This window comes from Lynx rufus, unplaced genomic scaffold (assembly GCF_022079265.1).
Source record: "Lynx rufus isolate CCGP_SWC_20201006 ecotype Redwood Valley unplaced genomic scaffold, mLynRuf1.p SCAF_12, whole genome shotgun sequence".
In the NCBI taxonomy this organism is placed as follows: domain Eukaryota; kingdom Metazoa; phylum Chordata; class Mammalia; order Carnivora; family Felidae; genus Lynx; species Lynx rufus.
The window spans coordinates 58,541,800-58,613,888 of NW_025814826.1; positions in this window are offsets into that span (position 1 = coordinate 58,541,800).

The following is a 72,089-nucleotide window of genomic DNA, read 5'->3' on the forward strand; positions in this document are numbered from 1 at the left end:
TAGAAACAAAAGTGTTCTCTGTGGGATAAAACGTTAGGAGATGGGAAAGGGGATTATCTGAGTCCAAAGCTCACACTTCTTAAGGTCTCCGGGAAAGTTGTGTATACCGAGAGGAAATTTAGGCTTACGCTTCTTACGATGCGAGGACAAGTTAAAATAGCTAAGATTTACTTGACACTCTGCTGTGGCTCAAACACGGTTCCCACACGTGCCTCGTGCCCTCACCCGTTACAATTGTGATAAGCAAATAAAAAGAGGCAGAAAGTGGAATAAGGGTTTTGTAGCCAAGATACGCAATATAATTTCGGGAACCTTCTGGATGGAATCAGGATAGTCATCTGTGGTTCGCCATAACTTCCTGAGCCCCCATTCCCAGTGGCATCTCCTGGAGATGAGAAGATGCCCAGGAATTAAGCAACACACCCTTCCACTTACCAAACCCTTGTTCTGGGTTGAGCTGTAAAGCCAGGCCAAGAGTTTTCTTAGGCCTTTATCTTTGGTACCGAGGAACCGATGGTGTCTCCACCTAGCGGGGACAGAAAGCGAAAGGGCTCACAACCAGAATCAGCAGACGCTGAGAGGAGGTTGGTGGAAGGCTGCTGGGTGCAGTGGATCGACTCAGGAGGTCTGGTTTCTAAGCACGCCGCCATGTGCATTGCTTGAGCATTTGCTGTATGCCCAAAACAATGCTGAGAGCTTTGTGTGACCTCACCATAAACCCTCAAGGTGAAGAGTAAACGTGCCGTCTTTACAGGTAAGGAAACCCCAAGGCTAAGAGGTTAAATGACTTCCCTCACGTCGCCCTGAGAATCAGCGAAGGCTAGAGGTCCCTTCCAAGCCTGCTTCTAAACTCACTGCGCTCTCCCATATTTCACATTGGTTTTTATCAACAGTTTAATATATAATCAGCTTAGCAAGTATTGATTAAACAGTCCCAAGGTGTCAGGCACTAGGTAAGTTTCTGGGACTCTATAGACAAAGAAAGCACACTCCTGTCCTTGAGGAGCAAGTAGTACAGACCAACAGACACGAGGGGAGTTTCAATGGAAAGCAGTCAGCAGAATACAGGGCAAAGAGGAGTGTCCTTTGGGAACGTGAACTTAAGCTGGGGTTTGAGAAAGATTTGATGCCGAAGCTGAGAAGATCGGTGAGATTTGGTGAGAAAAGGAAGGTGAGTGAGGCAGGGAGTGGGTGTCAGGAGATGAGACGAAACTGGAAAAAGAATCTGAGGCCAAGTACGTGAGTGTTCAAGGTCAGGGAGAGCCTAGAATATTTTGGTGATCTCCTCTTTATCTTTGGCAATGGGCAGCCCTTGAGGGGTTTTGAAGGCGTCCAGAATCTGCCACTGGGGCATAAAAATTGTTTGAAGCACAAGGCATTTGAGTTCCCGAAATCCCTGATCTTCCTAAAAACTGAGCCTCCCAAAAGAATTCCTCTTCCCACAGAGCAGCCAGGAAAGGTGGACTTTTGGCACCAGAGAGAAGTCTGCACACTTAAATAGTGTCCCCAAACCATCTCCCATCCATTCTCCTCAGGGCCCATTTCTCTTTCCAAAACGTCCTTTGTTTCCTGTAAGCACCCTTCTCCCGCTTCCTTCCCCTATTAAGATGCTATATAAACCTCAAATTCTAACCACCACTTTGAGTCACGTTCTTCTTTGAACTCCTGCACGTACGAAATCAAGTCATTCTCTTGCTACTTTGTCTTTTGTCAATTTAATTTGCAGGCCCCCAGAAACTAAACCGAAGAGGATAGATGAAAAGTTTTCCCTCACTGAGTTTCAAACCAGATTTTCATGCCAGAGAGATCATTCTGGCTGCATCTGGAATATGGCTCTCAGGGATGTCATGGGTGAGTGATGTACGAGCAACAAGAACAGACGTGAGAATACTAGCCGGCAGTGTGACAGCAACAGTTGCTCCCCTTATGCATCTGCTCACCTGGAGAGGCCTTCCCCAAGTGTTTGTGACTCTGTCTGGGCCAATCAGAGCATTTCACCCTCTTGACCACAGTGGTTGTTTCAGGGATGGATACTGGAGTCATTTAAAGTCCTTGAGGCACAGTGAAACTTCTACCAAGTCTGCAGAGCAAAGTGGCTGCTTTCTCTTTTGGGCTTGACTCTAGGAGGATATAGACCTGGTGTTGCAGGCAGCTTTTTTGTCACCATGTGGAGTCTGAAAACAAGGGTAACACAGAAGAGAGCAGGGCCATGACGGACAGGTGCCAAGGTTCCATGCCTGGATCAAGTCAAACCTGAGAACTCTTTGGGACATTTATTTAGCTAATACATTTCACATTTTGATTAAGCGCAAGTTGAAGTTGGAATTTCTGCCATTTGCTGAAAAAAACCAGAACAAGAAAAATATTCGTATCTTCAGAAGCCATGTGTAGTACTCTAGGCAAGAAGAAATCATGAGCTTTTAATCTGGACAGTATTTTGTCATAGCACTTCTCTCTGGTCTCAGTTTCCTTACCTGTAAAATGGATCTGGTTCAGTCACTTTTATGGTGTCTCCCTAATACTGTGTGCAGCACTGAGTTTAATGCAGATGTGTTCGTTGCAGTCACGCAAGCTGAAAATGTCTCTCGCCGCCCAGCTGCACTTCCCTCCAGTTTCCTTGATTTGTCCTTGAGCAGAGAACTTAATTTTAGCTGAGATCCAGTACAGAGATTCATAGCTAAAGGGACACTTTCAAATGGCTTCCCCATTATCCTCAATTCTGAAGAAGTTCATGAGAACCGTGCATTGGCTATACATCCTCTTCCCTTCGCAGCAAGGAAGATTGCTTCCATGAAAAATTCATCAGTGCTTTGGGTCTCCAGTGCTCAGTGCTCCTGCCCCAAAGGGTTCATAACTCCCCCTGAAAAGACAGTGAATTTAATCTGCACAGAAGCATGCATCTGAATACTCAATCTTGCCGAGACAGGAGGTAATGCACACATTTGCTTCTTTGTGACATTCTGCATGGCATTACCTGTCTCTTTCCTTTTGTTTGCAGCGATAAGAACACAGAAAGGTTATTAACAGATGGTGCAGTATGCGGGCTCATTTGAATTACACGGCAACATCCGCAGAGTGGAATTTAAAGTCTTGTGCTTATGTTTTCATGCACGGTAATAATTCGGTGGGTTATAGCCCTAGTGCATTTGGAAGCAAGAAAAAAATTCTCTCCTTTATGATACAGGCTTGATGGAAACCCTCCCTATACCTGCTTAATGAAGTCATGCCTCATACTTTCCAGGCAACGCATTGCATTTGATTCAATTCCTCAAGCATTATCGAGCTGTGTGTTAGATGCCGGGAATATAAACATAAAAAAAAGATGTGATTCATGTCTTCATGAAGCTCACGGTTTGGTAGTGGGGAGAGGTTAGTAGACACAAAGTGAGAGTCCTGCGTAGCAAGTGCAATGAAATGGCCCTGCGAATAAACGGGTTGCATACAGGGTGGAATGAGGGACTGCAAAATAGGAGAAGTGGGAAGAAACAATATCTGGGGTGGATTTCGAAAAAGGAGGTGGAACAAGTGCATAAGGCAAGGCTGTTGTTCTCCAGGGAGAAAGAACAGCAGTGTGAAGGCACAGAAGCACAAGGCAGGCTGTCCCTTTGCCGATGAGGATCGGTTCACGACGGCTACAGGGTTGTGGGTAGAAAAGGAGGCTGGAAGATTCAACAGGAGAGGCCCCCGATGGGATAGCCCAGATGAAGACTTGAACTTTGGCGGTTGTAGAGGAGGCTGAAACTAGGAGTCCCAGGACATTTGGGGAGGTAGGACAGAAAAGACAGGGTGGCTATTTAGTGGGGGTGGAGGTGATGGAGTGGGTGGGGTCAAGAATGCCCCTGGTCTGTCTTTGGTAACTGAGTGCCCTCGCACACTCACACATGCACCTGCTTTTCTTGAGCATGCTTTCATCGGCTTCTTCCCCCCACCCCCCCGCCACCCACCACCCACCTCCCCACCCAGTGAACTTAGCATGGGGCTGCTTTCCCTGCAGAACTGGTCCATGGTTTCAGGACCTGAGTTTAGCTTGTAGGTAAAGCATTCTGACACCCTTTTAACCTCACACCTAAACCAAGTTTTCTGATCTTATTAAAAATAGGTACAATTTGTATCTCCAGCCGTCCGATGCCTGCATCAGGATCTCGTTTTATCTGGATCTTGGGTAAGAAAAAGAAAAGTGCTATTCATAAGCCCCTTCAAACACCAAAGTGTGAGTTCAGTTTTCCTTTCACATCCACACTTAGATTTCTCCTCATTAATTACCTTGAAGACTTGAAGACTCAATCTGTTATTCAGGTAAAAGGAGGGGCTCTTCGACGACGCTATGTTTCCACCTTTGCACCAGGTCCCTTACTTCCCATTTCTCTAGACGTTCTTTGTCCAGACTCTGATGTGGCCGGGGTCATAACTACATACAACCCTTGCGTTTGTAGACTCTGCCTTGTAAGGAGCTGTTGGCTGGGGTTTTCTATCCCTCAGCCAGCCATATCATAAATGTCTATTGAGAGGGGTTCTAATGAACCTTTTCTCAATTTTACACAATGAATAAAGTTTGGCCATGTAGCGGAGATCATGGTAAAACATTCCAGTTCATTCCATTATTGTTTTAAAGGATTAAAATTATTTTCTACCTGGTTGAAATGGCTTCTTGGGGATTTCTAGGGGGATCCAGTTGACTATTTCTTGGAAACGATGATAAACCTGCCAACTTTCACGATCGCTCAATACTTGTTAGAACAACTTAAAAAAAAAATGACTTTCCAATTGGGCCAAATTAATGCAGCTCTAGACTGTTCTCACAAATGACCCAGAGATCCCTGCCAACAGAATTTCATTGATTTAGACTTCTTTTTCTGTTTCTTACTCTATGTACCTCAACTGCAAAATGCAGAAACTTTATAATTTCAAGTTGATTTTTACTCAGCCCCCAAGAATGGGGAGTAAGTGAATACTTATGAAGTTTCTAACATGCACCTTATTCTTAGCTTGAAATACACTATCTCATTCAATTCCCTTATTCCTCTCTGAAAGGAAACCAAAGCTCTAAGAGTTTTGATATCTGATATAACACAGCTAAAAAGTTATAAAACAGCAGCTGGAAACCAGGACCTCAAAACCCATGTGGGTTTTCTTTTCACATAATAAAATACCTACCCCAATGAAATTTTTTCTTGTTTGAAATCTGAAATATGCACCAACACAGTGATGAGTTTGAATTCTTATGAGGACTCCATTGTCACCTTTGTGGTTTCTGAAACTAGGTGTGGACAAATTTACTAATGAACAGCTTTTTTTAATGGAAAAAAATCCACATATTGAAGAAATGTAACAAGAGGCGAATCGCATTCACTGATAATTTGGGGGTAAAAAAATGTTCATCCCACAGTTAAGAAAATAGCAGTCTTTCTTTCCATTCAGGAAAAATGCTTCCTTGTATCCAAAACCGGGAATAATGTTCTTATTATGATGAATCAGTTTATGGAGCTTGAGGTCCACCAGAGAAATGTGCATAATATTTTATGTGTGTCTGCTCAAGGGAAGGAGAATTTAATCATTGCACTTGGGCTGAAAATGATTGTGGTATTCTGTGGCATTGTTCTATTTCAATAATAATAACGATTCCCTTGAACATATATGCTGCTCTTTATTTAACAAAAGCTTTCGGTAGTGTAGGTCTATTTGATTTATTTCATCCACACAACAGTGCCAGCAGGAATTAACATCCCGATTTTAGCAGTGGTGAAATTGAGGGTCCTAGAGGTCAAATGCCACGTTTGAGCCACACAATAGGTAAGTGGTGACACTGGGGATGATGGCAAGGACTTTGACTCCTGGGTTCTCCCTACTATCACATACTGCTTCCAGAAAATTGGCTTTCCAACTTGCTGGATTCTTTTTTTTTTATTTTTTTAATGTTTATTTATTTTTGAAGGCGAGAGAGACAGAGTATGAGTGGGGAAGGGGCAGAGAGAGAGGGAGACACAGAATCCGAAGTAGGCTCCCGGTTCTGAGCCGTCAGCACAGAGCCCAACGTGAGGCTCGAACTCACAGACCGCGAGATCATGACCTGAGCCAAAGTTGGATGCTCAATTGACTGAGCCACCCAGGCACCCCAACTTGCTGGATTCTTTAAAGAACGTGGACTCTGTTAGATTATTTTAGAGTCCCAGCATGCTTGGGATTTCTGAAAGTGCTTGATAAATGGCACCCCTTTTCCCAACCCTGGTTCTAGACACACTGATAGGGAAAAATGTCTTGATGGATAGAGCACCAAATTGTGCCCTTCATACTGCGAGGGCAGAGTTGGACCATGGCTTGGAGGGAGAGCCTAATAAGCCCAATCCTGAACTCTAGGAGTGAGCTAATTACCCATGGGTTACAGGTGCCTCTGAATGGGGGCAGACAGTCCCAGGAGAGTCTGCCCTTGGAGGAGGAGCAATGGAGTGTGGTGTCAGGCAGCTTACTTGCAAGGAGAGGAAAGGAGGGTCTGAGCTGATTGTGTTGGGTTATGTTTCCCAAATTTACCAATTCCTTTGTCTACTCTAGGGGAGAGTAAGTAAAAGGATGAAGTACATTAAAATCAGTGGAGATTCATGTCTTTACAAGAAACATCAGGTTTGGAAAGAAAAATAAAGACTGACACGCCTATACGCCATCCATCCATCCATCCATCCATCCATCCATCTGTCCATCCGTCCGTCTGTCCATCTATCTGTCCAACAGTCCATCCATCCGTCTGTCCTTCCATCCATCCATCCATCTGTCTGTCCACCCATTCATCCATCCATCCATCCATCTGTCCATCTGTCCATCCATCCATCTATCCGTCCACCCGTCCATCCATCTGTCCATCCATCCATCCATCCATCCATCCATCCATCCGTCTGTCCATCTATCTGTCCGACCGTCCATCCATCCGTCTGTCCATCCATCCATCCATCCATCCATCCATCCATCCATCCATCTGTCCATCCATCTGTCCATCCATCCATCCATCTGTCCGTCTGTCCATCCATCCATCTATCCGTCTGCCCGTCCATCCATCTGTCCATCCAACCATCCATCCATCCATCCATCCATCCATCCATCCATCCAGTATTTATTCAGCACTTCCTCTGTGCCAGGTACTGCTGACACACAGGCAAACAATTCCATGACACTCTTTGACTTCATGAACATTAATTTCCAGTCCAGATTAGGATGGCTATAATCAAGAGAACAAAAGATACTATGGGTTGGTGAAAATACGAGAAAACTATTACCTTTGTGCGCTGTTGATGGGAATATGAAATGATGCCACCTCCAAGGAAGGCAGTATAGAGGCCCCTCAAAAAATTAGAGAGAGAACTGCCATAGGACCCAACAACCCCACTGCTGGGTATATATCCGAAGCAAATGAAATCAGCATCTTGAAGAGATATCTACACTCCCATGATCATAGCAACGTTATTCATAATAGCCAAGATATGGAAACAACCTAAATGTCCACTGATGAATGAATGGACAGATAAAATATTGTACATCCATACAAAGGAATATTTTTTGGCCCTAAGAAAGAAGGAGACCTTCCCATGTGAAACAACCTGGATGTACCTGGAAGACATTATGCCAAGTAAAATGACCCAGTCACAGGAAAAATATTGCATGATCCCTCTTATATGAGGTATCTAACGTAGTCAAAAATCATAGAAGCAAAGAGTATATTGGTGGTTACCAGAGGCTGGGAAGAGAGGATATGGAGATTTGTCCAATGGGTATAAAGTTTCAGTTATGCAAGATGAATCTTTTGGAGGTGGTAGGTATGTTTATGGTTCCATGGACATATGCATATGTTCACACCATCAAATTGTGTACATTAAGTTTGCATGTTTTTTATATCAGTTACACCTCAATAAAGCTGTCAAAAATAATATAAACAAGTAAACAGTCCATCAGATGAATTCTCCAAATAATAAAGGCTACAAAGTAAATAATCCATGGAACCATGATAGTGACTGACTGGAGAGGTATCTGTTTCATCACCCTTCTCTTGTCCTCAATGTCAGGTGCACAGAGAGCAGGACTGGCCCTGCATGGCTGTGCGCCCTTGTTTAAATCACTTGGTTTCTCCCAGCTCTGATTTTGCCTGGCCTTAGCCACCTTTCTCCACAACATCCTACATTGGGTTCATCTTGGTCCCCGGGAGCCCAGACTGTTAAACCTACAGATCTTCAGCCTCCTTGCCCCTACATCCTCCCCACCAGAGTGTCTGAAACCATGGCCCCCGGATCTGCATTCTTGACAAGTGTCCAGCTAACACAGGTGATTCTTGGATTACACGTGGTACAAAGTGGCTCCAGGGACATAAGTAGCTCCAGCCCCAGCTGGGCGTCACGCCTCACTCATTAAAAGTCTTACCTCTTCGTGGTTTGATATTTGTTGAAATTCTGGTTCTGCAGCTGTGTAGCCTCGGGGATGTTGTGCAGATTTTCTTTGCCTCTGTCTCCACATCTGCGAGATGAGAAAAAATAGCTCCTATTTCTCAGGATTGGTTTATCTATTAAAAGAGATGATATCCCTGAAAGAGCATACCCAAGGGACTGGATTCTAGCAGGTGCTCATAAATCTGTGATGAATCAAATAAATGGAAACGAATGAGTGAATACATCTGACTATGGCACATTTTCAAAACTTAGTTCAAGTTCTTCATTTCTTGTTCTTTTTAGGAGAGCCTTCTTTTCTTTTCGTATCTGAGCTTTTTTTTTAAATCGTTTTTTTTTATTTCTGAGAGAGATAGAGAGAGAAACAGAGTGTGAGCAGGGGGAAGAACAGTGGGGGAGATGCAGAATCCGAAGCAGGCTCCAGGCTCTGAGCTGTCAGCACAGAGCCTGATGCGGGGCTCGAACTGGTGAGCCATGAGATCATGACCTAAGCCAAATCAGATGCGTAACTGACTGATCCACCCAGGTGCCCCTGAACTTCTTCCTTAGTAACAGCTTAATGCTCCAAAGCTCCAGGACAAAGCCCCCACCCCCTCTTTTATCCTGTCCCACCTCCCAGGCCAGGGTCCTCATTCTGACCTGACACCCATCACCAGCTCTGTTATCTGCTTACGGACTCCCCTCCCCCAAGCACTATTGAGGATTCAGGGTACAATCTCCCACTTGGTCAGCACTGGCATTGTTTTTAAGGAAGAGCATCTTAGGAAAACCTGTGCCCGCGTTCGTGATTTACACACTACAATTTGGAAATTCTACGTTCACCACTGTGCTCGATACACCACGAGGGCTGGTGCTCCGTATTCAGTATGGATTTGCCTCAGAAATAGCACAGTGGCACTCATGGCCGACGCCAGCTCCCAGGACATCTGTCTTCGCTCTGTGCATGGTGTTTGATCTGGGAGATAATGCAGAGCTGAAAGCGTTTGCTTAGTCTGCCATGAAAATGGGTTTGAAAGTGAAAAGAAGAAAATGCTGGCTGGTGTCACAAAAGATAAAAAGGGTAAGAAATGCTGCAGAAGAGCAGAGAGGGGCATGGGAGGAGGAGAGAGGGCGAGGAGAGTTAAGACATCTGTGTTATTAGAAACGAGGTTTTAAGAAGGGAGGTTTTTAGAAGCAAAAACAACGTGGTCTCTCTAACAAGAATGTCTCCTCATCCAGATCATGACCTTTTAACTTCTTAATGTGCCTTTTCTGTTTCCTTTTTATGTTTTATTACTCACCATCTATGTATCATGGGATGGGGGGATTTAAAGTGGTTCGCAGAATAGACTCCAAGGGGGAGAATATGGGCCAAGTCCAAGGCGAACTTGAGCAGGCTACTTGTCCTGTGCCAACGTCCGTGCCACCATTTTTAAAGTGGGACAAAGAGTAAATATACAGGGCTTTTGACTTTTAAAGGAGGAGATGTATATAAAGACATAAGGTACTTAAGAGACTGACTTATTTGGGGTGACCACACTCACTATGTGTTTGCCTCCGTCATTACCACCTGCTCTTCAGTCATGGTGGACTGTACCCATTGCTCCAGACCTTCTCGAGAGAGTGGGCAATGACCACCTCCTGGCCCAAATAATGCAGGATCTGAGCCTCTGTTCTTTAGGTGCCTTTTGACATGTCCCATATCAGGAAACTCCTTCTATAAACTGACATTGGAAGCAATGTGAGAAAGGGGTGAAAAGACCTCTGTTTTTCCTGCCTATGTTCAATAGCTGATATTTCGAATAGCTTTGATGGTCCCTCCCACCCCCCTTATTGTTAAAAAGCATCCGCTACTTCCCATATGTCAGAGACAGGAACGATCTCCACAGATAGGCAAGATTTAAGTAAACTCCATGGGCAGAAGCCCTTCTCAGTCAAGTGTTCAGGGGCCAACACCAGATTAGCAGAGTTTGAATCTACTTGAACAATTGACCAGTTTGGAGACCTTCACTCTGGTGTTCTCATCTGAATAAAATAATGGCAATCAATACTTACTCCGTAAGGGTTTTTGTCAAGACAAGGAGATCGTGTGCGAAAGCATTCAGTGAAATGTCTGGCAGATGCTCAGCACTCAGTAAATCTTAACAGGTATTAGTATTGTCTCCAAAGCATGAAGTCATACCCTTGGTTATGGTGTAACCATGGAAGGTCGTAGACAAGCCAAGTCTTCTCACCAAAGGATCATGTGGACTTCTCCTCCTACTCATCAACTCTAAGATACACATCTCCTTTCTTTAAATGTACTTATTTATTTTGAAAGAGAGAGACACACAGAGAGAGAGAGAGAGGGAGAGGGGGATGGGGAGCTTGAGCAGAGGAGGAGCAGAGAGAGAATCCTAAGCAGGTTTGATGTTATCAGTGCAGAGCCTGATACAAGACTCGGTCCCATGACCCATGAGATCATGACCTGGGCTGAAATCAAGAGCTGGATGCTCAACTGACTGAGCCACCCATGCACCCCAACATCTCTTTCATATTATAATGGCTTTCATAATCGCTAACAGCCAGGCAACAGCCATGCCTTAGATTTTACAGCCTCTGAATGTGCGTTAAAACTTGCAGAAGGGACATCAACAGCTTGGAAGCAAATTCCAGAAGAAACAATGGAATATCTTTGGAGAGATGCTGTAATTCCAACACCATAGTTGGAGGATGATATTGTGCCAAAGCAGGGGGAGGGGGATGATTTCAATGATGTCTCGGGTCCAAATATGATTTGGACAAATCAGATAGTGTGAAGCCATTTTAGGAGAAACTTAATCAATGTATTTCACTTTTATCCTTTTTACGTATGCACGTAAATGATATTGGATATAAATCTATTTCTTGTAAGGAGAAAACAATCTTCCGATAAAAACAAAATAAAAAGTTCAAGTGGTAAAAAAAACATTGTAGTATCATTTAATTGGTGGCTTTTTTCTTTGTTGGACATTTATAATTAATGTTGCAACTTACAATTGATGGCATTTTTAGATTCTTTAGACTTTATTGCCGTAGATTGTCATAAAAAGATATACAGAGTTAGTTGGAGACTATATTACAATGTTATACTGAAAATATTTAGAGACAACTTATCTTTCAGAAAGCCTGACTTCTGCGGTATGATGGATGTAATGTGATGAGTCAGATCTCCAAAGATTACTCCAACATAATACACTTATCTCTGTGTTATTCCAGGATCCTTAGGCTCAGAGTTGCGGGAGAGATAGACTTTGAAACTAATAAAACATATGTGTTTTCGAATGAGAAATCAAGTTAAGTGAATCAAAGCTCACACAGAAATGTAAATCACAGTCTGTCTTTGATCTGACACTTGACTCAAGAGTAGACCATGGTTTCCTATCATCAACATGGACTGCCTCTCTTTTTTAAAAGGATTCCATGACTGACCTCGCTCCACCTATCCAACCCTGTCCCTAAACCTTCTTAACTCTATATCTTCTCTCGGGTAATTTATCACTCAAACCTGGCATATATTTAAGGGTGAAATGGGGAGCCATTAAAGCTGAGGAGCTATTAAAAATTAAAAAGCAAGAATGGGAGCTATTAAAGCTGTTAAAATGAACTTATTGTTAGGGCAATCAATACAAATAGAGACCATCCCAGGAAAATGGGACATATGTTCACTGTGTATTTGCTCCAGTTGGAATCATTTCTTCAGTGAGCTCCACAAATCTCATACCCAGTCCCCTTTGGTACGTTTGCTTGGACCATGTTTCCTTTTGTCCTCACTAGGTATTGATTTCTCACTTCATATTTTTGACTATTCAAATATGACATTTGACCCCAAAATAGGAGATTCTGTGAACAATCTTTTTCAGTGGGATTCTTGCACACAGCATCATCCAATTAAGGACGGGGTCGGTGAGGATCCATAGGGGGTGAAGAGGAAAGTGACTTTTTCCCTGGTTTCATTCCAGGGTATTATTTTACCTTATTTCTTTCTCACAGAAACTTTGTAAAAATAATTTTCTAATTCCCATTTCAGGGATTCAGTCACTAACATTAACACAGGTCATAGTGGCTGGACTGGGGTTCAAACCATGGAATATCTCATCCAAAGTCAAATACCTTTCCAGTATTGCCCTTCTGCAACGATGTGTTTTTGTCATCTCATTTTACTATGTTTTGTCTCTACTAGATTGTAAACATTTGGGGTACGACTACTTTTAAAAAAAATCTTTTACAATATTTATCCTAAAGGTGAAGGCACAGGAGATGGGTACGTAATTTACGTCACTGTGAATTTAAGTATAAATTAAAGTATGATATGGTAATTTCCACAGTCTATCTACATTAGAAGCAGGATTAAAAATAAACAAATTTGGTGATTATTTCCATCATGTCAACCCTTGGGTGTAGGATCGTTTCTCTGTAAAATGCTTTTATTTTCATTACGCTATTTGATTTTCACAATTAGGAGGGTACTATTATCCTCATTTGACGAATAAAGAGACTGAAGCTCAGAAAAGTTAACTGGTATAATGAGACACTATGGAATAATGGAAATGGGACAAATTTTCAAGCAGAAATAGTATTCCTTAAGCATTGCTTTGGACACTGGTCTTCTCCAAAGCTCTGAAATGCAGAATCGTGCAAAATGGGATTTTTAAGGAAAAATTTTCAACGACTATAAAAATAAAATTTAAAGTGTAGCTGTGATTTACATAGAACCCTAGAGCTTTTTATCAAGCTTTTCTCTGAAGGAACTCCGTTGTGAGTTTTAACACACCAGTTTCTACTATGAAATAAGTATGAGCAGATTTTGTTTATCAACCACTTCCTGATAAATCCACTGATAATGTTCTGTTGCTTTTAAAACAGTGTATTATTAGAAAATAAAACTAACATTTCACATAGTCCTAATGCTTAGAAATCCCACAGAATGACGTATTTTATCAAAATTTTAGTTTGGAATATCAATAAAACACAGAAATATCACGAAGTTATAAGTAACGAACAACATCTTATCACTTATTATGAGGCATGTGCGTCTGCACTTTGGGAAAATGGGCATAAAGTGTCGTTAAAAGAAAAGTAGAAAAATAGAAACATAACTAAGTGTAGAAGGATTTCGCTTTTAGTTCCACATGTATGAAACTTGAAAGTCACCACTCTGTCCTAACAAATAAAAAGCTAAACAAACTGAAAATAAACTACCCTTCTAGGATCTGTGAGAGAAGTGAAGGCATGGGGCACACTCTACTGGTCCCAAGATTGGCGAGACCACAGGTGAGTAGACAGATTAACAGCTTAGCAGAGCACGGGCTCACAGGCAGAAACTATATCTACACAAAACCTACAACTGACATCGTAATTAATGGTGAGAAACATAAATCTTTCCCACTGGGATCTGTTACAAGGCAAGGTTATCTATTCTCACCACTCCTTTCCAACATCATACTGGAATTGTTTGCTAATACAATGAGAGAAGGGAAAAGAAAGAAAGAAAGAAAGAAAGAAAGAAAGAAAGAAAGAAGAAAGAAAGAAAGAAAGAAAGGTGCAGTTAATATAAGGTATTATATTAAGGTTATATATACAAAGGTCAATTGCTTTCCTGTATACTAGCGATGAATGAGTGGAATTTGAAATTAAAAACATAATCCCTTTTACACTAGCACCCTCAAAAATGAAATACTGAAGTGTATATCTAACAAAATACATACAGTATCTATAGGAGGAAGACTATAATAGTCTGATGAAAAAAATAAAAACACTAAACTTACGGAAAGATATACCATTTTTATGGATAGGGAGGCTCACTATAGTCAAGATGTCGGTTCTTCCCAATTTGATCTATGCAATCCCAAACAAAGTCCAAGTAAGTTATTTTGTAGATATGCGCAAATGATTCTAAAGTTTATACGGAGGGGCAAAGATCTAGAATGACCGATACAACATTGAATAAAAACAAAGTTGGAAGACTAATGCTACCTAACCTCCAGAGTCACTATAAATGCATCGTTATCAAGAGAGTGTGGTATTTGTGAAAGAATAGACAAATGGATCAGAAGTTGATTTCTTGAAAAACCAAACATACTCTTATCCTATCACCCAATAATAACACTCTTTGGTATTTGCCCAAAGATTTAGAAAAATTATGTCCACACAAACGTATGTACAGGGTATTTATAGCAGTTTTATTCATAATTGCCCAAACTTGGAATCAACCAAAATATCTTTCATTAAGTGAATGAATAAATAATCTTTGATACATCTCGACAATGAACTATTATTCAGTGCTAGAAAGAAATGAGCTTTCAGGTGACAAAAATACATGGAGGAATCTTAAACGCACATTGCTAAGTAAGGGAAGAAGACAATCTGAAAAGCCTACATACTGTATGGTTCCAACTGTAGGACATCCTGGGAAAGACAAAACTACACAGAGAGCAGAAAGATCAGCAGTTACCAGGGCTTGGTGAAGGAGGAATGAATAGTTACAGCACAGAGGATTGTTGGAGCAAACAAATACTCTGTGTTACACTATAATGATGGAAACGTGGCATTAGAAATTTGTCAAAACCCATATAATGTACAACACCAAGGAAGAACCCTAATACAAGCTATACATTTTGTCCGATTATGTTGTGTCAATGTATGTTCCTCAGTTGTAAAAACTGTTCCGCTGGGATAGGGAATGCTGATAATGGGAGAGGCTATGCATATGTGGGTGTAAGGCGTATATAGGAAATCTCTGTACCCTTCTCTCAATTTTGCTGTGAAGCTAAAATTTCTCTAAAAATAGTGTCTGTGAGAAGATTTGGAGAAAAGAGTTTTTGAGAAGAGCCCAAGGATGACCCCGCAGAGACCTAAGTTAATGACATGTCAACACCAACCATCTGGAGTAGGGCAGTCTATAAGATAGAGTTCTGTAAATAAACAATGGGGGCACCTGGAAGCTGAGAGGGGGCACAGAAGGAAGTGGCACAACCACCGGCCAAGTGACTACAGTGTCCGAGGGTCTCAGGTTCTCACAGTCATGGCCCTTGCTCTGTGCAGGTGGCTTGCTCCCCAGCTCTGTTTTGACCTTACCTTAGCGAAGGCCAACATGTGGCTTCTCAGACTGCAGTGGCCATCAGAAATCAGGATGCTGTGACGGCAGAATACCAGGTGCCATCCAGATGGAAGAAGTATGATTCCTAGCACCTGCAGTGTATCCCTGACCGAGGAGAAGTTGCCTCTGGCATGCCCTTGATCTTTCCCGGAGCTACACCTATACTCTATAGTCTCTTAACTCACAGGATCTTAAATGTGGGGAAAACTTAAACCCAAGTGCACTCACCATTACCCCACCCATGTCTGATGTTACCAAGTAATGATCTTGTCCAATTTTTACTTTGGAGAAAAGGAAAGCAGCTATGAACTCCATACACTTGGGAGTTTCCTTGATTGAACTCCTGAGCAGATTTTGGTCTATGTTGTCCCGTAACTACCCCCCACCTCATCCTCAGGCATACTCTGATAGTATGTATGTGAATGTTGGGGTTACTCTGATGCACTCTGTGAAAGCCCTTAGGGTAAGATTGGAGTCTGCTGAAGTACACTAAATGTTCACCGCTGATCACTTGAAGAAAGTCAGGTTCTTTTTTTTTTTTTTTTTAAATTTTTTTTTTCAACGTTTATTTATTTTTGGGACAGAGAGAGACAGAGCATGAACGGGGGAGGGGCAGAGAGAAAGGGAGACACAGAATCGGAAACAGGCTCCAGGCTCTGAGCCATCAGCCCAGAGCCCGACGCGGGGCTCGAACTCACGGACCGCGAGATCGTGACCTGGCTGAAGTCGGACACTTAACCGACTGCGCCACCCAGGCGCCCCAGAAAGTCAGGTTCTTAATAAAGTGAAACCAGAACTCAGGAGATAAATCCTGGTGCTTTGGGAAGTGGGATTACCGCTTTCCCCTGTTGTCAAATCTTGAGTCTAGACTTTAAAGAGTGAATACTGGGGGTGCAATCTTGGATAAAGATAGTCTGATGGTGTTCTTTCTCTGGTGGAAGGTTGGAAGCAAGGAAATGATAGTACCCAAGAATACCCAAGACTGCGTCTCTCTTGGAAAACCAATGAACTAGCTTCCCATGGTTTCCTATTTATTGTCTTACTATTATCTGCTGAAGCACAAAGAATATTTGGCGTGCTTGCTAGAATTTTGTCTCAGCGAAGCCTCAGAGCACGACATTGAAGAATAAAGCCAAAAATTAACATGAAAATGACCCTTTCTCTCCCTTCCCACTTTTTTTTTTTTTTAATTTTTTTTTCAACGTTTATTTATTTTTTTGGGGACAGAGAGAGACAGAGCATGAACGGGGGAGGGGCAGAGAGAGAGGGAGACACAGAATCGGAAACAGGCTCCAGGCTCCGAGCCATCAGCCCAGAGCCCGACGCGGGGCTCGAACTCACGGGCCGCGAGATCGTGACCTGGCTGAAGTCGGACGCTTAACCGACTGCGCCACCCAGGCGCCCCCCCACTTTCTAATTCCAGAGAGAAAACAGTCCCGAGGGCAGCAGATCTCAGTGAGGCATCACCACAGGAGCTACGAGGTGAATAGGTGTCTCTCCCCATTTGGAGAAATTTCTTGTAGTACGAATCCTGAAAGATCTGGCTTTTCTTTTCCTTGAGAGAGATTCAGTTTCCTTTCACTAAATTACAAAATGTTTTGAAGGACTGAAGCCTACTGATGGCTCTTTACTGTTTTGCTGAAATCTAAAATGCATACTGGTCTTTATGGAATAATGAAGACTGACAGAACAAACAAAAAACTGAAAATCACAAATTTTTATTTAGATCTCAGTCGTAACATTGCCAAGTAAAGGTGTCTAAAAAATGCAAGAATTTATATTTTCTGATGTTGGTTTTGTGTGTGTGTGTGTGCGCACGCGTGCATGCATGTGTACCCTTATTTACATAAGTTTTCTATAATTGGAACTATTGCACAGATACAATTTTGCATTCTTGCTTTTGACATAAAATTAAGGGTCTCCATTACGGTATATTGTTTCCATACTTGCTCTTTCTAAAGTCTGAATCTTAATCCCCCCCAATTTATAACAAATAAACACATAGGTTAACAATTTAAATAATGTTTGTCTTCGGCTCCTTTGTTCTGTTCTTGTATACATTTTTAAACCTCAGGAAATAAGATCCAAATGGCGTCTGAAAGACTTTGGCAAAAATGGTTTTTAATTGTTCACAAGGGAAATGATGTCCAGAGAAGTGGAATGACCTGGGAGCCACAGAGCATACTTGTGCTGAAAAAAGAAGAGAAGCCACCTGGGTCTGGAGACCTCTGGTCTAGAAACCTGAGGCCGGTGAGGGAAAAGGTATCAGGAAAAATGACTTTCTCCTTCGTCTAGGGAGAAAAAGAAAACATACTCTGCTCTTCAGACTCCCTGGGAAGCAGCAGACTGGCATTGCCCAGGGTGCCATGTCACACACAGGATAATATACAAGATGATCTCAACAGACTCATGTCGACAATTACACATTTATTTTAAAAGGCATTAGGAAAAATATCACCGGTACTTCCAACATATATAATTTTAGGGATATTTCTGCTTAACGCAAGAGTGAGAGTGGAAAATGAGTAGATTTAAAATCAACTTAAAGAAAAATATCCACCATCGGCCTGTTGGTACGTTGATGTGGTAGAAACAAAAAATGGTGCCACGTGAATGCGTTGAGACCGGAAACATCGGTCGTGAAGGAGTCGGGAAATTAGAGCTGAGTTGCAGCTCTATTGCTGATTGGCTGCACTGATTGCCTCTTGATTGTGTTATTATGACATAAGGGATTTTGTCAGATGATCACTAAGCTCCTCTGTACCCCTGTGATTAAGAGAAAAAATGGAAATCATTATGGATAAGAAACATGGAACCTTTCTTTCTTGAAAAGCAATGATCTGAATGTGGTCTATTATCATGCACTTCATCAGAGTAGTTGATTAGCTAGATCCCTTTCTTTTTTTCTCCGTTAACTTCGGACACCCTGGGTATGACAGACTCTTTCATTTCACAGGATAATGTTTCCAGGATAGTATTTCCTGAAAGGACAATTTGTCCAGGCTTACCTCATTCCCAAGCTGTGGCACACCCTATAATTGTTCAGAAACAGTCAGAGGAGGAAACCTAAAGCGTCAGAGGCAAAAGGCATTACCTAGAGGGGGACATAATTAAGACATTCATTGACATCAGAAAGGATGAAAAATCAAATCTACCAAAAGGAGTTAAAAGCACATAGCGGTTAAACATGTGGGTAAATAGAAATGCAAGAGGGATTGATCGTTACCAATTTAACAAAAAATTTTATATTCTATATTCATTTTTAATGATGATAACATCCGATTTGGTTATTTTCCAGTGAGGAAGTTATGTCTGAAGTTCAGAACCTACTGCTTGACATCTAATTGGGGGTATTACATATTTGCAATATTCTCTGTGAATTTATTTTTGTAAGTTTATTTTTATTTATACATAAATTTTTAATTTTTTAATGTTTATTTATATTTTGAGAGAGACGGAGCGCAAGCAGGGGAGGGGCAGAGAGAGGGAGACACAGAATCCGAAGCGGTCTCCAGGCTCTGAGCAGTCAGCACAGAACCCGCCTCGGGGCTCGAAACCACAAGCCGGGAGATCGTGACCTGAGCCAAAGTTGGACACTTAATCGAGTGAGCTACCCAGGCGCCCCATCTCTTAATTCCTTTTGTTAAATAATTCGATCCATTGGAAATATTCTGCCTGGTACAGGGGAGAAGAAGATGGGAATCTTGACAGCATATCCAATTATTGACCTCTTACTTTTTGTTCTCATGCAATTTTCCCTGAAATTCACAAATAGGCATCATAACCCCATGATGGACACAAGAGACTAGACTGAGACAAGTTGAGCAATGTGACCAATGTATAGAGTTAATTTGCTTCTCATTTAGTTCTTGAGTCCCAGGTGCATTTTACTCTAAACACTTGGTTTTAGGGAGACGCTGTATCTTAAAAAGTTCTAAAAGTCCATGCCGGAAAGGGTGCCCCAAGAATAAACAGCATCTTCTAAGTAACTGAGTCACTACACTCCTCTGGTTCTCAGACACCCCCATCCCCACCCCAGGCACTGTTACCAAAGTGGTGGATTCGTGCCCTACTCGATACCATCGGACAAATAGCCCAATAACAAAATAGCATTTGACAGCAAGGAGGTAATTCATTCAAAGACCAGAGAAGCAAAGGAGAAGGGAGGCTCACACTCCAAAGGCACCTTCTCCCTGATTGGGTCTCAGGCTCAAGGTTTTTATTAGGTAAGGGGTTAAGGTAATTACCTTAAGGGGCTGGTAAGGGAGCCGACATCTCGGGGTTTTCTTGGAAGGATAAGGAGACTTCTGGAAATCAGAGTGCCACCTCTTTTCTGTCCCTAAATGGGTGCAGTAGGATCTGTCACGGAGCTGGTAGGTGTGTTGTCATTATAATTAGATGCTAATGATCTCGAAGTCTTCTGGAGGGTTAGCTCCACGTCTGAACTGGATCAAACCCGTTGAAAACTGGGTCTTGGGCTTGTTTGCAGCATGTGGCTTCTGGCACCTGGCCTTACTCCCAGGTAGCGAGCAGCACTAGAAAAGTGGGTTACTGTGGCTTGTGAGCGAGCCCCTCGTGACAGCACTTCTCAGTGGTGCCCCCATTCACCCAGTTGCTGACTCCATCCCTCTGTGAGTCATTCTGGGATTCTACCTAAGCACCTACCCACGGCCAGTCACTGAGCTCCATTGATTTCATTCGTTGTATATTTCTCACGTTCCATCCATTGTTTTCTGTTACCATTGCTTTGGTCTCAGCCCAGGGCAGCCGCATCCCTTGACGGGACCATCGCAGCACCTTCCTAATTCCCTATATCCTCTATATGCTACAAGTGTCTGTGGACATGTTTTCAGTCCTTTTTGAAAAATGTGAAATATTTCAAACATGTAGAAAAATTTAAAAAACACGGAAAACATATACAACTGCATTCAGACCCAACACGTGAATTTTGTCATTTATTTCACATAGCTTTTTTTTTTAAAGTTGATTTATATTTTTTGAGAGAGAAAGAGCCAGCAGGGGAGGGGCAGAGAGAGAGAGAGACAGACACCCAAGCAGGCTCCCCTATCAGTGCAGAGCCCGACGTGGGGCTGGATCTCACCAAGGGTGAGATCTTGACCTGAACTGAAGCCAAAAGTTAGACATTGAACTGATCGAGCCACACTGGTGTCCTTATTTAAGATAGCTTTTTAAAAAAGCTAAACATAATTTTTATTGAAGTCCCAATTTGTAGGTCTTGCCCTCTTGGTTTCCTTTCCTCCCCTCACAATGGAATACATTGCCCTAAAAAATGGTGTGCAGTGGTCTGAGCTATTATTTTCAATATAAGAACCATGAGAAGACCCACATGTTTTGGGGGCCTACGGGTTACGCAATGTGGGTGGATAGGTAATTTTTTTTACTTTAAAATTATGAATTCAAAATGTAAACAAAAATATTATTTTAAGTCTTTAAAAAATTTTTTTCAACGTTTATTTATTTTTGGGACAGAGAGAGACAGAGCATGAACGGGGGAGGGGCAGAGAGAGAGGGAGACACAGAATCGGAAACAGGCTCCAGGCTCCGAGCCATCAGCCCAGAGCCCAACGCGGGCTCGAACTCACGGACCACGAGATCGTGACCTGGCTGAAGTCGGACGCTCAACAGACTGCGCCACCCAGGCGCCCCTTAAGTCTTAATTTAAGTTCGTGACGATTTTTTTTCGTAACGTTGCCTTTATTTTTTTGTTTTTATTTTAATTCTGGTGTAGTTAACATACAGTGGTATATGAGTTTCATGTGTATAATATAGGGATTCAACACTTTCATACATCACCCAGTGCGCATCACAAATGCACTCCTTCATCCCCATCACCTATCTCCCTTATCCCCCACCACTACCACTCCTCTGGTGACCATCACTTTGTTCTCTGTAGTTGAGAATCTCTTTCTTGGCTTGCCTCTCTTTTTTTCCCTTTGCTCATTTGTTTAGTTTCTCAGATATAAACAAAAGTTTCTATTTACTTAGGAAGTAAAACTTACAACAATTGGAAAAATTTGAACTGACAAATGACAAAATACAGAAAAATAACATAATATTGTCTTTCCTCAAGGCCTGACTCCCTTCTATAATACTTGCTCCCTACAGTTTTAGCTGCGTATTTTTTTGACTGACACTTCAAATCGCAATGCTTTTATAATACCATTTTGTGCAGAGAGAACAGAAAGATAATTCAATTTTTCTCCAACACAGTTGATTAAAACTTGTTTCTTTATTATTGATACTTTAGAATAATTTGTTCAAGCTTTACTTCATTCTGGTAGTGCCTTGTAAACTTGGGGGATTTTGTCCAATTTGGGGACAACTTAATTAAGTTTCCTTTGTATATCAGCCATGATATTTCAGGGTGAATTGAGTTTTCTTGTGCAGTGACTAATCTTCAATACCCTTTGGGTTGACAACCATGATTAATCACCTCCCATGTCTTCCGGTGCTGGATACCTTAAGGGACTTTCATATTCACATGTGACCTCTGACCCTACACCTGCATGTCCCAATACCTGGTGAGTTAGCACACAGGATGGTAGGAATGCTCCTGGTAGCCGTTCTTACATGGCGTGTGTATACAGAGAAGTGACTGAACCCCCAAAACATATTTCTATACACCCAGACTAAATGATATCCAATTCAACTTTCCCTTAGTACACTCTCAAACTTCTCAGGGCTATTCCAAAGTCACTGGCCATAGCGGCAGTTGGACAAAGGGAAAAGTAGAGTAGAAAGAGGCACTGGTCTTAAGCAATTAGGGTTAAAATAATAGATTTTTACAAAATTTGTGAAAAGTGTATGACTATGAGAACAACATGCTGGGATTCCTCCCAGGACTGTGGGAGGGGTCCGTGAGGAAGAAGTCTGGAGGAAGTTTCCATTAGTATCATAGCAAATCCCTCTCTGATGACCACATACACAATGCTGTGTCTGCAGACCTTATCAGTCTGTCATGGTGCCCTGTGCCAATTGGTAAAAAGGTGCTTCGCTAGGTAGACACAGCTGTATGAGTGAATGGCTTTATGAGCAACGGCATCTTCAAGTAAATAACATGGTGTTGATTCCTCCAGTCAGGTGAAGCTCTGAGAGGGCGCCAGATTTTGCCCCCTGCTGATTCTTTTAGCCTGTTGCCCTGTGTGCCCCATGTTGCACAATCCTGGGTCCCGGCCCCGTATGCATGCACTCATAAGAAGAATGTAGTACATTCTCCTGTGATTTAAATTTGTATTTAAATATAATCGTGCAGATACATCATTCTGCAATGATCTCTCTCACAAAATAGGTTTTCAAGAAACACTCATGATAATTTGAATAGATAGGTGGATATATATACTCCATTCATTTTGTTTGCTATGACTTTATTCCTTTGTTTGAATATTTCAAATTATATAATCTATCCCCATACTACTTAGCATTAACACTACGCCCCTTAAATTTTACATATGTGTGAAAACATATGCTATTGTCTTTAAGAAACAAAACAGATGAACATATGGGAAGGTGAAAACAGAGAACAAACTGAGGGTTGATGGAGGGAGGTGGGGGGAGTGGGCTAAATGGTTGATGTGCATTAAGGAGGGCACTTGTGATGAGCACAGGGTACTATAGATACGTGATGAATCACTAAATTCTACTCCTGAAACCAATATGATACTATACGCTAACTAACTAGAATTTGAATAAAATTTTGAAAATAATAATAATAATAATAAAACCATGTTCTCCCACTTCTCTCCCCCACCATATTTTAAATTACAAATAACACAGCAATGAGCACCTTGGAAACATTTCCTTTTGTTCATGAGTTTTCAACATATTTAATTGGAAGTGGGATATCTGGGCTGTGTAGTTTGGTGCATATTGGCAAATTATTCTCCAGTGTAATTAAAGCCATATATATAATTCTCCAATGTAATTAAAGCCATATATATAATTCTTCAATGTAATTAAAGATTATATATATATAATCCAGGAGCATATGGATCCCCAACTCCATACATTTTAATAAATAATAATTTTTGGTAGATTTAAATTTTTGCCTATTTGAAAAGGAGTAAAATTGTATCTAATTTTTTTTGTAAATCATGATTTCTGTGAATAAAGGAAAGCTGGAGAAAGTTTTAAAATACCTATCACACTTCTAGCTTCTTCCGTTGTAAACTGAATCGTTATATGCTTTTTCCATTTTTCGTTATAGTTGTTTGACGTAAAAACGAAATTGGCAGGACTTTTTAAAAACATTTTATGACCTCCAATTTGTTTTGTGTGTGTGGGTGACAGGTTTTCCACTCTACTGTTTATCTTTCAACTTTGTTTATAGTGATTTTTTTCCACAGAACATTTTAATTTTAATGTAGTTGTATTTATTAGTCTTTTATTATGGTTTTCACTTCTAGCATTTTTCTTAAGTATTCATTTCTTATCCCAGACAAGTAGAAGTTATTCTTAGTTATCTGAAATAGATTATTCTATTTTATCTAAATTTTGAAACATTTTAATGTCAACTTTTAATCCATGTAATTTTGTGTGTGTGTGTAGTATAAAGCAGGAATCTATTTATGCTTGTGTTTGTTTACATAAAAGTGACCAGTTTTCTCCCAATGCCGTTTACTGAATTGCTCATCTTTCGTTTCTGACCCGCAGTGCAACCTGCTACGTGCCAAGTTTCCTTATGTGAGAGGGTTGTTTCTGGGTTCTTTATCTACCTCTCTTATCAGTTTGCTCAGTCTTATAACACCTGCTATCTTTTAATTTCAACTTATTTAAAATGCCTTGACATGTGATTAAATGATCTTCCTTTCTCTTTTTTTTTTTCTTTATCTGCAAAATTGCTTGGCCATTCTTGGCTCTTACTTTTTTCAGATACGTTTTAGAATCACCCATGTAAGTCACACACACACACACACACACACCCCAAATCTATTGTGATTTTGGGTGAAATTGCATTATGTTGATTGACTACCTTGGGGGGGGATGACGTCTTTATGACATATTATTCTTCCTATCTATAAACTCTACTAATATCTCTAGTAATGTAGGTCCTAAGACCAAAGTAGTATCAGAAGCATTTAGGGACAGATGGATTAAATTAGTCCAGGAGCCGAGTCATTAACCTGTAAGTGGAAACCTTCTGGACGCAGAATGATGTTTAAGGGAAACTTGGGCACGGACTCAACTTTCTTTGCCTGGGTATTAGAATGTGGCTAAAGAGAGTTCAGTATTTGTAAACACTGGACGTGAGTGCAGAGACTGTTGGTACAGGTTTTAATTTTAGCACTCACTCATGGTATAAGGCTAGGAGTGTGAAGAAACAAAGGGAAACCGAGTTTTTCTTCTTTTCCAGTTCCAGCCGGACTTTCTACACATGGAGAGAGCCACCAGCACTGTGGGTCCTGTAGGTAAGCAACAGCCGAGGGGAGAGCTGAATTCATCTAACACTGAGGAGCCACCTCAATTCCACTATTTCCTGAATCCTGGCTAAACACAATTAGAGCTTATACCAGAAATAATGTCATTCACCTCCACCATTGCATTGATGGTCTGCAGTTTCACCGAAAGGAGCCATTATAAAAAATACCGTCCTTAGAATGTAGTGAGTTCACTGCATCTAAGGACTCAGCATATAAACATTCTCAAGCATTATTTTTTAATATTGTCGCTGCCCTGTTCTTTCACTTACTCAGCCTAGATCCCCTTTTCGATGTAGTTGGATCTCCTCAATCTGTTCTTTGTGATGTCTTTTTTAAATCTTTTTATAGCTTCCTGTCTCTACAGCTCTGAGCGCTGACATTCTGCGTGGTGAGCCGAGGCTCAAAAACTGTGAAAAGTCTGAGGTTTTACACTATTTGCAACCTAGTTATCTTGTCACCGTTTTAAATGTACAGTGGTAGGAAAACAGAAGACCTCCGGATCAGAGACACAAACAGCTTATTACTCACAGCAAAGCAAAAGCCAGAGTAACATCACAGCTTTGAATCAGTAAGTCTCAAGTCCCATAGGGTGACCCGGCCAGGGCCAAGCAATGTCATCACATGCAGCAGGAATGTCTTACAGGAGAAAATCCTGAGTTTAGAAAACCTCGATCTTATATAGAAGCTTCTGGTAAACCTGCCTGTACTCTCTTCCAGAGAGAAACATGATTTTTCTCACCCTTGCGTGAAAGCAAATATTTCTGGGGAGGGAAGAAAATGTCTCCAGCTTTACTCCCCTGGAATATCTCCAGGGAGAGATATCTCAAAATTTCTCCAGAAGGAGTTACGGTCTTTATCTTTACTTCTCCGTAATGTAAATACATCCCACCAGGGGAGTTCCTATCTGTATCTTTCCAGAACTGTCTGCTTGTATAAACATTTCTGAAAAAATAGTCCCGGAACACAGGAACTATTAATGCCTGGATGTGTAGAAATGCGATAAATTCACAGAGAATTATTTCCCAACACCACGCAAATTCTCTCCTGAGATGTTCCAATGTATTTTTTAATTCATATACCGTGTATTTAATTTGTCTATATAAGTCTTTCCAAAATTTCATTTGTTTTTTTTAAAATACTTTTGCGGGGTGCCTGGGTGGCTCAGTCGGTTGTGCACCCGACTTCAGCTCAGGTCACGATCTCACGGTCGGTGAGTTCAAACCCCGCGTAGGGCTCTGGGCTGATGGCTCAGAGCCTGGGGCCTGTTTCAGATTCTGTGTCTCCCTCTCTCTGCCCCTCCCCCGTTCATGCTCTGTCTCTGTCTCAAGAATAAATAAACGTTCGGGGCGCCTGGGTGGCGCAGTCGGTTAAACGTCCGACTTCAGCCAGGTCACGATCTCGGGTCCGTGAGTTCGAGCCCCGCGTCAGGCTCTGGGCTGATGGCTCAGAGCCTGGAGCCTGTTTCCGATTCTGTGTCTCCCTCTCTCTCTGCCCCTCCCCCGTTCATGCTCTGTCTCTCTCTGTCCCAAAAATAAATAAACGTTGAAAAAAAAAAAAAGAATAAATAAACATTAAAAAAAATAAAAAAAAATAAAATAAAATACTTTTGCATCTTCTTTTTTAAATATTTTCACAAGCTGTTATTATTTATTTGTTTGTTTATTATTCTCAAGTTTGTTAACATCCAGTGTAGTCTTGGCTTCAGGAATAGAACCCAGTGATTCATCACTTATGTATAACACCCAGTGCTCCGCAAATAGTGCTCTCCTTAATGTCCATCACCCATTTTCCCCACCCTCATCAAACCTCAGTCTGTTGTCTATATTTAAAGGTCTCTTATGGTTTTCCTCCCTCTTTGTTTTTATCTTATTTTTCCTTCCCTTCCCCTATGATCATTGGTTAAGTTTCTCAAATTCCACATATGGACTATCTCTCTTTCTCTGACTGACTTATTTTGCTTGGCATAATACCTTCCTCCAGTTCCATCCATGTTGTTGCAAATGGCAAGATTTCATAGAGTAGTAGTCCACTGTGTGTGTATGTGTGTGTGTGTGTGTGTGTGTGTACACACATATATAGATATAGAGATGTACATATGTAGCTATATCGATATACGCATATATAGATATAGATATATCGATATATATCTCTCACATCTTCTTAACCCATTCATCAATTGATGGACATTTGGGCTATTTCCATAATTTGGCTATTGTTGACAGTGCTGCTATAAACATTAGGGTACATGTGTCCCTTCCCATCAGCACTCCTGTATCCCCTGGATAAATTCCTCATAGTGCAATGGCTGGGTTGTAGGGCAATTCTATTTTTACGTTTTTGAGGAACCTCCACCTTGTTTTCCAGAGCGGCTGTACCAGTTTGCATTCCCACCAACAGTGCGAGAGGGTTCCCCTTTCTCCATATCCCCTCCAATGTCTGTTGTTTCCTGAGTTGTTAATTTTAGCCATTCTGTCTTGTGTGAGTTGGTATCACATTGTGGTTTTGATTTGTATTTCCCTGATGATGAGCGATGTTGAGCATCTTTTCATGTGTCTGTTAGTGATCTGGGTGTCTTCCTTGGAAGAATGTCTGTCTTGTGCCCATTTCTTCCCTGGATTACTTGTTTTTCGGGTGTTGAGTTTGCTAAGTCCTTTATGGATTTTTGATACTAACCCTTATTGTGTCTTCTAGTCTTGAATTAAAGTTATTTTTTTAATTCTCTGTAAATACTATGATTTTAAACTCCCTTTCAAATTGCTCTTGTTTTGTTAATTTTCCTGTTGGTCGGGTTGGGTCCCTCATTCTTACACTGAGTGGTTTTCTTTCCCCTCGTGCGAGTTGTTTTGTTTTGGTTTTGGTTTTACTTGTTTGTTCTGATGAGAGAGTCATGTGCTCTGAGTTATAGAGGCATCTCAGTGTTCTCATGTTTGCATCTGATAGATCTCTAGGGTTTCTCCAATTCTGTATCAATTATTCCACTAGATTTTGACTTTGGATTTAGATACCAAGAAGGTAGAGTAAACCTGGAGTACCCATTTGTACCCACAGTTTCAGCTGACATTTCTACTCTCTAGTGATTTTTTAGTGCCAAGCATATAGCAACTAAAACATATTGAGCACTCATTAGGTGCCAGGTACTGTGTTAAGTGCTTGACATGTATCACCTTACTTTATCCTTGCAATCATCTTATACTGTTATTAATCCCATTTTATGGATGGGAGAGTGAGGCTTGCAAAAATCAAATGAATTTCCTGTAATCCAAGCTATTGGGTAGCAGAACTAAGATTCACATCCGAGCAGCATAGCCTCAGACTCCCTACTCCTAACCTATATATTAAGTATCCCTTGAAGAAGACAAAAGGAATGTGTGCTAAGTGAATAAATTAATCACCTAGAGAAAATTCACGGATAGAAGCTGCCAGTAGCCCCTCTCCCCACAACCTCCCAAACCCTTCTCCCAAGGACACTGTCAGGGTGTCCACGATCTCATCGACTCAACCATAACAACTGTGATGATATAAAATCCGCGGAATAGTCCGACCTACTGCTGTCCTCCCAAAAAGGCTTGAAGGCATTTCGCGGTCTTCCCACCGGCATAGAAAATGCTATTAAAAGATTGTGCTGAGAAGCTCTACAGAGGCCGGTGTGCTCACAGTCTTAATAGCTGCCATCCCGCCGACATCTGCAGCCTTTATTTGTCTGGGTGATGCGTGGCACTTTTGAAGAGATCTGGGCTTTCAGGAAATGACAGGCCTTGAGTAGGGAGAAACATGAAATAGACCCTAGTTTGAGAGCCATTATCGAGTGGGTAAGATGTGACAGAATGACTACCCATAAAAGGCAGTCAAGTGTCTCAAATGCTATGCAGAAGCATCATAGCTGTGAAATTAAATTCAGTCCTTTGCGGATTTATGGTGACTGTCTTCTAAATAAGGAATCAGTCAGGCTGTAGGATTCCGAGTCTCCCATTTACAGTGCAGGAGGTGGGGATGGCTGATAGGGGACTGGTCCTTTTCTGGAGCCACACGGGACCAGGTAAGTGAATGTTCTGGTTCTAGACCTTATCAGGATAAATAAGTCTTCCTGAGAGTCCAACACCTGTGAACAAAAAAGCCTCTGTAAATGTATTTTGTTAGATTTTAAAATATTATAAAGTAATACATGCCTGTGGTAACATTTCAAACCACTCAGATCTACTTACCTGAGGTTATGGTGTTAATTATTTTGACTTGTATCCTTCCATATTTTTCGGTCTGCTCTTAAAACATTGAACGTGGGTTATGGAAAACAAGATCCTCGAAGGCAGACTATTGTGACTCTTGTGTTCGCTAGTACATCTCCAGTCCCTAGAACAGTGGCTAATATGCCTGGTATATGTTATAGGTCCTCAATATATAAATATTTGTTGAATATGCCATATTTCATTGACTCTCACTTAGAAAAAATTGAACAATGAGGATGATACACTGTGGTATCTCACAATTTGAAAAGGCAACCCATTTGTTCTTTCTTAGTGGTGTAAATAATGCATCAAGGAATTACCCATTGGGTTTGCTGAAATACTGTCTACACATAGAGGGTTGTATTACTTTTGTTCTCTTTTTTTTTTTAAATTTTTTTTCAACGTTTTTTATTTATTTTTGGGACAGAGAGAGACAGAGCATGAACGGGGGAGGGGCAAAGAGAGAGGGAGACACAGAATCGGAAACAGGCTCCAGGCTCCGAGCCATCAGCCCAGAGCCTGACGCGGGGCTTGAACTCACGGACCGCGAGATCCTGACCCGGCTGAAATCGGACGCTTAACCGACTGCGCCACCCAGGCACCCCACTTTTGTTCTCTTTTTAAAACAGAGTTATTCTTTATCTAGTATTACTCTAAGACTTGTTATTTTGCTTAACAATGTTTATGGGCATCCTTCCATATAAAGGTGTTGAGATCTAACTCATTCTTTTTAATACATATATGCTATTTTCTAGGGTAGATATAGCATAGTCAACCTATCCATTCTTCTAGTTACTAACACTCACATTCTTTCTACTTTGGCTTTTCATTCTGAACAACATTGTAGTAACTATCTGTGTACTTATATATTTCTGAATTGTAGATTTATATCTACAATAAACATTCTCCAGTGTTACTGATGGCTTATAGGGGATTACTATGATGATTTCTAAATCAGGCAAAATTTTAAATCAGATTGTTTGTTTTCTGATTGTTAGGTTTTAAGAGTTCTTTGTATATTTTGGGTAGCAATCCTTTATCAGATGTGTCTTTTACAATATTTTTTCCCAATGTGCAGATTCTTTTCTAATTCTCTTGATATTGTCCTTTGCAGAGCAAAAGTTTTTATTTTTTTAAGTTTTTTAATTAAAAAAAATTGTTTAGATTTATTTATTTATTTAGAAAGAGAGAGAGGCAGAGAGAGAGAGAGAGGAGAGAGAGAATCCCAAGCAGGCTCCACACTGTCAGTGCAGAGCCTGACAAGGGGCTCGAACTCATGAACCTGTGAGATCGTGACCTGAGCCAAAATCAAGAGTTGAATGCTCAACCTACTGAGCCACCCAGGTGCCCCACAGAGCAAGTTTTGAATGTTAATGAAATTCAGCTTATGAATTATTTAATTCACGTTTCAAGCTTCTGGTGTGGTACCTAAAAAAGGCGTTACCATATCCAAGGTCATCTAGGTTTTCTCTTATGTTATGTTCCAGACGTTTTATAGTTTTATATTAATATTAAGTCTATGATCTATTTTGAGTTAGTATTTATAAAGAGTATAACATCTGTGTTTAGATTAATTTTTTTGCATGTGCATGCCTGGTTGTTCCAGCACCATTTATTGAAGAGACTATCTTTGTTCCATTGTATAACTTTTGCTCCTTTGTCAAAGATTAGTTGACGATATTTATGGCAGTCTATTTCTGGATTCTCTGTTCTGGTTCATGGATCTAGTTGTATTCTGCTACTGTTGGTCAAAGTTGTCTATAGGTGTCCATTATAACCAGTTGATTAATGGTGTTGTTGAGTTCTCTTTTGTCCTTACTGATTTTCTGCCAGCTGGGTCTGTCCATTTCTAATAGAGGGGTGTTGACACCCCCAACTTCAATAGTGGATTCCTCTATTCTTCATTGCATTTTGTCAATTTTTGCCTCACCTATTTTGACATTCTGTTGTTAAGGAAATACACATTAAGAATTGTCATGTCTTCTTGGAGAAGTGACCCCTTTCTCATAATGTAATAGCCTTTCAATCTCTGATAATTCTTTTTACTTTGAATTCTGATCTATCTGGGGTTAATATAGCCATTGCTGCTTCCTTTTGCTTAGTGTTAGCATGGCATATTTTTCTCCATACATTTACTATTGTCTTCGTATTTAAAATGGGTTTCTTGTAGAAAACATGTAATTGGATCATGTTTTTTGATCCACTCTAATAATCTCTGCCTTTTAATTGCTGCATTTAGACCATTAACATTTAAAGTGTTTATGGAGTTAGTTGGATTAATCTATCTACCATATTCATTTATGTTTTCCATCTGTTCCCTTATTCTTGTTCCTATTTTTAAATTCCACTCATTTTTTTCCTTTTGTGGCTTTATTTTTAACATTTTATATTATTTCATTTTCTCTCTTTTCTAAGTTATTAATTATGCTTCTTTTTTTACTCTTATTCATAGTTGTCCCAGGGTTTGCCATACACGTAAAACTAACCCAAGTGTACTTTCAGATAACGCTACAACATTTCACAGATAGTATTTTATAATAACAAAATAATCCTAATTCCTTCCTCCAATCCCTATATATATTATAATATATATATATTATAATATATATATTATATATATATTATATATATAATATACATAAGCCTAGAAAATGGAATACATTGTTGCAGTTATTATTTTCAACAAAATGTTACCTGCAATATCAATTAAGAGTAAGAAAAATAAGTAATTTTTATTTTACTTAATTTGTTTCACTTATTCCTTCTTTCTGTCTTTATGTGGATCAGAGTTCTGACCTATGCTATATTTCTTCTCTGTAAAAAACTCCTTTGAACATTTCTTGCAGAGCAGACCTATTAGCCAAAAACTCCTTCAAGTTTTATTTATCTGAGAGAGTCTTTATTTCTCCTTCCCCTTAGAAGGATAAGGCACAGGGCACAGAATTCTAGGTGTGGTTTCTTTCTCTCAACATGCTAAATGCTTCATTCCACTCTTTTCTTGTTTGTGTGGTTTCTGAAAGAAGTTGAATGCAATTCTTATCTTTGTTCCTCTATGGGGGGGGGTGTTTTGGATCTGGCATCTTTCAGAATTTTTCCTTTATCTTTGATTTTGATTTCCTGTAATTTGAAAGTAATATGTCTAAGTGTAGACTTTTTTTGACATTTATTCTTCTTGTTGTTCTCTGAGTTTCCTAAATTAGTGGTTTGGTTTCCGGCAATAGCTTATGGCAATTCTCACTCATTATTTTCTCAAATTTTTCCTCTGTTCCTTTTCCTTTCCCTCTTTCTTCTTGTTCTGATATTCCCATTACATGGATGCTACAACCTTGTGTAATTGTCCCACGGTCCTTTGATATTCCATTCTGTTTTTCTCGGATTTTTTTCTCATTGCTTTTCAGTTTTTAAACTCTCTCGTTACGCATCCTCTAGCTCAGAAATTCTTTCTGCAGCTTTGTCCAGTCTGCCAATAAGCCCACCAAAGGCATTCTTCATTTTTATTACAGTGTTTTGATCTTTAGCAAGTCTTTTTCGTTCTTTACCAGGGTTTCTATTTCTCTGCCTACGTCGCCCGTCTGTTGTTCTTACATGCTGTCTATTCTATCCATTAGAGGCCTTAATATATTAATCGTAGTTGTTTTAAATTCTGGCCCGATGATTCCAACATTTCTGCCATGACTGGTCCTGATGCTTATTTGGTCTCTTAAATTATTATTATTATTATTATTATTATTATTATTTTGCCTTGGTTGTGTCTTGTCATTTTTTTTACTTGTTAAGATGGAGTGGCAACTTCCAAGTTCTTTACAAGTGGAACCAGAAAACTTATTATCTTAAAAAAATCAACCAATCTCATGGTGTAAAAGGATATCTCACGTATATCAAGATGACTCTAATACTTTGGGTTTTCTTTCTAGCTCTAACAAACCTTGATCTTAATTTCTCAGAAAATAGTTTCATCTCAACTATTAAGTATAATGTAAATGAAAAATAATTCTTCATGTTATGGAAACTGAAAACAACGCATCCCTAGTGTTCTGGATATTAAACATAGGCTAGTGAAAATAATCAGTGAGAGGTCTGGATTAAATATTTGATTTCTCTTATAAGAAGTCACCTGACATTGGCCAACTTACTTAAATTTTCCGTGCAATGGTTTCTTTAAGATTCGATATAGCCATGCATTCAACTGACTTTTGTAAGTTCCTATTACAGCCAGTCCTTATGAAAATAGTAGGGCTATTAGAGAGGGTCACCTTGTAAACTGAGCCGGATTCATGGAGGTTGTTTTCAAAACAGAGTGAAAAGTTGAACACACAGCCTGGATAGATGGTGTAGTATGGAGTTATAGAAGTGATTGTCTCCAGGATGAATCTTCAATGTGTTTGGCTCTCCAATGTCTCTTACATTTGGGATTTATTTTTCCTCTTTAATTTCTATTTATTTTTACACTCCATAAAATATAAGTACTCTGAAAGTAAGCCAGTGTCTTCTTTATCTTAGCATTCCCTGCATCCGTCATAGGACCTGGCTGTAATAGGGACTAATACATATTTGCGAGTGAGTAAATCCAGAATCTGAACACAAGCTGATTCCAGACCATGTAATGTATATTCCTACTTATGGAAGGATTCAGTGATATGTAAATTGTATAACATAATTCTGTAATAAATTATTTACTAAGACATTATTCGTTTACCCTCCGTCTGTCCCTTCCTCCTCTTTCTTTCTCTGTGCAAATTTAAATATAGAGTTCTTAGATGAGATATTTATAGATAATGCAAGCTACAATTTGTCAGAAGATGGCGATTGATATGAGTTACCGCATCAGCCTTTTGCCACTGCATCCTTTCTGCCCCTGTGCCTTATGATTTCTTGACTTTATACTCTGCATGATCCAAACAGCAGGGCCAGGTGAGTTAGGGGGGCTATCCCTACGAGAGATGCGTTTCTCTGATGAAGGAAGATGACAAAAAGATGCCCTCTGCACATACACGTTATGCAGCCCTAAGGGGGCTGCTGTTTGTGCAGATATCAGCAGGTTGGACTCTGGTAGACATGATAACGTTTTTTAATAATGTCTAAAAGCAATGTGCTAAGGAGAAAAATGTCCTTGTGTAGGAGAAGTACATCAAAATTGATTAAACCAAGGGACAAAATGTCATGATAAAGCCTTGGGAAGGGGTGTGAGACAAGAAATTTACGACGTATGCCTACTGTTTCGTGTTTTTATGTATACCTGTCATTTGTTCAACCCTTTAACCCTTCAAACAAATTTTGTTTTATAATAATCGGCAGTGATTGTTTACCCTTTACTGAATGCTCATTTTTCCCCCCAGGTCTTTAAAAACAATATTAAATGTTTGATTTGTACCGGAAACTAAACTAAGCATCTTACATGTGCAATTTCTCCCAAGTACTCTATAAGACCGATATTATTAATGTCCTCATTTGACAACTAAGGAGACTGGGGCACGGGGGAGTTAATCACAGGTTTAGTAACAGCAAAGCTGGGTTTTGAACCTAGTTTCCCTCCAGCATCTGTAGTCAGTATGTGGCGCTGACCCACTTTACCACCAACAGAACCTTATTTAATGAACTTACTCTAAAAGATGAATTGCAAATAGAAGGAAATTGAATTCAGAGGGAAGGACTAAGTTTCAATAAGAATGGTATGTAAAAAAAAAAAAAAGGAAAAGAGAGAAAAAGAAAAAGAAAAAGGGCAGAAGCATCAACCAGAATAAAAATCTTCTGTAAAAGAGTAAAACAATATTAAAGCTATTAATGATGTGTTTTGCGGCAGAAAATGAAGAGAAATGAAAATACAGACAATATACGTAACGTGTAGGAGAAGAGGGCAATACTGAGAGGTTACGTTTTTGTGTTATAAGTTTGAAGCCACATGTAAAAAAATTTATTAGAATCTCTTTAGTATGAATATTAACATTTGAAGCATAACCTAAAAGAAGGCATAGAATGCATAATCTTGAACTAATGGAAGGACAGTAAATGAAAACAAAATCTGGTCACTCAGAAGAAGGCAGGAAGGGAGGAAAAAGTCTAGAAAAAGCCAGATATATAGAACACACAAAATCAGGGGGCACCTGAGTGGCTCAGTCGGTTGAGCATCGGACTTCAGCTCAGGTCATGATCTCGCGGTCCGTGAGTTGGAGCCCCGCGTTGGGCTCTGTGCTGACAGCTAGGAGCCTGGAGCCTGCTTAGGACTCTGTGTCTCCCTTTCTCTCTATGCCTCCCCTGCTCGTGCTCTGTCTCTCTATCAAAAGTAAATAAACATCAAAAAAATTAAAAAAAAAAGAAAAGACAAAATTGGATGGTAAAGTAAATCAAAATAAATCTGCAATTACTTATGTAGGTTGTAGAATGAAAAAGCCTTAGCAATAAAGGGGAAGAAAATGAGCTACTTAACTACATACAATCTACGAGACTAGTTAAAACTGAAAGGCTGAATTTAAAAGGGTAGAGAAATATATGTTGGGCAAACCCAAAGCAACAACAACAACAACAACAACGAAATTGATAGAGTTATATTAAAATCAAGCAAACAGATTTTAAGGAAAAACTCATTATTAAACATAAAACCTCACTATACGATGACTGTAAGTTATACTTCATTTAAAAGATATAACAGTTCCTAAAATCAATAAAATTCAAGGTGGAAATGGACAAATCCACCAATACTGTAAGAGTTTCAATACATTTACTTACCTCAGTAATTGACAGAGGAACAGACACAACATTAATAGCATATAGATGATATAAACAATGCAACAACAAACTCAACCCAATGGACAAGTGTAGAACCCTATGCCTGTAAATAGAAAATACACATTTTTTTTGAAGGAGAGAGAGAGAGAGAGACAGAGCATGAATGGGGGAGGAGGAGAGAGAGAGGGAGACAGAATCCGAAGCAGGCTCCAGGCTCTATGCTGTCAGCACAGAGCCGGACGCAGGGCTGGAACTCACGAACGGTGAGATCATGACCTGAGCCGAAGTCGGATGCTCAACCGACTGAGCCACCCAGGCGCCCCAGGAAATATACATTCTTCTAAAGCACAAATGGAACCTGCATCAAAATAGACCAGGTATCAGACCATAAAACAAATCTGACTTAGTGGCAACAAATTAATATCATTCAAAAAAAAAGTCTTCTGTCTTACAAGCTATAAGAGGCAGCATTAAGGTGGAGAGTAGTTCATGCACAGCCATTCACTTGTTCAAAGGGTAACACTGACTCTGGAAGGGAGTTTGATGTTGCAAGCCCAGGAATGAAGCCACGTCAAGAACCGGAATAGATAAATCAAGAATAAAAGATACCACTTACCTGCAGAATCTAAAAAGGCCGGTTCAGAGAACCAAAGTAGAGTGATGGTTACCCGGGGCTACAGTGTTGGGGAAATGAGGAGATACTGACCAAAGGGCACACACTTCCAGATTGACAAGGTCTGCGGATGTAATGTACAGCATGGTGATTATAGCTAATAATACAGTATTAAATACTTGAAGGTTGCTAAGAGAGTAGATCTTAAATATTTTCACCAGAAAAACACCACATTTAATTATGGAATACGATGGAAGTGTTAGCTGAGGCTATGGTGATAACCATTTGACAATACGTAGACGCATCAGATTAATCCATTGTACACCCTAAGCTTACACAATGTTATAGGTCAAGTATATCTCCGTAAGGCAAGAAAGAAAAAACAAAGACAAGAATGTTATCAGTCTTCGTGCCGCTCAGATACATGTTGTAGAGGGCATACATTGGCTCTCACCCAGAAGGCATGTTAAACCGCCTGTTGGCATGGAGCTGTGCAGACAGATAAAACGAGGTAAAATAGGAATGGAATTCTGTTTCCCACTAACACCTTGCTATAGAACAGGGACCTCCCACTCTTGTGTCAAAATGTTAGTCACACTCCCCAATCCGATAAAAAGAGCAAAGTCACTGCTTTATTCCCCAGCTCTGCCAAAGGACACCCTCTATTTGTGAAAGTATTTGTGGAGAATTCCTTTCTCAGCCAATTTCAAAGCAGACTAAAATACTTCAATCTCTATTTGAATCAAGATGGTTATTACCTTCCTTTCTAAGCCACACGTTTTAAAAGAAAATCAATAGAGACCTATTTGGGGCCAGTAAGAATCTACTCCTACAGTAATTTCAAGTATATTACTTTTTATTCATTCAATGTTTTCCCAACCTATGGAGCATTGTTCTCTTGTAATCAAATCACCATAAAACATCAGAAGAATTTTTTAGGAGTAAGCAAAGTAGTCTGAAGGATATTCCATTCTAAGAAATTTCCACTGTTTGATTCACATCACTCAAAAGGCTTTCAGGTCTCTTACAGTCTAGAAAGCACACCCAAGTTCTATAACATAGTTTTTTAAATGGAGGGTGAGTGGGTTTTAGGTACACTGAAGAAATGTCAGATGTATCATGGCACAAAACGGAAGAGGTTAAGGCAAATTAAGAGAAGGCACATTTTAAGGGTGACCCAGAATTGTGGAAAGACCTGGGTTCTACAGGTCTAGGATCCCTTTAAAATATATTTTGCAAAGAAGAAGTCTAATTCTAGCCCATAGATACCATGATCGGTAATGCATAATTATAAATCCTGAAGGGAGACTGGTTTCTTTTCCTCCCTGCCAGAGCTAAGGCAAACACAAATAAATTTTCGTATTATCTCTTTTATCTGGGTGTTTAGCTCTTGGTCTATGTCTTTTCTGAAGATGTCATATTTCAGGGGATTTGGTTTTACGTGGGGGAAGGGGCCACCCAAATCCACATCTTCTGTTGAATTGGTGTACGTTTCATCTGCTGTTCCCATAGCTTTGGGCCACCACAAGTCAGCAGGTACCCCCAGACCTGGCTGCTTGCTCATGTCTCTGAATATGTATCGTCTCCATGGGTTGGCCTATGAATATCTTCCTTACTTCTGTCATGTCCCGTGTCCATGGAAAAGGATCGCAAAACATTGCTGTACTTGCGGTCAGAGCTTGGATTCTCCATAAAAATGGAACCAGGCGCCAGAGACTGACACCAGCGGATGAGAGTGCAAAGGCCCGAAAGAGTAAAAGCAAAGGCAAGGAAGCCGATGTCACTGTGAGTTATGAGAGCTGGTTACTGCTCTTGGCATCTGGCGTTCAGTCTCCCTGGGGACTTCGGAGGAACCGTGGAGAACACACCTCAGACCTGCCTCGCAAGGCGTGGGAGAAGGGAGCATTGGTGCAACAATTTCAACCCCACAACCTCGGGAGGGGCTGACTCTGTAGAATATTTTGGCGTGGCCAATCTTAACCCAGGAAGAAAGACGAGAAGGACAGGATCTTATAGTTTATCTTATTACTGTGGCTATAACCCAACTAGGGAAGACTAACACCCAAGGACGTCAGAATTCAGACAAGGAGTAATCGCTAGAAGTTACAAGAGGAATTGTAAGTACGGTCTGAACGTTTGCGGTCCCCCATCCGATCACCTGCCCGCCCCCCCGCCGCCGCTGCCCCAATCCAAATGTCCGAGTCCTAACACCCAATGTGATGGTGTTAGCAGGTGGGGCTTGGGAGAGGTGATTAAATCATGAGTGTGATTAGTGCCCTTATAAAAGAGCCCCGGGGAGCTCCCTCACCCCTTCTGCCATGTGAAGACACTATGAGGAACCTGTGACTGGGAAGAGAACCCCCACGTGACCATGCTGGCGCCCTGATCACAGACTTCCAGCGCCCAGAATGATGAGAAACACATTTCTGTTGTTCAGGGACCGCACGGTATGTGCCATTTTGTTATATCAGCCCCACAGGACTAAAACAATATGGCCGAACAAAGTCAAGATGGAGAATTCTGAAGAAACTAAAGAACATAAGATGTCTTTAGGGCCGGTGCAAGTGCAGACTTCTCAGAGGAGCACTCTCCACTGAGGCCATCGCTTTGGAATACAAGTTCTCAGCAGGTATGAAAGCACTTGGCAAGAAGAGGCGTACGTTCTTTCTGCCGCATCGGAAAACATCCAATGCGTATTAAATACCTAGTGAACATCTAGAGTGTTGAAAGATGACTACCACTATCATGTTAATCGGGCACTGAACCCATGAAGAACGTCATGAGTTGACTCCAGCGGTACAGTGAAAGTGACACAGAACAGGCATAAGGTGACAGGCTTGATTTTTCATGCCTTTTCCCTTCTTTTTATGCTACATTATACCGGGCCATTCTATTAAGCCTTCCTGAGCTCCTTGTAGATTCCGCATCGGTTAAAAAAAAAAAAAAGACTGTGGTTAGGAACCATATGTGTGCAATAGAATATGCATGTCAATTCAGCCTGCTTGCTCCTTGCTCTTTGAACAAATTTCTTGTTCTGTGAACTAGCCAATCACAGCCACCAGCAGGCAGGAGTGCAAGTGTATGTAGATTCTCCATATGCACTTGTGGAATTAACGAACGAAAGAATGAATGATGTTTCAGTTCCATGAGGGCAGGAATAACTAAGTTTATATTCCCAGCCTCTAGACTGGAAACAGAGAGGGTAGGTACCTTGTCTGTTTCGGTCACCACTCCGTGCCCTCCCTGCCCAATGCTTAGCGCCTGTACCAGAGAAACTCAACAGACATATTTTATTTTATTTTTAAATTTTTTAACGTTTTATTTATTTTTGAGACAGAGAGAGACAGAGCATGAACGGGGGAGGGGCAGAGAGAGAGGGAGACACAGAATCAGAAGCAGGCTCCAGGCTCTGAGCCATCAGCCCAGAGCCTGACGCGGGGCTCGAACTCATGGACCGCGAGATCGTGACCTGAGCTGAAGTTGGCCGCTTAACCAACTGAGCCACCCAGGCGCCCCATCAACAGTCATATTTTAAATAAAAGTGTTGAATGAACGAATATGTGTTTGTTGGCTTGCTGAACGGGTGATCAAGTGATGGACGATCGTGTAAAATTTACGTCTTTCCCAAGACGTGACTGACTCGATAGCCAAAAGACAATGTTCACTAAGCCCAGTGATTTTTCTTCGTGGAGATTCCATAGCACGTGTAAGCCCCAAACAATACTTGAAGTGTGCGTTTCATATGCCACAGATAATGGCCTCACTCATTCAGAAGCACTTGCAAGGGAAACAGTTGCCATTTAGTCCCAAATATTAGCTTTGAATGGAAGTGAGACAAGACCCAGCGGGCCGGTTCATGTGAGATTGGGCTTGGTACCTCCAAGCGACTTCTGATACAGTTCCTCTCATTCGTTCCACTTGAATAAGGTCAGGAGGCTTTTCAAATATGGTGTCAACATATTTAAGTTCTCTCGGGTCCTCCCCTTTGTTTTCTGTAGAATAGTAATTTCCCATTCACGGTATGGGGATTAGTATTCTCCAACTTTCAGTATGAATTTTGAAAAGTGTGTGCATGGGAGCCGGATCTGTGTGATCTGTTATATGTGAATTTTGTGTGGAGAGCCCAGGGGAACGATTAGTGGTTTGGAGTCACGTGACCAGCGGACAGGCCCTGAATCTGTCCCTAACTCACTGCACGATATGGGCCCCTGTTTTCCCATCTGTAAGCTGCACAGAGGTATCTATTGAGCTGTTAGTAAGTGTTAGGCCTTGGGAATCCAGAGATAAGGTGGATGGGTTTCACAGCCTCAGAGTTCTGCTGAGTTAATGGGGAGATGGATGTGCACACAGAACACTTTCTGAAAGATGTGTTAAGGGCCAGAGAAGGAAAAGTGAAGCATTTGAGGAAAATAATTACATTTTGACAAGATAATAAAACACACCGTATTCAAATTCAAGTGTGACGGTTGTAAGCTAGGAGTCAGAAAGGGTAATGTTAAGGTGGTCCTGAGGGAGACAATGTTCAGAGACCGGCATGTTTTCGTGGGAGCGAACAGAGAAGCATTTCTACCTGCCTGAGGGTTCCAAAGAGAATTTATTGGAAATCCTACTTGAGCTGAGAGTGAAGACATGAGTAGGGCTTTGACACGTAAGGTGAAGGAGACCGGAGGAGAGGCTGTGTTTATGTGACGCAATGTCATGGCAGACCTTCACCATAGGAATTTGAATTTTATTTGAATCATGTGGATGTTATGGGTGTGGCCTTTGGGCTCAGATTGTTCAGATTTAAATCTTGACTCCCCACTTAATAGATGTGTAATTTGGTTAATAATAGCAACCAATATAGTATCTATTTTGCCGTCATAAAGATGAACAAAGTCACAGAGCAAAGTGCCTAAGACACTGCATTGTGCATTGTAAGCAATGAATGAATGGTCACTGTCGTCATTATAGACTCAGTGGCATCCTTTTTTTCAGTTTGAGATCAAGAGAGATTCTGAATAGCAGCTGGGGTGAGCCAGAAGGAAGACATCTGAGTACTTTTCTTGCCATTGAGAGATCAAAACCTCCCTAGCTAGTTAGGAAACGGTCCACGGCTAATGAGGAGATACAGTTCCCTGAAAAATGATGAGATCCATGCCCAAAAACAATGATTTCTAATTAGAAATAAAGTTGGAGTCACAGATTTGTTCGGGGGGATTTATCCTCACTAGGCCCCTGAGGTTTCTTGTGTAACGGCAACTGTTATGGTGATAGAAAGATGGCTAAGCTGGGAAAGCATCTTGCATTAAGGACGTAAGTCAGTCTTAGCTCGCACCAACCTTTGTCCATCTTTGATTTCTTGATGTGAGTTTGAAGCAAGGCTCAGCATTTTCCATGACGCTGGTGGACATCCTTCAGATAATGAAATGTCCAAGGGTCTGTGTGGGAGATGGTCTCTGCATTCTCTCTGTCCTTGAACCTTAAAGGGCAGTCCGTGGGCCAGCAGCAACAGCATCACAGGAAAAATTAGAAATGCAACCTCAGGGACCACCCCGACTCTCTGAATCAGACCTGGAATTGAGAATGTACCTCCCCAGCACATTCCAGTGTAAGAGGCACTGTTCTGGGTCAAACTTGGATCCCATATAAGGCCAGCTAATGAGGAAATAACCCACTCCTGGTAACCAATTACGATTCTGAGGAAGCAATTTTAGGTCAAACGTACAAAATACGAACTGGAGTGCATGCCCTGCACGGGTAAAATGAGGCTTGAGCGAAACCTAGAAATAACAACCTTGTATGAGGTCAGACTCGTAAGAGCAGCAAAGTCTGGACTCGAATCGCTGTGTTTTAAATTGAGTTCATTATTCTTTCGGGTGCCACATTCCGGAAGCATGAGTTCTAGGTGTGGTTTCCCTTCTTACCAGCTGGGTAACCTGGAATGTGTCGCTTCACTTCTGATCTTCGGTTTCCCCACCTGCGTGATGATTGCCTCGTGCCCCCTGGTGACCGCCCCCCAGCATCTCCCATGCATGAGGAGATGACCATGGTAATACTCATAAACAAAGCCTGCCCCGATACCAGTTTCCAAGTCAGCATGACTAACATATCTGCCCGATTATTTGAGTCATTTTTTTCCCCATTCATGGGGGGGAAATGTCCCTTAGAGAACGATTTCCCATTAATTCAGGGCTTGGCTTAGCTGTCAGATTAATTGCAGCCATTTTCATTGCTGATCAGAAGGACACACATGCTTTGGACACAGTCTGATGCTGATAGAAGTTATTATCTGTTTGGAAATCTGCCTGCCTTTCCCATCCTGCCTGCTGTCGAATTTTAATAGCATTGAATCAGACCCCTAATAAGAATTGTAATGACAACCTACGTTTTATCGTGCTTTATACTTTCCAAAGCACTTTCAAGGGAATTAAACACATGCATTATCTCACTGATCCTCCGTGGCAGGTAGGGAAAGAGGGAACACAGTGGATGGTTTGCATGAAAGCCCGGATTAGCTTCTCCGATTGAACAGTTGACACCAATGTCCGCCCTGTAGACCACAGAGATTTAGTGTTAAATACGGCCATTATGCCTCGCACGTCGTTCACACTTCCGTCCAGACGTTGTATCATTTGTCCCTCACCACCGCGCTCGGAGGTACCTGTGTCCTAACTTTCAGGTAAGGGAAACAAAAGCACCCATAGGTGAAGTAACTTATGCCAAGTCACCTGCTCAAAATAGGAGGATTCAGGCTGCAGACCGCAGACCCCAGACTCCCCCCGCCAGTGTCCCCCCCTGATTCCTGGGGAAATGAAAATTCAGAGTGTTCCCGTCTGAGTGCTGGGGCGGGGAGAGCGGTCTTGACAGGCAGTTGCCTCATAAACCTCGCTGGGACCTGACTGGTGAAAATAGAACAATCACCCACTAGTCACAGGTTAGGGAGTAGCGCTTTCAGGAGCACAATTAGCGACATTTTTGTTGGTTTGTCAAAATAACACTGCATACCCGATATCATCAAATCCATTTAACAGATGGAGAAACCATTTTACAGACGGGGAAACCGCTCTGGAAGTCTGTGCTTTTACAAGCCACCGCAGCCCTGCCGTTACATTTACTTTACCAACCCGCTTGCTGGGGCTTCATTATCTAGGGCCCCCAGTCGATCAGGCTTACGTTTTCATTCATTTACAAGCATTCATAAAGCCACACACATTCGGATGGCTCTTATAAAAACAAGCCATAGAAAATAAGTATGGGCGAGGCTATGGAGAAATTGCAACTTTTGTGCGCCGCTGGGGGGACCGTGGAAGACAGGGTGGAGGTTCCTCAAAAATTTAAATATAGAGTTACCATACTAGCCATCAATTTCATTTTTGGGTATATACTCAAAGGAACTAAAGACAGGGACTCAAATATTTGAACCCCAATGTTCAAAGCAACATTTTTCACAGTAGTCAAAAGGTGGAGACAATCTTAATGTCTATCAATGAGGGACTGAATAAATGAAATATGGTGCATTCATACAATGGAATATTGCTTTGTTTTATAAATGAATGAGATTCTGACACCATGCTATAACACGGATGAACTTTAAAAATATGACGCTAAGTGGAATAAACCCGTCATAGAAGGACGAATATTGTATGGTTCCACTCACATAAGATGTCACATTCATAGAGACACATAGTGACCTGCTCGTCCACTTACCAGGTTCCCAGAGGCTGCTGGAAAGGGGTAAAGAGGAGCTGGTGTTTAATGGGGACAGAATTTGAGTTTGGGAAGACGAAAAGTTCTCGAGGTGGATGGTCGTGATGGTTGTGTAATAGTGTGAACGTACTTAACACCTTTGGATCGTACACTTAAAAATGGCTAAAATGGGGCGCCTGGGTGGCGCAGTCAGTTAAGCGTCCGACTTCAGCCAGGTCACGATCTCGCGGTCCGTGAGTTCGAGCCCCGCGTCGGGCTCTGGGCTGATGGCTCGGAGCCTGGAGCCTGTTTCCGATTCTGTGTCTCCCTCTCTCTGCCCCTCCCCCGTTCATGCTCTGTCTCTCTCTGTCCCAAAAATAAATAAACGTTGAAAAAAAAATAAAAAAAAATGGCTAAAATGGTCATCTTAATGTCATGTATATTTAACCACAATTTAAAAAAAATAATATTTAAAACGCAGTATTTGTAAAGCACATTTATTTTCATACGTGATCAACATTTTATCGTTTCATAAATGAGTGATACAGTGATGGAGAAGGCGTGGCCATTATTTCAAGAATTCACCCACCTATCTGTCTGGGGCAGTAGATGCGTAGACAATCCACACTAGTACAGAACCCTCGCAGCTCTAATCGGAGATATTCTGAATCAGTGAATCCTACCAAATATCGACAATTCTCTGTGAAAACACCCAAGACGCTTTAAAGAAGTTGTGACAATTTGAGATGGGAACTTTGCTAAACCATTACCCATTTCCCTGTGTGAAGGAAACAGAAGACTTATTCATTATTCCTTGATTTAGTCTGTGTTTTTACTCCCTGACGCAAGTCTATTGGACAAGTACTATTCAGCAGGCACTGTTTGAGGTTTAGGGACATCGAGGTGGACAAGACTTGCCCCTGGCCTTAACATGCCCAACGTCTGGGGTTGCACAGAACATACATGTCAGAAATGGACATTATAAATAATAGCTCTGGTGAAATCTGCCTGGAGTACAGAGGCGACGGACGGTACAAAGTCCTTATGTTTGGACCAGGGTAGTCGGAGAAGGCAATTCAAGGTAACAGCTGCATGGAATTGTGAAAAGTGAATATGGTTTTGCTGGATGCATCGTGGAAGGAAAGAATCTTGGGTGGTGGGAAGGGTGGGCTAATGCCCGGAGGTTGCTCCTCATGACTTGGAAGAATGAATGGTGCTCTGTCGTGAGACGAGACTGGACAGGTTGCAGGGGCCAGTCGTGAAGGACTTCGTATGGAGTTTGAAAAACATGTCCGTGGCAATAGGGAGTCCCTAAAAAGTTTTTAGATTACAAAAAAAAAAAAAAATGATCAGTGATAGTTGCATGTCTAAGAGACCAGCTTGGCAACTTCAAGAGGAATAGACTGGGATTAGAGCTGTTGGAAAGAGATATGACTGGTAGGAAATTAATGCAATAATCCAGGCAAAAGAGGATATGGGATGATCCCAGATGGTAGCAGGGGAAATGGAGAGAGGAAGGTGTGAACATAGAAAGTGATAGAGAGAGATGCTTGATAGAACTTGGTGATTACTTAAATGGGGAAAGGAGTGAGAAAGGATTGAACCTTCTGCAAAGCATCAGTCACCATTATGCATGTCAATAAGTTATATTAGCTATGGTGTGAAGGTATCTCTAGACATTATAGGTTAGATGATCTGTACTTTTCTGGTTGAAGATTGGTCCTTTCCCTATTGTCAGTCATCATTTAGTCTTAACCTCCAGCAGGTTGTTCCCTTCTAATCTGCAATCGGTTATAACCTAGAAAAAAATGAGAGTGGTGCGGGTGTTGGCTTACTGAGAATATTAAGTAGGTAGTCTGAGAACGTAATGCTAGACCATTGTTAAGAACCATGCCTTATTCATTTCTGTATCTCCCAGAAGACTTCTTGGCACATAGTAGCTCCTCAACAAGAAAAAAAAACATGTTTGTCACGTAAATAAACGAACAAATGAACGGATGAAATATAGAAGACAGCATTTTATAAATAGGTTTGAGATCGTTTCAGTTTGGACGAAGGCACTGATCAGCTGCTACCCCTGCTGAACTTCCCTATAGGCTCTGGAAGCCCCAGCATCAGTGCCTAGGAGGCAGCAGGAGTTTCAAGGCTACTCTCCAGCCTCAGACTCTTAAGGGTCTCCTCGATCCTCACAGGCTGAAGTCTGAACTTGTCTGAACACCATCCGAGGTCCTCCATGTGAAACTCTCGCCTCATCCTTCACCCCGGCCTCCTTGCACTTGCGATTCCAACCAAGCTAGCATGGTGAGGTTCTCCCGAGGAAGTAGGTCGGTCATTTTCTCGAAGGCTTTTCTCTTTCCAAAATAGCACCCTTTCTCTCCCTCACCCTTATGTCTGAATAACACAAATCCACTGTTTAGAATTACTAGACGCTCCTGTGTCACCTATCCTCCTTTGAACCGCTGACCCCAAGGAGACTTGATTGCTTTTTCTTGGCTCCTTTTTTGCCTCGTACCTTGGACTTCACACGAGTGAAGGCCTTTCCTCTTCACTGTGACTTCAGCACAAAAGGAATGCCTGAGACTCAACGAAAATGAGTCACGTACTGATATTTTCAGGAGCTGACGTTTGTAATTCAGAACCTATTCCAGCTCTTTCAAGTGTATCCACCTCCTATGATCGACTCAGTTACTCATCCACACAGGGCACTTAGAAAAGTCCCGTGATCGTGTATGTGAATCAAAAGGACAAGATAGAAATGGCACCAATCACAAGGTCCCATTCTCCTAGCCATGGAGTGGGTGTTGGAAGTTGTTTCCTGCCCACAAAACGTGTATGTTGAAGCCCCAAGCCCCAGTACCTCAAAATGGGACTGTATGTGGAAATAAGATCTTTAAAGACATTATTAAGTTAAAATGAGGTCAGTAGGGTAGACCTTGATCCATATGACCGGCATCCTAGTAAGAAGAGGAAGTTTGGACACAGACACAGAAGGAAGATTGTGTGAAAACACAGGAAGAACACCGCCACCTACAAACCAAGGAGAGTGCTGTCAGAAGAAACGAACCCTCCCGACACCTTGATATTGGACTTCTGGCTCCTGGAACCGACAGAAAAAAATTTCCTTTGTGTAGCCACCGAGTCTGTGGTCCTTTGTCAGAGCAGCCCTAGCAGCCCGGCTCAGCGATGTGAGGGTGTCTGCACAGCTCCCCAGGTTGGACCTGGCCCACAGAAGACCTCACAGCAATGGCGTCATCTGGCCACAGCACCTCTGGGTGAGATATTATCTCCACTAATCAGAAGGAGTAGGACACGGGCCTCAAGAACTTGCCTCATCTGTGACCAGGGACCAGTTCTTTGTCATTTCCACTGGCAGTCTTCCCCGTCCAAGCAGACCCTTTATGGTTCTGCTTCTCATTAGTCCGTCTTACCCCTCATGTCAGATGTCCGTTCACCAGATGCAGGGGAGTGACCGCTTTCTTTGGCTTGTTTCCTCATAAATTCACACGGAGGATTTGAGACAGGATTTATTTTGCCTTGGCAATGAATTCTTTATGTTACCTAAGGTGACGGATTTAATAAATCAAAACTCTCAGGGGGCCTGGGTGGCTCAGTCGGTCAAGCGGCCAACCTCAGCTCAGGTCAGGATCTCACGGTTTGTGGGTTCGAGCCCCGCGTCGGGCTCTGTGCTGACAGCTCAGAGCCTGGAGCCTGCTTCTGATTCTGTGCCTCCCTCTCTCTGCCCCTCCCCCTCTCCCTGCCCCTCCCCCCTCAAAAATAAACAAAACAGTCAAAAATTTAAATAAATAAATAAATAAATACTCTCGTCTCTCTGGGTCCTGTTGACTATTACAAGGATATATTTTACTCGAGAACCAATTGAAACAAAAACACACACACGCTGTGAGTCTTGAACATCAAGAAGGTGTTGAAACCACCTTTCCTGTCTGTATCCCAACTTGTAAATGTCAGCACATGCGATTAATAATGATGTCACTGTACAGGTGATGAGAGAGAAGTTCAAGGCCTTACAGCCGCACGAATAATAGATGGCGGAGTTAGGGACTGACCTTGGGTCCCTCTGATCCCCAGAACTCTAGCACATGCTGTGCCGGACTTATTTATCTACTAGTTGCAAGTTTCCTATAGTCAAACGTATTTTAATTCTTTAATTTACAAAGTTTTTTTTTTTAAAAAAGGTATGCTATTCTGCTGTGGAAAGGGAAGGCATACTCTACCCTGTGTAAACTCTGCATGCTATCATGCTTTAAAGCACCCCAGAAGACTGCATCTTAACTGCCGGCAGCCGGGATTGAATTGTCACCTTACCTTCAGCGATGTGCTTGATGGTATGGGACGGAAGGGATGGGACGGTGACTTTTGGAACAATGCCAGAGCATTAAATGCACCAAGAGACGATTTCCCTAAGTGACTTCTAGGGCTCTTGCAAACTTTCATACCTTTGACTTTCTGACCAAGGTGCAACTGTGAATTTGTACTCCTGGGAAAGCCCTCACACGTCACCTCAATTAAATCTCTTGCTTTATAGAGGAAAGGGAGGCCAGGAGAGAGAGCTAGGCTGTCTGATGTTCTGTGGCTGATTAGCGCATTGTCCTCCCCTCAGAAGCTCTCACACCGCTGATCCCCCTTACCAGGAGGGTGGGTGGCTCATTCCACGGGTTCTGTCCCGCAGGTGACGAGGGGGAAGTTCCCCAGAGATGATTTCCCTCGAGCCGGGGGACAAGAGCACTTGCACAAGAGGAGAGAGCACAGAGCTTAGCTAGTGTCCATGCGACATCCAACGTTGGGGATTTCTTAGAAGGAATGGAATCACTGGCCTCTGGCCTTCCTCGGCTTCGGTGGAAAATAGCCAGGAGCTAGAAAAGACACGTAGCCGCGTTTTCACCTTTGCTCTTATTTGCAACTTATTTTCATGGCTAAAAAGTGAAGTTTCGGTTGGCCTTGAACTCGGGTTCCTGCCGTCTTCCCATGTTGCTTCCTCAATTTACCACTTGAGCTTTTGAGGTACAGGGGTGGTGGCGACGCAGAGGTGGCCAAACATCGGACCACGGAGCCGGAATGTGAAGATACAAGAACAGTAATATTTCTATGGGGCTCGCTCATTCCGTGTGCCTCCAAGCCCTGTGCTCAGTATGAGATTGAAAGGTTCTGCCTTTCTGGGGAAGGAGGTACACCCAGGCATGGGGGGAAGAACATAAACCAGTAATCAAAAGGGTGAACACGGAACCCCCACCATAATCCAGGCCGCAAAGGGAGTTGCCTGATAGATGAACGTCTACAAGAGTCGATGTGGTCAGGGCGGCAAGCGCTTCCTCAGGGAATTAAAGACGGAGTTGAGACAATCTCAACCTTTGCGGTCACTTTTAAACTCCCACAAAACTCCTTTCCAGAAGTGACACATTCTATTTCTCTTACCTGCTGGGTGACCTTGGACCAGTCACCCTCACTTTGTGGGCCTTCCTTTCTTCGATGATAAAGAAAGAATAATACTAGGTACATCACGGGTTTCTTCCAAGATTAGAAACAAACAACCCAACCAAAAAAAAAGGTGCTCCATGAAGTAATAATAACTCCCGAACCGAAAAACAAAAAGCTGTCATGTGTATATCCCATTTACTCCCTAGGAGATAGGAACAGTTTTTGTCTTCACTCTGAAGAAGGCAAAGCTGTAGGTGCCCCAAATCGCAAAGCCAGGAAGTAGTAGACGTGGGGTGAAGTCCCCGAAAGCCTGGCTCCAGAGCCCTTCCCCTTAACTACCACACTGTACCACTGTCCTAATTCCCATCTATAGCAGGTACAGGACACGGGGCAAGTCGGACTGGGTGTTCCTCCTGCATAAACTTTCTGATCTTTCCTTGTGGATAGTTTGAAGGTGTTGTGGGCACTCACCCGCACGCATGTGCACACACACACACACACACACACACACAGAGCAAACTTGCCCTGGTGGGGCTGTGGGGCCAGCCCTTTCTGTACTGTTTCAAGGTGTTTTACGGAGGCTGCTCTTGGCCTCATTGCCATCTGCTCGGTTTCCTCCAGCTGCAGAGCTGGAGACAGAGACGAGTTTATTTTTGGTAGTATGTATTTTCTGAGCTGAAACCAATGCAGGCTGCTGTCCAGATTCTCTGAAAAAACCCTTCAACCAGCTCTGAGAATGGCAGACTCATTTTTCTTTTGAATCTCAACTTAAGAAATAATAAACTGGGAGGAGGAGAAGGACAAAGTAATTAGAGTGGCCGGGGAGAGGGCAAAAGAGGGAAAGGGCATATAAATCCGACCAACTGCGTGACAGTTTTGAAGAAAATAATAACTGCCTGGCACATATTAAAGGCCTGCTTATTTGGTGACATTTCAGATTCCCCAAAAGTGACATGCTGTTTCCTGGGTCCACGGCTTTACATTTGCTGAACCCTTCGCCTTAGAAAGGGCTCCCCACATCTCCTATCTACCTGAAAATCTCTTTCATCAAGATTATATCTCTGTCCTCCACTCCTTGAAGCCTTCCTGACTGCCTGCTTCCCGGGCAACTAATTTTTAGGTAAAGACACAGGTGTCGTTTTATTTTTTTTTTAAGTTTATTTATTTATTTTGAGATAGAGGGTGGGCAAGAGTGGGGGAGGGTCAGAGAGAGAGGGAGAGTAGCAAGAGAATCCCAAGCCTGACTCGGGGCTCGAACTCACAAACCGTGAGATCGTGAGTTGAGTCAAAATCGAGAGCCGGAAGCTTAACCGACTGAGCCACCCAGCCACCCCGAGATACAGACTCTAAATTCAGAAAAGCGTAAGATCCTAACCCAACTTTACTAATTGTTAGCTTTTTGAGGTTGGCCAAAGCTACCGGATCTTTCTGGGGTTCAATATCCTTCTTGCAAAATAGCCTGTCCCCTAATTGAGTGATGAAGATTAATACAGCGTGGTGATGTGAGAAGATACAAGGGACATCGCGGTGCCTGGCCCTCCTGGGCTCCCAGCAAATGTTTGTCAGGTGAATGAATCAAAGAGAGAGATTAGCACAGAGCCTGCACATAACAAGTGCTTAACGAAGATTCTCTATTGTGAGTGCATCACCTGTCCGGACCCCTCACACTATGAACATCCAGAAGGCAAAAGCTTCTTGTCATCCTTGTGTCTGTAGAGATTTGCATGGCGTGTGGCACGTGGAGGACCCTCCATGGCAATTTCATATGACATTTACATATATTTTTGCCATTTACATGTCACGTTTTGTATAGGTGATATAGATAGAGATAAAGAGAGAGAGAGATAGGTAGATACATAGATGATAGAGGGATAGATAGGTAGATCGATAGATCGATCGATCTCACTTCCCACCTCACAAATCATTCTTCAAATATTTATCTTGATTATCACATATGCTGGAAGTGGTAGGCATTATTAGCATCACTTTACAAGTGAAAAAAAAACCCAAGCTTAGAAAATAAAAATATTTCCTTTAATTCAAAGCTGGTGAAGACGTAAGAGTAGAACGTGGGCCCAACCCTCTGACTCTACCCCGGGGTCCTGTCTGCTGTTCCATAGATAGAAATAGCTCGAGTCCAAGACTTACACATCACCTGGTCTAACTGTCCCTGTTTCCTGTATGATGCCCGGGAAAAAGGCACCTGCCCAAGCTCACATTTTATGAATGTTCCAATAGCTCAGGGATGAGAGGCAAGTGTATTTTGATAAATAAAGCCAATAGTTGTTACTCACCAGTCCAAATGGGTTGTGTTCAGAAATGCTAAATATTTATAGTCGACAGGGGAAAATTGAATTCGTTTACGTCTCTTTTGACAAATTGGTTACCCCCGGAAGAATAATTGCTGCTTTTACTCATAGTACTTGACTTCAACTCCGCACATTACTGAGTCATAGCTTGGTTAATGCCTGATTTCAGTTGGCAACATGCTATTTATGGGAGAAAATAAAAGACTAATGTTTTGGATTTGAACCAGTCTTTTTTTTCTCTCTTTGAACTTTGCATGCACATCACTGGTGATGTTAACAACTTAAACCTACTTTCAAGTAACAGAAAACGGATTCATTGAGAAGAGCAGAGTGTCTGGTTGCATAAATCCACCTAGTTTATATACTTTGGAGAATCAGATTAATTTATATGCAGATGTACTTAGCATAAAAGCTAGGATGCAGTGAATTCAGGAATTACGTGATAGGTATTAAAAAAGCACTTAAAACAATGTTACACTTATTTAATTTTATAACATAATTATGATGATGGTGGTGATCTCCCCTCCTTCACTTTGAAACAGTCAGAAAACGTCATACTAGTCAATGCCCTAAACTCTTAGTGGCTTACCGCCATGAAGTTGTGTTTCTCCCTCCTATCATGGTCCTATAAAATCTGATGGCTGTCCCCCAAAGGATCAATGGCTGAGGGACCCAGATTCCTTCCTTCATGTGGCTCTGCTCACTATAATCCTTTACTTTCAGCTACAAGGGAAGAAGAATCTTTTGTCTGCATTACTCTGAGCATCATTTAGTCCCAAGACCCAACTGTATCGTGATGGAGATAGAAAATGCAATCTTTTTCTGACGTGGCCAGGACTGGCACGTTCAGCTGCCACACAATGAACAATAAATGTATAACTTAAATTTGGAGCTTACTCCACAATATGGACCCAAAGGCATTACCAGCACTTGCCAGAGTATCATCCTACATGGCAGATATATACTGGATATGTAGGAGGAGGTAACGAGGTATCGTGGGCAGAGCGTATTAAGAAAAACACACACACACATAAAACAAAAGTCATGAAACCATGGAGAATTGGCTTTCTAAGACAGAAGCAATCCCAGAAGAAGCAGAGCTTTGCTGGCCTTAATGGATGGGTAAGACAAGAAAACAAAGATGGCAATGACACCAAGATCATGGACCATTACGAGAGAGGGGTCAAGGCTAAAGAGAGAGACTGCAGAGCAGAAGGTCTACGTATGGAGCACAGGGAGTGTGGAGAAGAGAGGTGGTCAAATGGGGGTTACGGAGACCCCTGAAAACAGGCTGAGTCGTTTAATCTTTATTCCTGGAGATACTGGGGCCATTATGCTTGCTTGACTTATGGTGCAGGTCTCGACATTTTGAATCTTCGTCCCTTTACATTCACAATAAAATTATACATTTTCATTATTTGGCCCCAAATATTACCACTCACTTTTTATTGTTTATCGTAAAGACATTTAAAACAGAGGAGAAAAATATGCTCAACACTTCATTTAGATTCCATATGAATGAGGAAACAAGACTTTCACAAAAATTAATATTATAGGAAACGGAAGCTTACCTTTTGTAAATGTTCACAAACTTTCTTCCAATATAATTGAATCTATATTTACCTATATTTCAATATAGTTTCTTCTTTCTCAACGCCAGGAGTTTTTTTTTTTTTTTAACATGATTTAACTTCTAAATGAATTTCATTCGAAGGATATTTATTGAGCCCCTCCCATGTAGAAGGAACTATTCTATCCTTAGAGGTTGCTGTGGGAGCCTACTAGAAGAGAGACGTATGCATGCAAACACATTTTCACTATGAAGCCTCATCATCCATATTTATTTTTGTGATGGCGTATTATTACTGCCTTCTCTTCCTCCCACATGTAGCCATAGCTCTATGAAGTCAGGAGCCCTGTCTGTTTCAGCTGTTAACCAGCACCATAGCCCCAGAACTGAGCAGATTTCCAGGTCCTCAGGAAACCTTCTGAATGAATAGACTGAGCGAATGAGATAAATACTTTTATTTTTTTAAACATCTATTTACTTATTTTTGAGAGACAGAGAGAGAGAGAGAGAGAATGAATGGGAGAGGGACGCAGAGAGAGGGAGACAGAGAATCCCAAGCAGGCTCTGTGCTATCTGGGTAGAGCCCAACGTTGGCTGGAACCCATGAACCATGAGATCATGATGTGAGCTGAAACTAAGAGTTAGGCATTCAGTGGTCCTAGCCATCCAGGCGCCCCTAGATACATATTTTTAATTCTGCGCCCGATGCAAATTGTCCTTTTTTCTGTAAGTCACGTTTTTTTTCTCGTGTATTCTGGTAGTTAAAAAGCACAGACTTGGAACCAGGATGCTTGGGATCAAACCTTGGCTTTGTCAATTCCTGCCTCTTGGGAAAGTTAATCCCTGTTTCCTTATCTGTAGAGTAATAATAGGGCTTGCCTCATAACTTGTTAAATGTATTAAATGAGTAACTGTTTGCCCAGTGTTTACTAGATAGTAAGTAGTGCCATATAAAAATTAAAATATCTGCCAAGGAAGGTCTGATTGGATTAGATCATCATCATTATCCCACTTGGGGCAGGCGGTTAATACAGTTACTTTCTCCCACTGGTTTAATCTTCTGTGGGTCCAAAGGGTAAGGCTACATGACCAAGAACATAGCAGCTTAGGTGAAAAGAGTTCTTTCTTGAAAAATGGTCCTTCAGGAGGAATCACAAAAGGGAGCTGTGAATGACCATGCCTAGCAATTATTATCTTAAGAAATCTGAAACTAAGAGCAGCTAAATAGGTTACAGGCGCGCGCGAGCGCACACACACACACACACACACACACACACACACACACATCCCAGTGGCAGAGCCAGGATTTGAATCAGGTCTCTAAAAGCTATGTTCTTTGCAGAATTTCCAACCAAACACGTTAATTAAACAACTGTCGTGTTCATTATTAATAGAATGCTCGTGTTATATATAATCAGAGCATTAATGAATTTCAACGATTTACACAGATTGCAAAGACGAAAAAATTGTGAAAATGAGACCTCTCCTAGCTCACCAATTTTTGTTTTTTATTTTCAGGAGAACAACCACCGCGAACAACCTTGTTTCTTCTCTTTCCCATAGTTTTATGGCCCCAAATTACCCAGTATACATCAAGGTCGTAACTGTATTTCACGGCTAAGTGTACATTCCACTCAAAATTTATTGGATGTTCAAGAGTTTGAAGGTTGGTAAAACACCCCAAAACTTGCAGCTTGAGTGAAAATTGCTGAAATTAACTTTGTTAGAGTTATAATTCCTCTTCTAGACTTTCCATATTTTTTACGGCCACTATGCAGAGTTTTTATGTTGATTTTCTTTTTTTTTTTTATACTGTGTGGTAATGATGGATGCATCTGGCATTGCTGATGAGTTCTAGATGTGTCTAGTGCTGAACAGGATGAAAGATTATCCTGAGACATTATATTTTCCGTTGATGTGACATTCAGCTTCTTCTTATATATCACTGTTTCCATTTATCTAACTGTCATGTTTAAACTAATTCATTCATTAATTCAACAAACATTTATTAGGCATAATAATATATGCCAGATATTGTGTCAGGCATTGAGACCTTAAACTTGAATCATAAACATCCCCTTAATTCAAAGTGCACAGAGTCCAGAAGGAGAAAACCTAGTGTCAAAAATTGCACGCATTATTAAGAAAATGTGCTCTTAGAGTCTAAGAGCGTAGTCTATGTTGTGGCAGGTATGCTCTAAGTATATGGCATAAACCTTAATTCCACTGACATTTTATGTGTTTACTTCAAAAGTTTAAGGCCTTCTTTTTTTTCTCCCGAAGGCTGCTGGAAGAGAGATTCATCACTGGGAAATCAAAGTGTATTTTTTAATGTTTTATTTATTTTTGAGAGAGAGAGACAGAAGGTGAGCAGGGGAGGGGCCGAGAGAGAGGGAGACCCAGAATCCGAAGCAGGCTCCGGCCTCTGAGTTTGTCAGCACAGAGCCCGACATGGGGCTCAAACTCACGAACTGGGAGATCGTGACCTGAGCCGAAGTCGGACACTTAACCGACTGAGCCACCCAGGCGCCCTGAAAGGTTTTTAATTTTTTACAAGTATGAGTCTGATTCTAAAATGAAATCCACTAAAATGGAAATTCCGTTAAGTGTAGACTTTGGGAGGGTGGGAGGCATCTATTCATCCCCAGGTGCTTAAAATACATTGCCTGACTCATAAAAATGTGCAATAAATAGCAGTTAATGAAGGAACTCACTGTGTGATGTTGGCCTAGTTGTTCAACTTCACTGGGCAGAGGATGAGACTATATTCCTGCTCTCTCCACCTGGGCTATTGATTGGATGAGGCCAGAGGAAATGATACAACCTCACGGGCTGATGCCTCTAGACATTCAAGGTGTGGTCTCCCCTGTGCCGTGGGCATTACCCCTCGGCCAGTCTGCTTCCCGAGTTCCATTGTCTCAACTGTCGCCCAGCCCCATCCCTTCTGCAGCCCTGTGCTGGTCAACTCTTTCCCCAGCCTTTATCTGCATTTGGTGGAAAGCAAGTCTTGTCTCTCATCAAAGCACGATCCACCTTGTGCTGTGGCCCATACCTCCCACCCACTGCTGAGAATGCACTCCATATGCCCTCTTCCTTCAGAAACTGGCTCCTTCCAGGACCATTTAAACATCTGAACATCCTCTCCCTTTGTTAAGCAGGTGAGGGCAAAAGGGGAGAAGGGGGAACACAGTCTCCAGCAACTTCTCATTCCCAACTTCTCATTCCCTTTTAGCTAATTCTTCATCCTCTCCTCTGCGTGATCAAATATGGAAAACTGTCTGCATTCCTCGGCCCCTCTCCTTGACCTCATGCCTCTGAACCCACTTCGATCTGGCCTCCCTTGCATTCTCTCCTGAAAGGCTAGGTCACCTGGGGTCTCTGGTGGTTAGGGATGGTCAGTGTGCTTCAGTCCTCAGTCTACCTGACCTCTCTGCTCCCCTCTCCTGACTTGGTGAAGTCCCTCTCCATAGTTCTAGCTTTGTCTCTTGCTTGTACATCACCAGCTGCTGGCTGGTATTCCAATATCCACCCCTTGTGCACAGAGTGTCCTTGAGTGGGTTTCTGTTCCAGGCCCTCTGACTTCCTCACCCTGCATTCTTTGTATACAATCTCGCCCACATTCATGGCTTCGTTGTATCCCTTACTTCCGCATCCCCAAGTGCTCTTGTGAGTTTCATGCCAAAGCAGCAAACATTTCAGAGGCTACCTTCCCTTGAAAAACCAATGGTCCCCTAAAATAAACATGTAAAGTTTTTATGACCGATTCCCTCAACGTGTGGGGTGCTTTGAGCCTCAGAATATCTTCAGATAATTTGAAGAGCAGTTGGCAAAATCGTAAGAGAAGCTTCTTGGAACGTGCCATCCAGCATGTGAAGAGAGTTAAGTAACATCTTGGCCCAAGTGCAGTTTAGAAAAAGGTGTTTGTGCGAAGGTTTTAGAAGTCAAATTTCCGGAATGTCTACTTCATCTCCTTTCTTTCACTAAACAACTCAATAACCGTACGGAGACGACATGCCCATAAATAGTGCTCCAAAATTTCACTGATGGCTGCAGAGTGTACCCTGGTGAACAGTCATATTATCTAGCGAATCTCCATGTTAAAAATGAAGGTCATTTCCAGAAGCTCACGTTAAAACAAATAAACAAAAAGTTCCAACACTAACACCTTGGCTGCACTCGGACAGTTCTTGTCTTGGAATGCACTTCTAGAGGGGTGAGAGTTTTGTACCAGAGCACGTGTGGTTCTTGTGTGTCCCCAAGGTGTCCCCTGAGACACGTGCCATGGTGCGCCTTCACGTCTACAGTGCACAAGAGAGCTTCTCCCCCGTGGCCCCGCTAACTCGGGGTATCATCAATCCATCCTTTGACACAGTTCTGTCTGCCATCTGCTTGTTCTGGGGAACCCTTCCAACTTGCCAGAGCTCCTCACGAAGTTAGCTGCTAATAACCGATCACGGTGTTTTAACTGTGCTGTGACCGCCGCGGAGCAGAGCACAACTGTGTTCTCCTTGTCCTACATCCAGTTTCCCTTTAAAAAGAAAAAGGAAAACGTTATTACAAAAGTGGTATCAGCAGCACCGTGGCACTGGGGTGTCACGCGAGAACTGAACTCTCTGCAACGGTTCGTGATGTTGCCTTTTTCCAGCCTATACCTTCTGATATCTCCTTTTTCAACCCAAAGCAGTGAATCCGAGTTAAACAATCGACTCTAAGAGCCAGAATTAGAGAAATCTTACTCGCTAACGACTTAAAATGAGTATCTGCTGTGTGATTCAAATAACTTGAAAAATTAGCTGGGATGAGACACCCTGAAAGAAACTGCAGATGGAAAACAATTAGCTTTGCTCCTGTAGCAGGCAAGAGAATATTGTGGCTTCAGTTTTTCTTTTGATTCTATTTAATTCCCTTTCATAGGCAATTATCCTATTAAATTGGCTCTTTTGTTTTGGCATAAGTAACTAAACCCTTAGAGCTCAAGATTGCCTCCTTCAACAGCAAAATTTAGCTCTGTGCATTTTTTTCCCCAGGATTTTTCAGGCTGCAGAGCTCTTGTAGAAGTGTGTGCGCCCCAGGCCTTCTCGGGATCAGACTCCCAGCGACCCTGGGGACCAGACAGATCTGTCTTACCAATAAAAGATGGTAGCCATTGCCATCAAAGCTGAATACTTTGTGTTCTTGTGGAGAGCGTTACCAAGGAGTTGGGTGCTGATCTTACTGGATTTTTAGTAGACAAATCTTTCTAGGGTATCTGGCACACACATACAGATGAGATAATCAGTTGGGCAAAGTAGCCTTGATGGTTTCAGGAATCAGGGCACTGGGAGCTGGACCTCAAATAACAACTGGAATGATATCCTTGGGGAAAACACCCGGCCAGAGCTAGAAAGGAGATCTCATTGACCATTTAGGGAAACCAGGGTCTCATTACCCATTTAGGGAAACTAGATGTTGATGAAACCGACTCCATTAAGAGGTTGTATTGCTGATGTGAAGATCATAAGATTCTTTCAGATCAGTGTACATTTGTGTCGATGGGTGTTAAGAATTTCACGGTTGGGTCTCAGGGGTCCATGGATCTGTATATAGCAACAGAAAAAGCAATTTTTTTTCTGGGGAAAGAGTTGACTATGATATTCTCAAAGGAGTTCATTGCCCCCAACAAGGGAAACCAAATGCTTGCACTAGAGAATTTTCTTCGTGCATTAAAATAGAAATTGGCCAAGAGTCCGATTCAATGAGATAGTTTGCAATTTCACAGTGCATGGAGTGAGCTGGTAAGATTTTACAGGCCACAAACAAGCAGAGGGAATTTGAGAAACTGCTAAAAGGCACTCAAGAACCCTTTAAGAGGGACAATTACTTGACCTCATTACTAAAAGAGGGCCTCCGTGACTCTGAAGGCATTTGCAACTGCCCATCTCGTTGGATACATCACCTTAAACACCCTGAACAGAATTGCCATTACATGAATGAAAGGCTGTGTGAGTGATGACAGAGCATAATTAATAGGATGTCAGAATGGAAAAGCATCTTTTAAAAGTTAAAATGTGCAGCCTATGGCCGGCTGACTCCTTCCTTTTCACTGGCCAGCATTACTCAAATCCTATTGATTCCTAGTTTGCTAATTTGCTTTCTTTGCAAATAGGTCACTATGGATTAAAGACAGTAGAAGAAGTGAGGAGTTGTCCCAGAGAAGTGGACTGAAATTGGCAAACACAGATATTCCAAATAAGGAAAGACACAGCTATATTGATTCAAACAAAACCTTAAAAAAACCGAGTAGTGTTCTAAGGTCATTTGATGTGGAAAGAGAGATTCCTGTGTAATTCAGTGTCTCTTCAAGGCATAATTATAGAATTGTGCTGTAAAATTCTTGGAATTTTTTTTTAAATAAGGACGGTGGCTATTCTGAGCATGTGGACATTTTGTGTGGGCTTAATGCACGTCTCTTAACCTCTCCAGGTATCGGGCTTTCTTCCTGGCTGATTTCAAATATGTGAAGTGATATCATGTGGACGGGGGATAGAAATGTTCTGTGTTATTTAAGAATTAAGAGAGAGGAGAAGCGTTACCAGAAAGCAGATTTCGTTTGAATATGAGAAAGTCATTTTTACTAATTGGCACGAACTTGCTGGGAAACAAGCTACTTTCTAAAGCGGTGAGCGCACGGTTTGCAAAGGTGGTCAAACAAGGCATGACAGCTCATCAGGGAGGCTGTCACAGTGAGTTTTGCATTGCATTGGAATTTAAGGTAGCAAAACACATCCAGATTTTGCGATGGAGGAGGTTTGTCCAAGCAAGTACAAGAGAATTTCCCTACCAAGCCCTTATAGACGCCCATGTTTGATTTTAATACCTGTGCACTCCTCCGGGTGGGTGATTCTTATTGGTGAGAAGGCTGGTAGGAGGGAGGAGGAATAGTTGGGAAGGTCATCAGCAGGACGTCCGCTTCGTAATGAAGAGCTCAAGGACGAAGAGGCTTCGACCTCTGCACACTCCCCTGGTGAATCCTCAGGGTCCCGTAGAGATGGGATGCGACGTAACACGTAAATGTGCCGTGCGCTTTGTGTGGGTCCCGGGTTCTAGCTGATAAGAGAAACAAAACAAGTCAAAAGAAACCTACTCATGGTTTCGAAGTTACCAGGAACTCTAAAAGAGAATGATGGAGAACCACCAAATACCAGCCCCCCCCCCCCCCACCGCAGTCAGAATGGAAGGTCAGAGCCTGGGGCTGAGAGGATCCCACCAGTCTGGGATGAATGAGCCTCTGAAAGCCTCAGAGTTAGGGACATGGGCACGCCAGGAGGCGTGGTTCTGACAGTGCACGAAGGGAGGGTTCTCTGTCGATAAAAATTTCTAACCCTGTAGCAGAAAGTGCAGCAACTTTCCAGGAAATCCACTTATCCTGCCCCTAAACTACCGCCTGTTGGCAACTCATAGAAAAAAAATGCCCTATCTTCCTTTTTGATCTCTGCATTCCTAGATGGACTTCCTTGTTCCCTTAAAAGAATAATAATGAATGCATCCATCACCCTCCAGGGTTTGCTGTTCTCGGAATATTCCACGCAGGCTCGATCATCCAACAACTTCATACATGATCTTCCCTTTTGCCTCCATTTCACTCCTGCAGGCAGGGATATCAGGTTATGCATTCCTGAGGCCAATCTCCTTTCTGAGATGGTAATTTCTCACTCTGCGTTGTATTTTACAGGTTCATCTGTGCTCTCGCCCATTCACTGGAAATGTCAAAAAAGCAGGGCCCTGATTTTTCCATCGCTGTATCTCCCGTGCCTGGAATATGGCTGCCTCATAGTAATTGTCGAGTAAACAATCCTGACTAAATGAACAAGGGATAGAGCAAAGTTCCTTTTTGCGAGGTGCATGACATTCTTTCCTACAGGCTGCTGGTGCTAAACTAACTTCCTGTCTAATCAGATGCCATCCTCTGAGAAGGGAGAGGCCGACAAAACCATTTCCCCTACTGGTGGCCTGGAAAACCCTGGCTCAAACCAGGCACCTTTTTTCCTCTGGGTAGTGGTGTTGACCGATGGGCAGAAGATATAAAGCAATGAGCTTTTACAAGCACAGGATTTATTACCTTCGCTAATGGTAAATTGTAAATGGTAAATGTCATCAGTTTCAAGATGGTAAATGTCATCAGTTTCAAGAAACTACAGATTGGAACTTGCCCAGAAGTTCTCAAACATACTTGGATTTATAGGTTTCTGACATAAAAATTACATTAAATCAAAAAAGCCCTTCTCCCTTCACGGTTACCTGTTTTCACTCCATGTAGGCACCTCCTCAAATTAGACGTGTGCAGGACTTCTTCCTTCCACCACTGGATCGTACCGGAGGAATGGGTGCTAAGGATCTTACTCTATTTTCATTTGGTACCTGTGAAGTCTTTCCCTTCTAGCTGATTTTCTCCCCAGATTTTCTAAGGCTATCATTTTTGTGCAATCAAACTTCGACAGATATCTAGGTATCGCCTTGTAGTCTCTCATATAGACACCAACAGGTGTTAAACTGACTCATCTATTTTTTTTCTTTCCCATGGGTTTTGGGGTCTTTTCCTTTCTTTTTGTGTGTATAGGCAAATTGGTTAAGCCAACGTTTTTCTAGGGTACAAATTGAGTTTGATCATCCTGATACATTTGCCAATTATACTTCTGCTCATTTTACTCCCCAAAAGGTCACAAATGCTAGCGCGTGATAAAATTCTCACCCGGCCATGAAAAATGGGAAGAATATGGACAACGATGCGTGTGCACGCATGCGTGTGTGTGCTATCAGTGCCATAAATTTGCCAATAGTCTTTTCCTTATTGGAGATGATCTTTGCTGCTTTTCAAATGTCAGTCCTAAATTGTCTTGTCTTTTATGTGATACAGTTATGGTTTTGGTAGATGGGAGTATTTTTTGAAAATATCTTTACTTGGGAGGCGCCTGGGTGGCTCAGTCGGTTGAGCGTCTGACTTCAGCTCAGGTCATGATCTCATGGTTTGTGGGTTCGAGCCCCGCGTCGGGCTCTGTGCTGACAGCTCGGAGCCTGGAGCCTGCTTCGGGTTCTGTGTCTCCTTCTCTCTCTGCCCCTCCCCCACTGGTGCTCTGTCTCTCTCCGTCTGTCAAAAATAAATAAATGTAAAGAAAAAAATTTTAAGAAAATATCTTTATTTGGGAAAAACAAAATCTGGCAATTTTTTATCAGCTTTTCTGTTACGTAGTTTGTCTAAATTATATTGATTTAGAAATCCCAAATTGGAAAGCCTTGACTGATAACATCACAATTTAATTCCAAGAACTCTAGAACCATTAAATCCTAGACCCGAGGGAGTACTATTCATCATCTGGTCGTGCTACCAGGCCATCAATAGGGAGGAAAGTGAGTCCCAGGGCCGGGAGAGCCCTGTGCTCAGACGTAAGGAAAAAGAAATCAGAACAAGGATTCAAATCCCTAGAATCCTGGTCTGGTCACACTTCTCCACTGGCCCACAGCACCTCCTCATGCTTTTACTTGTTTATTTAGCTGTGTGTCTGTGTTTTCATTGAAGGGCAGTTGACATACAAATATATTAGTTTCAGGGGTACAACATAGTGACTCAACATTTATATACATCACCAAGTGCTGGCCATGATAAATGTAGCTACCATTTGTCACTGATGAATGGGTTACCTTGGTAGGGAACTGTCGTGTAGTCGTTCCATCTTGTTTATTCATGTTTAGAACTGCATTTTCCAGAAATCTCAGAGGGTTCACATTCAATATTTCTAGGGCGAGAAAACTTCAAGTAGCTGGCAAAGGAACACCTCTTTCCTTGGAACTGAATGCATAATTGAGGATTTCACACTTCCGCATTATTCAGTCTTAATCTTCGGTGAACTTAGTAAAATATTGTTTTGACCAGGATAGGTTCGCATATTGTTCTATGACTCCCCGACCGTAATTAGATTCCTGAGGCACTGCGGGAGTCCTAATTGCAAATGCAGAGCAATTTCAAAAACTCAGACACTCCTGTGGTCCGTGTTGAAAGCCTTAAAGGAGGAAAACATAAAAAAAAGGAGTCATTTCATTTCTGGGTGAATTTCAAAAGCTAACATAATGGCACCACTTTTCCTCCCAGAATTTCCAGAAGACTCGAGCAGCCCATGCAATTTGCAATCATCCCCCCCTCCTAAAGGTTTCAGGCATAACATATCATAGACAAATTTAATAGAACTGCCAGAGACCCTGAAGAAGTGGGTTGGGCTTCTGATGACGAGAGGAGACGGTTCATGTCTATAAATCGCGATACCGTCGTGTATTTTCTCGGCTCGGGGTTTATTGGACTTAAAGAGTTTGCTTCAAGGCGTGGCCCATTGAGAGGCTTGTCACGGAAAACGTAATAGCTAAATGTAATCTTCTCAGCCATGCAGACAGTCGATGAACGAGAACAGCCTGACAGTCTCATCCCCTGGGGTCTGGGACCGTTTTGCCATTGCCTCTTTGGTTTTCCTCAAGCAGGCACTTTGTTTTCCTGCACCTCTGTACCTTCACGCGTTAGAAGTGAGGACTGAACTCAGGATTCTGGGTTGGTAAAATGTTAGACACGGGAACGTGCTATGGAAATTAAAACCCCGCCAGGGGGCGCCTGGCTAGCTAAGGTAGAGCCTATGACTCTTGATCCGGGGAGTTCAAGTTCGAGACCCACATTGGGTGAAGAGATTACTTAAAACCCCCCCTGAATGCAACGCGGTAGGATTCTAATAAGAAGCAAAAGCTTATCCAGAGCTCACTACGTGCCAGGTAACTAAGCGCTTCGTGTATTCTAATGCCTTCGTTCCCCCACAATAGCCCAGTGGCTTGGGGACAGTTATTGTCCCAAGTTTATAAACGTTTATAAATGAGGAAGCTGAGAATAGAGAGGAAAAATTGCTTGCCAAAAATTACACAGATGGTCAGTGGAGTCCGGTTTTTTTATTTTTTATTTATTTTTTTATTTTTTATTTTTTTTTATTTTTGGGACAGAAAGAGACAGAGCATGAATTGGGGAGGGGCAGAGAGAGAGGGAGACACAGAATCGGAAACAGGCTCCAGGCTCCGAGCCATCTGCCCAGAGCCTGACGCGGGGCTCGAACTCACGGACCGCGAGATCGTGACCTGGCTGAAGTCGGACGCTTAACCGACTGCGCCACCCAGGCGCCCCAAGTGGAGTCCGGTTTTGAAGCCCAGCACTCTGGACCCAGGGCCCATCACCTGCGCTGGTGTGTAATAGGGCTCCCAGTGCTGACATTACTGATCGAAAGAAAGGAGGGAGGCCTAAATAAGAGTGGCACTTTAGACGAATGAGGAGGAACATTTGTGCTCTTGTGGGTTGAAGTGTGTCCTCTTAAGAGTCATGCGTTGAAGTCTTAACCACCAATACCTCAGAAGGTGACCCGATTTTGAAATAGGGTCATCGCAGAGGTAATTGGTGAAGATGAAGTCATACTGACGTGTCGGGCTCCGTGCTGACTGCTCGGAGCCCGGATCCTGCTTCGGATTCTGGGTCTCCCTCTCTCTCTGCCCCTCCCCTGCTCATACTCTGTCTCTCTCTCTCGCCCTCTCTCTCTCCCCCTCAAGAATAACTAAACACTAAAAAAAAAATTATTTTTAAAGATGAGGTCATACCGAAAGTGTCCTAATCCGGTAGGATGGGTGTCTTTATCAAAAGGGGAAATTTGGAGATAGACACACACACACACACACACACACACACACACACAAAGAACACCAAGTGCAGATTGAGGTTTTGCTGTCCAAGCCAAGGAACCATCAGAGGCTAGACCTGGAACACATTGTTCCTTCCCCGGAGCCTGCAGAGAACTCATGGTCCACAGTCTCAGACATCTAGACTCCAGAACTGTGAAACAACACGTTTCTGCTGTTTGGTCCCTCCGCTTGTGGTACTTTGTGATGGTAGCCCTAGAAAACGAATACACGTGTGCACATGGTTTGCGAAAATCAACTTTACGATTTATTAATTTACTTACTTATTTACTTATTTGTTTATCCTTTGAAAGTAGATGGAAGGCCATTTGTAGGGCGTGCAAGGATCTGAGTGCAGTTCAGGTGAAAGCGAATGGACAGGAGGTCATCAAGCTCCAGTGACAGTGACGTTGTCCTCTCCTCAGCCCATTTGTGAAAGCAAAACCCAGTGTTATAAACGTAAGTCGCAATGGGGAAACTCAGCATTGGCTCAGGAAAAGCTAAGAGGACCCAAACTTTCGGTTCTGTTCTTGATCACAGAAAAGAAATTATACTTTTCCTTTGACTTCTGGGCGTTCTTCCTACATTTCAGGCCACTGCTTCTCAGTGATCTCTGCAGCTACCTTATCTGGACTCTTCCCTGTCGTGTTGGAGTTTCTCAGGCCTGGAGTTCCAGGACAGGTAAATTCTCACTGTATACGCCTTCCTTGTGACAGTCCTCTCCCACGGCTTAAATGGCCTCCGATGATGCCACTCTTGCACCCAAGAGTGCTTAAAAATCTTTCATTTTGCCTGGCTATGTGACCTGAGGGTAAATGCCTGGATTCTTCTGTGCCTCAGTTTCTTCATTTGTAAAACCGAGGTAAAAATAGTGCATTTTTTGTAAGTGTTGGGGGAGAATTGAATGAAGTATTACATAATTCACATGTTAATATAATACGTAAGTATTATAACACACACTGCACAAAGGAGTATGATCATGACCTCGTAGACTTTAAAATCTGGGATAGAAATAGACAGATATATAAATCATCTATGTGCAAAGATGGGTTAAGAAATAAGAAAAAATAGAGCAAGAGAGAATGTCACGCGTGGGAAGCATCAGCTAGGGTGCTCACGGAGGGTCCTCTGATCAGGATCGAGGTGAGAAAACCCTGTGGCACTGAAGACTCATCCCCTCATGGGCTGGTTGTGGCTGGAGAAGGGCCAGAAAGGGGCCTTCTGAACTGTGGGTTCCAGCATCCGGGTAGTCTTTAAATGCAACAACATTGATTGCTCGGCACCTATTAAGCACCTGCTGTTTTATTTTTTTATTTAAAAATTGTTTAATGTAATTTATTATCAAGCCGGTTAACATACAGTATATATAGCGTGCTCTTGGTTTTGGGGGTAGATTCCCGTGATTCATCGCTTACGTACAACACCCAGTTCTCATCCCAACAAGTGCCCTCCTCAACGCCCATCGCCCATTTTCTCTTCTCCCTTGTCCCTGCATGTTAACCCCCATCCACCCTCAGTTTGTTCTCTGGGGTTAACACCTACTGTGTTAGCCTGGGTTGTCTAAAACCCAGCAGAGCTGGGTAGAGCTTCTTAATAAGCTGCTTGCTGTTGTTTTCAAGACAAATTCAGGGAGTGGGAGGTTAGCGTTCACGGGAACAATCCTGTCTGTAGAGGTGGAACAGTCAAGAGAGAATTTTCCAGAGCGTTCCCTCCTGTCTCCTACTATTCATTTCCCCTATTTTGATTTCTCATATTGTTTCTTTTCTTTCTGCTGGTCCCATCTTGCCAAAATGTCTGTTTTAATGATATTTTGAAAAGTCTAGCTTTGGGTTCAGCTGATTACCTCCTCTGTTGCTTTCCTTATAAACGAAGAAAATAGGGTCTCTTCAGAGTTTGATTATTTCCTTTCTTGTTCTGGGTCTGTTCAGAGTTTGATTATTTCCTTTCTTGTTCTTTCTTTGGCCTTCTGTTGCTTGTTGTTGGTCCTCATCTTAACCTCTGCACGATGCTTAGCTGGCTAATAGTCAATCTTTCTTATTTCCCAATATACGCATTTTATATTAGGACTTTATACTTTAGTCCATCCCAAAAGTTTGGGTATTTAATCATGTCCTGTCACTTATGTTTGATTACTTGTCAATATTTGTGTTTTCTGGATTTGTTTTGGTCCCAATAAATTATTTCCAAGGGCCTTTTTTGTTTTAAGTCTGTTTCTAAATGTAGCTTTCTGTTGTTTCTGGCAACATAGTTCATTACGGTTAGAGAACGTTGCCCAAAATGTATCGGTTTTTGGCATTTGTCGAGACTTTGTGGCCAATTTCTGTTTCTTCTCGTTTCTAATAAATCCTTCATCGTCGTGAAAAGCAGCCGCTAATTCTGAAATCATACCATTGATGGTGTCTGTATTGTGTGCCTTTTTCGTTTTTATTTAGACTACAAAGAAGTATTCCCAGCTTGAGCAGGGAAGTCTGACATGGCTTTGCCAGTTCGTCCATTTTTTCCAGCTTTCGAGACGTGTTTCCTCACTTTACCTGAAGACTGCAGGTCGACAAGTTTCAAAACCTGTTAATTGGTTTATGATGTGCACCAGCCTTCGGGGATCTAATTTGCACGTTTCTCTGCATTTTTGCTAGTGTTCAGGTCTGCCCTGCAAAACGACATGTGATCCTGGCCGTGTATTCTGTTCCCTCCCATCCCCATGTGCTTAATTGGATCAGATTACAGAGAGAAAAATAAAAATGTAAAATATTTCTTGAAAACTCAGCCTGTCAGGAGAGGGTTGCTTGGCTGTGTTGGAGGCGCTTTTGGTTAAAGTAGCCGCTGTGTGGATAATGCCAGGAGCTCCAAGGGGGTTCTGAGCTGGGCTCTGCAAAATGGCCTGTCTACTGGGGAGTGGAGGTTACTGGTCAGTTCATAATACCAAGACCTCGACTTAGGGACCTGTAGGAATTAGCCCAAAGGTGGACCAAGAAGATAGCAGTCTGAATGAGTCCGAGGAACGACCTGCAGAAAACCCCGGTCCCATGACAGAAGGGTGGATATTTTAGTCCAGTTTTAGACGCCGCTCTAGATGCTAGGAATGCAGCCGTGAACCAACACAAACAGACACATCTGTCAGGTGGGAGTAAGCGCTGAGGTGAAAAATAAAGAGAATTAAAGGGACAGAGACTGATGGGGGGGGGGATGTTGGTCCGGAAAGTCCTTATTATGAAGATGGCATTTGAGCAGAGGTATGAAGGAAATTCAAGAACTCCAACAGGCTGAGGGATTCCAGGAAGGGAAGTGTGAGTTCGTGAAAGCTCTCTGCATTAATTGTGGCTTGCTCCCTATCTACCGCCAGCTGATGGGCGAGCCAATCCCCCACCAATCGGACCCAGGACGGGGGAGCAGAGATCTGGCCGCAGTGACCATCTAGCCTTGCCTCCCGGTGCACCTGCCGGCACCGCCTTCCCTGCCCCCCATCTCCACGTTACCCCTAAGGTGTGTTCATTTGCACGGATTACTTTTGCAACATTTTAAAATACCCCTGCGAATGAAGCACTCATTCTGCTTCTCCTTACCACCTTCCAGGTCCTTTCCTGCTTGCTTATGCTAAAGCTAAAATCACCTTCGTTCTCGTCTCAGTCCGTTCAATACACCATAGGCTGGATGGCTGATAAACAACAAAAAACTTGTGTCTCACAGGTCTGGAGGCTGGAAGTCGCAGATCAAGGCACGGCTGGCAGATTCGGGGTCTGGTGAAGATCCCTGTCCTGGTTGGCCATCTTGGTTTCTTTGCTGTGTTCCTCATGTGGTAGAAATGCCCCCTCGGAAGGGCTCCTGCCTCATGAGCCGATCGCCTCCCAAAGGCCCCACCTCACTGGGAATTAGGTTTCAACATACGAAGTTGGGGAAGGAAGCCGACATTTAATCTCTGGCAATGGTATTGCTCGGAGTTCTTCTTACCTACTGGCTTGTTCAAGGCAGCTGCGAGCCTTACACAGAAGCAACATCTTATAAAATATCGTGTGAAGAGACTGGAAGGGGGGAATCTTTTCTAATGTGAGGGGGACTGAGGACACAGGGAGACAATGAGCTCTGTGCCGGTTAGATGGCGGCCGCTCTTTCTGACTTGTCATTGTGTCTCTGAGAGCACCCAGCCCGGTGCCTGGTACCTACTGATGGTGAATAAAGACTTTGAACCCCAATCCACAAGGGATCCTGAGTTCTTAGCAGCAAATTAGACCAGAGGAGTTCATTTGTCAGCGAATCAGAACCCAAGGTGCAAAAGTAGACCCAAGCTGTTATTCCACAAACGTGTTTCCTTAAAGAATTCCAAAATAGACCCCCAACACACGCCAGTGGTGTATTTATTTATTTAGAAAACGGACTAACTTTCTACATCGGTGCTGCACATCACAGGCTGTATATGTGGTCAGGAGCGTGAAGGCTGGTTAGCTGTGCCCCAAGATACCAAGTGCCCTGGATTAGCCAGTGGAGTCCCAGATGCAAGACGTTGACACGCAATGCCCTCAAACAATCTTTCTTTGAAGCACATGCCTTAGCTCATGAACATCTAAGAGGACAGGTGAGGGAGGCCCGAGAAATTGTCCGCTCAGCGATGTTGAGGACCAATTCATTTTCCTGCCCTCAGTCAGGAAAGGGCAAGATTCCTTATCCTCTTGAGGCTTCAAGTGTCCTCCGGGGTCAAAGGAAGCTCTTACATTGTGCCATGCATCAGGGCAGCCGTCACAGGTGCCACTTACCCCCACAGAGAGCCTAGGCAATGTCGGGTCCCCTCCCTCGATCCCACCTACCCAAACCTCACACATCTGCCCAGACCAGAGGTGTCTAAGGTGGGCCCGGGTATAATGCAAAAAAATCAATAACCGGAGGGTGGGCTCAAAGGAATTTCTTTCCTTATGGAATTGTGCAGATGACATCTAGTCCCTAAGGGTGATGTAAGAGTTCCATGTGTGAACTCTTACACCATGGGACGCCTGGGTGGCTCAGTCGGTTGAGTATCTGACTTCGGCACAGGTCATGATCTCACAGCTTGTGAATGTGAGCACCACATCGGGCTCACTGCTGTCCGTGCAGAGCCTCCTTCAGATCCTCTGTTCCCCTCTCTCTCTGCCCCTACCCCTCTCACACTCTCTCTCTCAAAAATGAATACACACACACACACACACACACACACACAAAGGAATACCACCATTACACTCTCTGTTTCTATGACTTGATTTTAACTACCTCATAGAAGTGCAATCCTAGGGGCGCCTGGGTGGCGCAGTCGGTTAAGCGTCCGACTTTAGCCAGGTCACGATCTCGCGGTCCGTGAGTTCGAGCCCCGCGTCGGGCTCTGGGCTGACGGCTCGGAGCCTGGAGCCTGTTTCCGATTCTGTGTCTCCCTCTCTCTCTGCCCCTCCCCCGTTCATGCTCTGTCTCTCTCTGTCCCAAAAATAAATAAACGTTGAAAAAAAAAATTAAAAAAAAAAAAAAGAAGTGCAATCCTGCAATATCCATTCCTCCACGACTTGCTTATTTCACTTGGCATAACTTCCTCCAGGTTCACCCCTGCTGTCACCTATGGCCGTATTTCCCTCTTTTTAAGGCTGAATAATATGCCATTGTATATATGTCCACATTTCTTTATCCATTTGTAAGTCAGGAGATAACATTGGGAAGATAGATACTAATGAATGGTTATAAAAATTCAATTGCGCAAAATAAATAGGTCTAGAGATTTTTCAAACAAGATACAAAGGCATGGATAATAAAGAGATTGACACATGTGTCTCTATTGGAAATTAAAATTCATGTCCATAAAAATATCCTACTCTGAACAAAGTGAATCGGTAACTGACAGCCCCAGAGAATGGTGGGAAAGAGTGATTGACCAAGTGATATATATATATATCACTTACCTTTGATCCACCCGTGGATCGTGATTATTGTCTGATTGCTTACACATGAAAACATTCCATCTTGTACAAACACTAGAATCTTGACTTTGTTATACCTAATGTGTTGCACGTCCATCCAATCGCCCCACCCCTCCTCACTCAGAACAACCACTACCTTGGCTTCTAGGTACACTTCTTACGTCGCTTTCTTTGTTTGATGACTTTGCCTCGTCCATCTGTATTCTGAACGACTACGCATTTCGGCAAATTTCATAAAAGGGTTGCTATAATATACGTAGTACTGGAGACTTTCTTTTTTTCTCAGTGAATATTATATGGCTAAGATTCAACCATGTTGATGTGTATCACTGTAGTTAATTTAGACAGCTTTATACCATTCCATCGTATGGATATTATTCACATGATTTATTCCTCCTCTCTGCTACGGACTTGTATTTAGATTCTCATGAGTTTTTTGCCATCGGAACATTACTGTTATAAACACTTGTGTGTGTTGTTGCTGATATAGACATGTACATCGTAGCTTTTTTTTTTTTTTGAGTTATACCTGGGAATGAAGTTGATGGTTTGCATATGGATGATGTGAATGTCTAGTTTGACTATAGTGTCACAGTCTTCCAGTTTACTGTCCCATCAGTCACGAAAATTCATACATTCTTCAAAATCTGGTTTTTATCAGACTTTTGAATAATTTTTTTCCAATCAAATGGATGTAAACTGTATCTATTGAATGCATTTTTATGTCCATTCAAAGAGGCTGAATGCCTTCTTCTTATGTATTTCTTGAGTATTAATTCCTCCTCTTTGAAATTTCTGCTTATGTTTGATGCCAAGTTTTGTGTTGGGTGATTTGTTTTCGTTGTTGTAGTTTTTATTTCGTAGGAGTCCTTCATTAGTTGTGTGTCTTATATCTGCCTCCTCCCTGTTTATGCCTTTCCTTTCTACTGTTAATATCCTTTTG